This window comes from Zingiber officinale, chromosome 7A, assembly GCF_018446385.1.
Source record: "Zingiber officinale cultivar Zhangliang chromosome 7A, Zo_v1.1, whole genome shotgun sequence".
Lineage (NCBI taxonomy): Eukaryota > Viridiplantae > Streptophyta > Magnoliopsida > Zingiberales > Zingiberaceae > Zingiber > Zingiber officinale.
This window is the reverse complement of record NC_055998.1, coordinates 88,197,481-88,269,569: the sequence shown is the minus strand read 5'-3', so window position 1 is coordinate 88,269,569 and position 72,089 is coordinate 88,197,481. Positions and strand designations below refer to the sequence as shown.

General features: G+C 38.1%; 3 protein-coding genes and 2 pseudogenes across 3 annotated transcripts; 4 read left to right on the top strand and 1 right to left on the bottom strand.

Moving 5' to 3' along the window:
* The first annotated feature begins 19,648 nt into the window (after nucleotides 1-19,648).
* On the top strand, nucleotides 19,649-20,984 carry LOC122001727 (annotated as a pseudogene).
* Nucleotides 20,985-44,327: 23,343 nt separating this feature from the next.
* On the top strand, nucleotides 44,328-45,212 carry LOC122001728 (EPIDERMAL PATTERNING FACTOR-like protein 2). The gene is made up of 2 exons (XM_042556619.1): nucleotides 44,328-44,732; nucleotides 44,802-45,212. The coding sequence occupies exons 1-2, from the start codon at nucleotides 44,622-44,624 to the stop codon at nucleotides 45,108-45,110; spliced, it is 420 nt and encodes a 139-aa protein (XP_042412553.1). The 5' UTR covers nucleotides 44,328-44,621; the 3' UTR covers nucleotides 45,111-45,212.
* A 170-nt stretch (nucleotides 45,213-45,382) lies between these two features.
* On the bottom strand, nucleotides 45,383-48,592 carry LOC122001729 (NHP2-like protein 1). Its single transcript, XM_042556620.1, has 5 exons — nucleotides 48,414-48,592; nucleotides 48,182-48,302; nucleotides 47,927-48,030; nucleotides 45,653-45,784; nucleotides 45,383-45,567 (listed from the first exon to the last, which is right to left on the bottom strand). Exons 1-5 carry the CDS (start codon nucleotides 48,414-48,416, stop codon nucleotides 45,541-45,543), a joined length of 387 nt encoding a protein of 128 aa, XP_042412554.1. The 5' UTR covers nucleotides 48,417-48,592; the 3' UTR covers nucleotides 45,383-45,540.
* Nucleotides 48,593-56,274: 7,682 nt separating this feature from the next.
* LOC122003122 lies at nucleotides 56,275-56,452 on the top strand (annotated as a pseudogene).
* A 2,470-nt stretch (nucleotides 56,453-58,922) lies between these two features.
* On the top strand, nucleotides 58,923-59,852 carry LOC121999510 (glutathione S-transferase T3-like). The gene has a single exon (XM_042554181.1). It carries the CDS (start codon nucleotides 58,923-58,925, stop codon nucleotides 59,850-59,852), a length of 930 nt encoding a protein of 309 aa, XP_042410115.1.
* Nucleotides 59,853-72,089: the final 12,237 nt, after the last annotated feature.

Sequence of the window (72,089 nt, the reverse complement as noted above, 5' to 3'; positions counted from 1 at the left end):
TATTCGTTGGCCCGGTGCAACATATGATCGTAGTCTCGGGGCGGCTTCCCGGAAGAAGTCGCCATCCACCAAGCCTTGTGTGAAGGCATTCATCATGGTTTCCGAGGTGGCCGTTGGAATATCCATAGCCACCCTGTTGAACCGCTGGATATAGGCTCTGAGCGGCTCTCTTGGCTCTTGCTTGATGGCGAACAGGCTGACACTTGTCTTCTGATAATGCCGACTACTTACAAAGTGATGGAGGAAGGTCGTGCGGAAGCCCTTGAAACTTGTGATGGATCCGTCCGGCAGCCTCTGAAACCACCGTTGAGCCGATCCCGAGAGGATGGTAAGGAAAATCTGATACTTCACTCCATCTGTGTATTGATGAAGGGTAGCGGTGTTGTCGAACTTGCCCAAATGATCGTCCGGGTCGGTGGTTCCGTTGTATTCACCGATCGCCGGGGGCACATAGTGCTTTGGCATAGGGTCTCGCATAATGGCCTCCGAGAATTGCTGGTTGATCCGCTCGGGAGAAGCGTCCGCTCGGGGGGCCTTGCCTTTTCTCTTGTCTCGTATTGGCACTTCGTCTGATGAAGATCCTCGCTCCCGATTAACTACTGCAGCTTCAGGAGGCGTGCAGAATAGGGCCCGAGGAAATGGAACCGTGGCCTGAGGTGCTTCCGCTCGGCCCCCTGATGCTGATGTCGCTTGCTGCTCAATCCGCTCGGCTTATGCCTTCTATTTTTGTTCCACAAGCTTAGCTGCCCTTGACTCGATCAAAGCGTCGAGCTCCTCCGTGGAGAGCGTCACTGTATGCGGTCGTCCAGCTTCGTCCATTGCTTCCGATCGGATTCAGGAGCGTTCCCACAGACGGTGCCAAATTGATTCTGTCCGAATCGCTGAATCAACGGACGTTGGGTACGTAGCGCTCTCCGACTACTGACGTAGATCTCCGACCACTTGTACCGACTTCCGGCGAACCTGCAAAGAAGTCAAGCCGGGAAGGGGTTCCCGGCGACGACCCTCCGACGCTCAAGTCAGGTAGACGAAAAATAAGAAGGTGGCTTCCAGGATTAGAGATTTCATACATCCGGTGAAGTCTAAGGGCTCTTATATAGAGCTATGGGAGCTTGGTGCACACAAACCGAGGTGTACACGTGTCCTATACCATACCGCAGCATGGGCTTGTCAGAAGAGCATGTCTGACGCCACACTGCTACAGTCTAATCGTCTCCTTGATGGGACAGCAGAACCCTTTGTCGTACGATACTGAGTATGGCCTAGTTCTCGAACATGCCTGTGTTGTCAGCAACAGGGGTTACTAAGATGACGTCCCCACTGTCCCATACCTTTTGACTTCCTCTTCCCGGACCGACCATCAAGCCGCTTAGCCAGAATATTAGCCTTTGATCTGGCGTAGGTGGTCGTCCGTCTGGGAAGGTTCAAGGTCGTCGCCTGCTCGGCTCTCCTAGTCTGACACCTTGGCCGAGCGGGCAGACTGCTCGGCCTTTATACTCTTGCCTTGCACCGCGGCCGAGCGGACTATCCGCTCGGCCATATGATCTTCTTTCCTTCATTGGACATCCGGGCTCACGGCCAGATGGTTGTTCTCTCGGATTAAGGTCATTGCCTAGTGATCGGCCTGTCCCACCCACTCGTCGAGCCCATGGGGTTGACCCCCCTTTGACTGTTGACCTCCACGTGTCGTTGACCTTTCCCTCATGAGGGCCCCCTGGCCTTACTACCGGATCACTAACCTTCTTAACCTTAGACACCTTGTCTTTGGTTAATTTCTCCTTACTTTTAAATGACTTTCCCTTTCCATTTCTTGACTTCTCCTTGCTATAGTCATATGCAACCCTAGCATACGACTTTCCCTTAGCATTGGAGTTACTAGATCGGTATCCCAAACCCGATCTATCATTGTTGGGTTTTTAACTACCCAACACTATCCTTAATCCCTTAGATCCAACATTGAATCTTTCTAGGGTTTTCTCCAATTTATAAAGCTTTGCCTTCAAAGCTTGATTTTTCCTTTCTTGGTTCCTAAACCTAGAGTCAACATGTCCACCATGGACATTCCTAGACCTACCCTTTCTAGGCATGTGTCTCCCCTTCTTGGGATTAATGCCTTGAGTCTCCTTAGGTCTACCATTTCTAAATTTTTCATGCATAGATTTCCTAGGGTTTTGATCGACAATTACCCTATTCCTATCATGATATTTAAATCCAAAATTTTGCATGACATACTATGATTAACAAAATCATTTATCCTAGCATGCATGGAGGAATTTAAATTTGACTTCAAATTTAAACTAGGATTTACCTTGCCCTTTACCTTTGGAGCTCCCCCTTGACATGAGTCTCCATTCTTCCTCCACTTCTTCTCCTCCTTCTTCAAATGCGCCAACTTTTTTATTTCTTTCTTCTTTGGGCATTTGGTGTGGTAATGACCCCGCTCACCACACGTGAAGTACACTATGTGTCATTTCTTCTTCTTCTTCTTATTGGCACCATCATTCCTACAACCCACATTAGTGTTCAAATTAACTTGAACGGGTTTAGGAGTTACCTTCTTACCCATTGGGCATCTACTCTTGTAATGTCCCTTTTCATTGCACCCAAAGCACACAATGTGGTCCTTTGACTTTTCTTCGATGGAGGTGCTCACTAGGTTGACTTCTTCCAAGATTTCTTCTTCATTTGTCTTGGGCTCTTCTTCAACCCTCGAGGATGTAGATGCTACCTCATCTTCCTCATCCACACTTGTGGATGACTTTTCTTCATCCTTCTCCTCCTCGGAAGTTGAACAGGAATCAACTTCCGGTTGCTCCACCTCCTCTCCTTAAGCAATTGAATCCATTTCCTTGGGCTCTTCTTCTTCTTGTGTAGGCATAGGTTCTTCCCATTGAACCTTCTTTATCTTGCTCCACAAATTATGGGTGTTCTCATATTTACCTACACAGCTCATCACGTCATTGGGCAAAATATCAATCAAAATAGATATTACCTTATCATTTGCCTTTAATCGTAAGGTTTGCTCCTCCATCCAATGACGCGGTCGGAGTCTCTTCCCTTTCTTGTCCTTTGGGACTTTGAATGGCTCTTTGACCACCATCATGGTGTCCCAATCCGTGTCGAAGAAGACCTCCATTTTCATCATCCAATAGGTAATGTCCCATAAGCCTCCGCCTTCAAACTTCAGCGGTTCTATCAAGCCGACCATCTTCTTGTAGTTGCTCTTCTCGGCGGTTAGTCCGGTGAAGTGCGACCTTGGCTCTAATACCAGTTGTAGGTTGATCGGTGGCCGACTTGAAGGGGGGTTGGATAGACGGCACCCCCAAATCAATTGCTTCCTACACTATGTTAGCTTGCATAGCGGAATAATACAAAACAAACAAGCTAAACTAAATACAAAACAAGAAAAGAAATGTAAACCAACACACATCCGTTTAACGTAGTTCGGAGATAATGCTCCTACTCCACGACTGTCCGTAAGGTGGGCGATCCCAATCCGTTGGTGGATTAGTCCCCGGCAAACTCCGACTAGATCAAACCTCCTTGTGGGTGGAGAAATCACACCACAAACTCACCAAGACCTCTTGGACACAAGGGAAACTCTTAAGCACTTGTAGACTACTAATTAGACTTTAACCAAGTCCAATTTCGTCAGCTTTAACCAAGCTCTCAAGCTTTGGTTATATAGCCCGCGGGTTGAAAACTCCGCCTACCAGTCGACTGTCAAAACATGCAGTCGACTGCCCTCTGTGAAAATTCAACCGTTACATCCCAACGGCTCGATACCAGTCAACTGCTAAAACTAGCAGTCGACTGCTCCACATTGACTGAACGAACAGAAGCATTCTGTTCGCTCCCAGTCGACTGCACGGTCGACTACACCAGTTGATTGCTAAAACATGCAGACAATTACTATAGTAACGCTACAGTACAGCTGCAGTAATGCTACAGTACTGCTATAGTAACACTACATTAGCGCTACAGTAAAACTCTAAAACTAGGATTTTACTCCGAATACAATCTCTCATGCACTCATACCCTCACCCTTATGACTCACTTGACGCTTCTTTGCAGCCTTGACCTCTTGCCTTAAAGCCTACTTCGTTTGGCTCTCGTCCCTCGGATGCATTCAAGCCCGCAGCTCGTCCTCAATGTCATCCTTCGTATATGCCTCGAAGTCGCTGCCCTCGGCCCTTGTCCTCGCTGCCTTGTCCACGGTTCCTCGGATGCTCCATCCCTTCACCGGACCCAAAGCCATCAACCTGAGTCACATGTGTATCCTGCATACCTGCACACTCACATACACATATTAAATAACAAGGGTGAACCTAACTTAAACCCTTTGCCCAAACACCAAAACACATGGTCCCACGAATCATTGGGATTGCTTCAACACGAGGGTCCAATCACACACAATCACAATAGGCCATAATAGTTGGAGCCCGCAACCACAGAGTTAATCTATTTGCACATCCTACTATTATCCTGCCTAAAATATGTAAGACATGTGCATAATTAAACTAAAACCAAACACATAGAGGTTAAAACCTCGCTCTGATACCAATTGTTGGTTGCTACTCGGAATACCATCCTAGTTCCCCTGTACAAAAATTTATACAAGCATAGAACTATCCTAGCTACCCATGTGTTCTACTAAAGTTAAATTTGGATTGCAAACGATGATTAACATTATTAATCCAAATTTTTCCTTTATAAGTTAAACTCGAATTGGGAACGAAACGTAACATTCTTACTTCAAGTTCAACCGATGTGATCTTTCTAAGTTAAACCATATTACAGAAGTTGATCAAATATCTATTTCAATGATCGGCTTCCAGGTCAAACGTGGCGAGACACTAGGCCTTCTTGGGTATGGGATCATCCACCACTACCTAGACAAAGCCTTTCAAAGAAATTGGACATTTAAACTTCTCACAGTAAACAAGGTTTAACAATAGAGACCTCAACATTATCAAAACATGAAATCGAAACGAAAATCGATAACAAAAATGATAATTAAAATCGATAACCTCTTGTGTTTGGTTTTTCAAGATCTATACAAAAGATGAACTAGTTATGATGTGAAAACTAATAACCAGTTATACCTCTTGTAACTTATAGACCTCTTGATCTTCTATTATATTCCTCTTCTTATCTCAAGCGTCATGTGGACGACGATCTATCAAGACGAGAATCCACCCAAGCCTTCTTCTTCCTTTCAAGTTTCGGCCACCAACTTTCTCCAAGAGATGATGAAGTTTGGCCACCAACTTTCCTCCAAGGGATGCTAGACAAGAGAACCTCCTTCTCTTCTTCTTCTCCTTCAAGCAACCGGCAATCAATGGATCTCCACACCAAGATGTCGCCGGCCACCAAGAGGGAAAACAAAGGAGAAGAGAGAAAGTGTCACGCCCCGTGGGAGTCCCTGTCCGAAGAAATTTCGGCAGCACCTCCCCTGTACGGGTGACAATCTGAAGCAATTCTACATATAAAATATACATCAGCCACAAGCGGCTGGAGTATACACACAACCACGCAGTTTATATCATCAGCCCACTCGGCTGGAACAAAATAAACAACCACGCAGTTATATATATATTTAACAGCCTACACGGCTGTACTAAAACCAAAAACACAGCGGAAAAAGACAACACATACAACCCAAAACGAAAACTGCTAGCCGGCTAGGCTTACACAATAAACAAAACAACATTTCCAGAAACAAAACCAGAACACAGAACCAAAAACTCTCATATCATATACCATGATAAAACAGCAAAAAAAACAGCGACATGTCTTCTGATGTGACGCGGGGACCAGCAAACAGGATGCTCCAAGCGACACCATAAATAACCTGGTACCTGAAAAAGATAGTGTCCACGGGGGTGAGTTCAACAACTCAGCGAATACCAATAGACATGCCTACTAAGATATATCTAACAACAATAAACATAGAATACAGCTTCCGAATAATATATAGGAAATATACAAAACTAAAAAGTAACCAACGAAGCTGTACTCACCAGGAACTCCTATCCTGAACTAAAGGGTCATCAAACCGATACGCAGTATGTCTCCTATATGCATGTCAAAAAAATGCATCCACCAAAATGCAGCATATAAGTGCAGCAAACACAAGCAAATAAATGCAATCAATGCATGTGACGACCGTGCACTCTAACATCACTGCTCCTGAACAGTGACCGAGTGGACGGAATGCTATCGGAGTACTCCTGTCCTCTGACCCCAAATCATAAATGGGGGAGCTCAATGCTCTCATCTCCCGGTACACGATGACGGGGAGGAAATCTCTGCCGGCTACCACTGAGTCACGACCAACGGAGCCAAACGAGTCCACCATCATCGGCTACCCTGCTACGCTAAATGCCAGCGGAGCCAAGCAGGCGGGCGGCGGCTACCACGCCGTGTCACGACCAGCGGGCAAGCAGCGAACCGCCACACACACGATAAACCACTAATCCATGAGTGGTGGTGTGTGCAGTACATGTAACTGGCGATGGGCTCAACTATAGTGGAGCCGACAATCACACAGCATGCAATCATGATGCATGACACTAAGCATAACAAAACTGATCAACATAACCATATCCATATATACAAAATGAGTACTGTAAAATCGATGGTCACATACCAAGATCTAGAGTACACAGGTCAGATAGAATATCAAAAACCTATGTTCTGAACATAATAAGTATGGAATATCCTGATCAGCATAGAAAAATCCATATATACATAATATGGGTACCACAGTATCAGTAGGTCAAATCCACGGATCTAGGGTATACAGGTCCTCTATGGTATAACAACCTAGATCCTAAACCTATCCCCCTTCCATAGCATATGTACCAATAATATGCACAGATCAAAGCCACAAGGTCTAGGTACACGAATCATATATGATATACTAATAGAAATACACAATCCAGGCATGGCATAAAAACCTAAATATCAGATAATTTGGATACACATGCCAGAAACAAAAATCCAGAGCCTAATCCTAACCTCGGTAAAGCATGGTATGTCACTCTAGAAACTAAGATACTCATGGTAATAAAGTTCTCATGGCAACAAGATACTCATGGTAACAAATCACGAGATATAAGTACGGATACTTCACAGGTGACAAATCTAACATGCTATGGATATCAAACAGTGACATACCAAAGGCAAACATGTTCATTGCTTGTACTTATAAAATACTATGCATATCCAATGACAATATCACAAAAGATAAGTCAAGAGGTACCCACCTTCATACGCAGGTCGTATCAACCGTCCTCAACAAGTCCAAGAGATCGCATCCAACTCAAATCCTACAAATACAGGGTATTCAACAAAACTAAGGATCTATGATCAACATATCAACTATTAATCCCTCTAATCTGATCCAACCCTTTCCTTCACATCAATTTAATCCAAGAACACATAAACTAATGATCCACTTATCCAATCAAGTTCACTACCATCAACTACTAAGCATCATGAATCAACCTCAAAACTTACCCGAATTCAAGTGGGTTGCTGATAGCTCACCATCAAAGGATGACTTAAGATCGGAAGGTTGGCCGAAGCCAAGGATCGTCCACGAACAGCACAGCTAGAGCTACAATGGCTAACAACACCTACAAAGATTCCAAAACAAGTCACTCCTTGAAATCCTTATTCCACATCAATTGACATCAAAGCTGAATAACAACAATAACCTGTTCTCACCTCCTCTTCTTCTTCAACAGCTAGGAAGCCATGGATCGGGCAGAGTCAACAATAAACTGCCAACACAATGGTAGCTGGAACCAACCGAATACCCTTGCTCGGTCGACGATCCACTGGAGTAAAGGTAAGCCGGCGCTAGGGCACTCCTCAGAGGGTAACCAGTGACAGTGCTAGGGCATGAAGATCGGCCGTGATGGTCGGCTCTGGCAGCACAGAGGGAAAGGAGAGCGTCGGCGGTGATGTTGCTCAGCTAAGGCACGAGATACTAGCCGGAGACCAGTGCTCGGGAGAGGAAGAGAAGGAGAGGCCGGCGGTAGACTCCTGTAGCCGGCGGTGTCTCGCGAAGAAGGGGAAAGATGGCCGGCGTCGAAGAGAAGAGTCGGCACGTTCCTGACCTTCCCCAATTTAGGGCTCGACCTCGGCGGTGCTGAGACGTCTGCGGCGATGAGACAACGATAGGGGAAAAAGGCGATCGGCATTGCTCTCTTCCACCGGCGTCGGCTGTGGCAACGGAGGCGATCGGCGTCGTCGCTCGGCAAGGAGGAAAAGAAGAAGGAGAATCGGCTCTGCACGTGCACGGGGAGGAAAGAAAAGGAACAGCACAGTAACGGGGAGAAAAAAAAATAAATAAGGAAAAAGGAAAAATAGTAAAGGAAATAAAACTTTTCCTCGTTAAAACGGGGTAGTCTAAACAGACCTTTCCGGCCCTGTTTTTATCCCCGTTAACTCGTCCGCATGAGCTCTAAAAAATTTCGAAAAAATTCCCAGAAATTTCAAAAAATTCACTTATCTTTATTCGCCATTTTTTCCAGTATTTTACAGAAAGAGTAAGGGTCGACCGCCACCAAGGAAGAGAGGAGAGGAATGGAAGATGTATTCTTGTGAGGTGAGACACCTCTACCCTCTCTTTTATATTCCTTGATCTTGGCAAATAAGGAATGTTTTAAACATAATTAAAACTTCCTTATATTCTTTACCAATGTCCAAGAAGGAAAATTTAATTAAAACTTCCTTATAAACCTTTAATGGTCGGCCCCTACCTTATTCTCCAAGTAAGGAAAGATTTTAAACAAAAATTAAAATCTCTCTTTTAAAAATCCCTTTTGTGGATAGTTCTAAAAGGAATGTTTTATAAATTAAAATCTCTCTCTTTTAAATCCTTTTATGGATATCTATAAAAGGTAAGATTTAAAATAAAACATGGTTTCAAGAAAGGAAAATTTTATCAAAAAAATTAAAATCTTTCTTTCACATTATAGATAACTACAAATAAGAAAAGATTTCAAATCTCTCTTTTATTCCTTTGTAGAAAGCTATAAAAGGAAAGATTTTAAAAAGTTAAAACTCTCTTTTAAAACCAACATAAAAGGAAAGTTTTCAACAAAATAAAAACTTCCTTTTATTTCCTTTTATGACTGATCTAAAAAAATAAAGTTTTATATTAAAGTCATCCTTTTAAATCCTTTTAAAGGATCTCTATAAAAGGAAAGATTTTACAAAATAAAACTTCCTTTTGAATTCAATGTGGCCGGCCACCCTTGCTTGGGCTCTAAGCTAGGGCTGGCCATAACTTGAACTCATCTAACCTTAGTGTGGTCGGCCCTAGCTTGGGCTCCAAGCTTGGCTTGGCCAACCACCTTAAGGTGGGTAAGAAGTTGGGTTTGGGTGGATATAAAACTTTATAAATAAGAGGCTACAATAGGGACCAAGAGGAGGAATTGATTTTAGTCTCCCGATGAGCTTGAGCTTCCCGTGTTCACCCCGAACACTCAACTCAAATTCATCAATAATATCTCATTCCACTAAAGAATTATTATTACACTACCACACCAATCCCATATTACTATATGAGCTCCTTCTTATCATGAGTGTATTAGTCTCCCTGTGTTTAAGATATTGAATGTCCACTAATTAAATGAGTTACTGATAACTCACTTAATTAATATATATATCTAAGAGTAGTATCACTCAACCTTATCGTCATGTCGGACTAAGTCCACCTGCAGGATTTACATGACAATCCTTATGAGCTCCTCAAGGAGACATCATCAACATAGATTACTAGGACACAATTTCATTCTATAATCAACAACACACCATATAAATAATATCATTTTCCAACTTATCGGACCTATTGATTTAATGAGCTAAATCGCACCTTTTGATAAATCAAAGAAATAAATACTAAGTATATGTGTTTGTTATTATATCATGATTAAGAGTACACACTTCTATAATAACAGAGGTATTGTTCTTTTATATAGCCAGTATAAAAAGATACTACCTCAATTGGTCCTGCTCAATACACTCATAGTGTACTAGTGTAATTTATTAGTCAAGATAAACTAATACCCAATTACACTACATACAACCACTCCAATGGTTTGTCTCATTCCATCTTGGTTGTGAGCAACTGTTTATAATTTATAAGGATCTGATAACATGATCTTCTGTGTGTCTCCTCACACCATGTTACATACAATATAAATTAAATGGACAACTACACTTAGTATAAATATAGGCATTTGACCAATGTGATTCAAAAAGATAGACTTTTAGTATATACTTTGATAATTTAACGGTATTTATTTTAATGTACACCATATTTTCAGGAGAATACAATTGCATTTATGCATGTCCTTAGATTTTGTTAGAATAAATAATTATGTAAGGTTAATATTTTACACCTTATTTTATTCACTTTTTACAACTTTTTTATCGAACAACGTAGAAAAGTTTTTTAAATATCCAAATCACATATCCTAGTTTCAAAATTATCAAATCATATACTCAATTTCATGTTTACTACTGTTACTCTTCCCAATCGATTGTTACAATTATAGCAGTCGAATAGATTAATTTTATAGCTTTAAAAAAATATCCAATTGGTGTTCAAAAATGACTACTCTCAATATAATAGGTAAAATTAATATTTGAGAGTATTTATATAATCAGGAGAACTAGACGAACACATAAAAACTGGTTTTATGTCATTCCGAGTTCTCCAGTTCCATCAGTTCGTTTCGGTCAAAATCGATTGATAGACCTAGAGAACTCGGGATGACATTAAATTAGTTTATATATATTCATTTAGTTCTTCTAATTATATAAATACCCTCTAATATTAATTTAACCCGTTATACTGAGAGCAGTATTTTTTAAAATATTAATGTGTCTAGCCAAAATTATTATTCATTTAGCCAAAATTGGTTGATAAACCTAGAGGGCTCGAAATGACGTGAAATTATATCCTATGAGTCATTTAGTTCTTATAATTATATTCATGCCCTCAAATATCAATTTGACCTAATATATTGAGAGTGGTGATTTTTTTAACATGAAGGACATATTTATATTCAAAAAAATTTTACTTTTAATATCTTGGGTCAAATTGATGTTTGGGCATTTATATAATCAGGAGAACTAGATGAACATATAAGATATAGTTTTACATCATTCCGAGCTCTCTAAGTTTATCAACTGATTTTGGTTGAAACTCTTAAGAATCATTCAGTCAAAATCGGTTGATGAACTTAGATAGTTCGAAATAACGTGAAACAAAATTCGATGAGTTTGACTAGTTCTTATGATTATATTCATTTTCTAAAACTTCAATTTGATCAACTATATGTAAAGTAGTAATTTTTTGAACATGAATTAATTTCTTTTGGACATATTCATGTTAAGAAAAATCACTGTTCTCAATATAATTGATCAATTAATATTTGAGGGCATTTATATAATCAGGATAACTAGACGAATACATACAAACTGGTGTTATGTTATTCTGAGTTCTCTAGGTCCATCAGCCGATTTTGGCTGATGGACCTAAAGAGCTTGGAATGACATAAAATCAATTTCTATCGGTCGGTTGCCACCGCCACCATGGTCGATCGGTCGGTTGTCGCCGCCATCGCCAACCGGTCGGTTGTTGCCGCCACCAGCGGCCGTGATAACCAACTTTCATCGGCAAAGATCACAAAATATTTTTATTTTATAATAATATGAATTATATTTTTTATACAAAATAATAGACATCAAATAAAAAATAAAAAAAATATAATCATTCTTATAATAAAAAATTACATGATGTATATTACATTAAAAATTTGATTACATTACAAATTTGATTATATTATGTCTAACTAAACGAAGCCTTAGATCTAGCTATTTGTCTTTATAGATCCAGCATTAAATATATTTTTAAAATATTTTTTTTTAAATTAATAATAATACAATTTTAGTGTCTAAATAATTTTGTAAATATCTATAGCAACTGATGAACCAACCGGAGTGGCCACCGGCTCCGGAAGGAACTAGCCTTGGATCTCAACCTGCCGCCTCTGCCCGCAACGCTGGCCGGCTGGAGCAACGCGAAGACAAAGAAGTGCTGGGCCCTCCCTTCCCCGCCGCGAAGAAACCGCGGCTGCCGAGGCGAAGCAAATATAGATTAAACAATTGTAAACATGCAAGTTATCGACACGCACCGAACTCAATTATAAACATGCAAGATAACTAAAAAAGTCATCAACACGATGAGCCAACCAGTATAGATGGAACAAAAATCCAATCTGGTAAAATATTTTATAATTTAATTTGTTAGAAAATTTTAATTTAGAATTGTTTTCTAATTTATTTAAGAATTTTTAAATTTGGATATAATTCTATATCATATCAAATGTGGACTTGATTCATATTTGAATCACGTTAGGAATTTAGAGTTAATTTTTTCTTATTACTTTTTAAGTTTTTCGGATAAATCAAAATAAATAATAGAGGGCACTGTTATAAGATTTAAAATGAATTCAATTAAATTTGTCTAAATTCATCAATAGTTTTAATCACATTATGATCCTGCAAGCTTTATGCAACGTGTTCAAACTGGTTTCATTTGAAAATCTAGTGAAAAGAGGCCAAAAATATTATTAGAGGTATGACTATATCCTAGCTAAATAAAACACGACTGTGTCTTTGAGGCATGATCATACCTTGACTTCTTTCTTTCCAATCTCGCTCCAATATTGAATATGCTTTTTTTTTCTCCGAAAATGTCTTATCAATAAAAATAAAAAAAAAAGTAATTCTTCGAATTAAAAGAATGAAAGCAACGAAATCACATAGAAATAAGATATGCAAATACAAATTATATTCATGAAATACAACAAGATATATGTTAAACGATATTTAAAAACATGTCTAATTTATACACATCAATTATGCTTTCGATCGTGCACTTGCGGATTGCACACAACAAGATTTTGATACTATTGTCGGATATTGTGTCAAAATTAATATTGATTAAATCGTGATTTGAGTCATTTAGATTTCTTACTTTTTCTAAAAATTCCGTATTTTCTTTCCTTTCTTCCTTTCACTAATGCCTACTAATTCTCTACCAGAAACAATGAGTGCGAACAATGAAAATAGATTTTTAGGTGATTATGCCACACCCATTGCTAGAAAACTTAGGATATCTTAACTGAAGTTAGAGTTTTAAATGAACTTTTTAATATTTTCAATATGTCATATCAATATTATAAAATATTATTAAAACATTTATAATGGTTAGAACATTAGGTGAGCTTTTTGTAATCTAATTTATAACATGTTATATCAATTTCAACATAAAAGCAGATTTAAGTTTTTTCTGCTCTAGACTATAAATTTTAAATCTCATCTTTATCATGGTTCTAATTTATTTATTTATTTTTAATTTTACAAAGCTCTCTGAAATCGTAAGATGTCCTTAGATCCATGACGGCTAGACCTCCGATTAATGTTGAGAATTTTGAGCTCTATCGGTATTGATCGCTACGATTTAAAAGAAACAATTCAGAGGCCACCTTCACAATGACGTAGCCAGGTTGAATAATTATCTTGGGCTAAAAACATTGAGCCCAGTAAAGCTCAGCCCAGTGTAACCAGATTGAAGCCTAAAATTGTTAGGCTGCTTGCCTAATTGTATTACCCTGGACTAAAAATGCTGAGCCTAGCAAAGTTCAGCTCATCATAATCAAGTTGAGGACTAAAATTATTGGATTATTTGCTGAGCTGCACTGGACTGGAGCCCAGCAAAGCCCAGCCCTGTCTACGCCAGTGCCTTCACATGAAAGGGTTTATACCTGATATATATATATATATATATATATATATATATATATTATGTATGACAAGTAAGAAAGTGTTCATTTCAATGTAACACCATATTTTCAGGAGAATATAATTACATGCATACATGATGATGACAGAAAAAATAAATACGCCCAGCGCCTCATACATGGCCTTATATTTTGTGAGAAATAAATAACACCTTATTTTATTTACTTTTTATATATACATATATCGCAAATCTAGTCATGTATAAAGATAAAGATGCATCATTAAATATATTTTAAATTTTTTAGTTATATTTAAATTATTAATAATAAAATTTTAGTATCTAAATAATTTTCTAAACATCTATAGCAACGGATGAATTTGAACCCAACTCGTTTGGTGTGTACATTCTGAGCGGCCACCATCTCTAGAAGTACGACGTAGCCGATACTTAGGGGTGTAAATAAATCAAGTCGTTTATAAACTATTCGAAGTTCAATTCGATAAAAGTTTATTTTAACTCCTTTAATGAGATTAGTTAAGATAAACAAATCAAGCTTAAATTTCATAATATTCGGCTCGTTAACTCGTGAATATGTTCGTTAGTAAACTCATGAATCAACTTTTAAATGAAAAAATAATAATTTTGATATTAAATTTATAGATTTTGCACTTTACTTATGAAAAATATAGATAAATATATTAAATTTATTTATTAAAATAAAATTATAAATTTTAATAAAAATATTATAATTTTTCTAAATATATAATTTAATTTTTAATGAATATTTAAATTTATAAATTATATTTATTAAGTTCATTTAGACTCAATAAAAGTTTAAATAAATTCATAAGCCATGAATATATTTGTAAATAAAACTCAAGTTCAGTTCGATTATAAATGTGTTAAATTTAAATATTCAATAGTTTGACTTAACTCGACTCGACTACACCTTTACCAATGTTGAGCTACACTAGGCTTTAGCCTAATCAAGTAACTATTAGATTAATATGCAGTACAGTTCAATAATTTTTAGAGTTTAGAGTTAATAAATTGAGTCCAATGTAATCCTCTAAATATTGATGACTATCAATCCATCAATCACTACTACCGCTGTCGGCATTGTTTTTTTGCCATAAGTGACTGACTTTTTAAGTTCTTCAATAATAATATAATGAGTCAAATCATCTCTTAAAATGTAATCCAAGATAATTAAAAATCCGGACTAAGCCATTATCTAAAAAGAAACTTAGCCTTGGATCCCAAGTTCTCAACCTGTCAACAACGCAAAGATAAAGGGGGAAGATGAAGAGGTGCCGAGCGCACTGCCGTGAACAAGGGAGGTATAGGCGATGGCGTGGGGGAAGGGGAGCTTTGGGTTGACTTTGTTGATCAATTATCTGGAACGTTTGAAGAAGGCCGATTGCGTGCGGATAGTCGCCTTCTTGTCTGATTGGAGTGTGATTTGCGTGTTTACCATAAAAGATTAGTCTTTGCTTTGAGCATTTATAATGGTTGAAAATATTTTTCTTAAATATTTGTAGTATTTATTTCTATATCATTTTTTAAATATCCTAAATTTTACAATAAAATATTTCACCATCGAAATATTTATGAGTTCCACCTATCAAATATCTCATTTTTAAATATCTCCCATTTCATAATTAAATATTTCACCAATCAAATATTTATGGGTCTCATGACCATTTTATTAACTTACATTTGATTTTACATTTAAATAAAATTAGTATATATTTTTAATATACTTCGTCCATCATATATTCATAAATATTTTTTTAGTCAATATAATTATTTTAATATTAATATTTTATTTAAATGAAAACAATACAACATCAAACGTACACATTTAAAAAAAACTACAACATACAAGTTCAAATATTTCACAAAATCGAGTTCATATATAATAAATTAGTTATTTACTCATCATGATGACATATTTCCGAAATGCGTTCAACTAAATCATGACGAAACTGATGATGCACTTAAATATTACATAACCCGGAACTTCTTCAAATATATTTAGCAAATTCACTGGTTGAGCCATGATTTACTGTGATAGTATCTTGTTCTTCACGATCCTAAATCGATATTGCATGACCTTCATCCTCCACAATCATGTTGTATAAAATAATACACGTATACATGATTTCTTTGCATTTATCCATAAACCGATTGATTATGTCTGAAAGCTCGACGAGATGAAGCGGTGTGCAGGGTGGGTGGTGACTCTGAGGAAGACAAATAGTGACAGATCTGAGAAAACCAAAATAGATCCGGAAAAAACTCCGATGAAGAGTGCACCTCGACGAAGAAAACCATGGATCAATGCTCCCCTGGATGATCTCTCCTCTTGTACAATATGAGATCAACCAACAAAGCGTTAGTGACCTAAGACCGGGGTAGGAATCCCTAGCTAGGCCCTCCGACGCTCAAGTTAATTATCTCGTTGGAAGAAGGAAGAGGAAAAAGGAACAGTGAACTGAAGTGGAACTAGGGTTTGAGTGATGATGTTCATCCTACCTGTCCAGTGGAGAGGATTCCCCTTTTTATACCACTTCATATAACCTTCGCGGTCATGAGGTGGACCCCGATTTGTTAGAGTTTGTTAGGAGATGACGTTAGCACAACCTGCAATAATAGTTTAAGGAATCTTCTTTGTATCTCATATGTACCTTCCGTGTCATTTATTATACCTGCAGAAGTTTCTAAAAACTATTTCCTGTCAAACTAGCCAAGCTATCATATAATCACATATTATTATTATATTATTCATATATATTTGGTTAATCACTTAAGCTCATCCTATATGTATTAAGAATACTTTCTATTGCACTAATCTTGACTGGCTAGATTCAAGAGATCTAGTAAGTTTAAATGTCTTTATACTCGGTCGACTCTTCATACTCGATCGGACTTTTATTGTTAAGCATTTATGAGTACTTGCGCTCAGTCAACCTTTTCACAACCATGTGAGTATGGAACATCATAAGGCTATATACCTTTGTGGTCGGCCGATCCCTTAAGCTCGATCAGGATTTATCTACTGAGTGTATATGAACACTTATACTTGGTCGACCTCTATTCGGCTGGTAATATGTTAGAAACCATATAAGGCTAAATGACTTTATGCTTGGTTGGTCCTTCACGCTCGGTTGAGTTTTGCCTGCCGAGCATATACAAATATTTTCATTCGACCTGCCATTGCTCGGTCGATAATAGGCTTAAGGCCGCATAAGACTAAATGCTTTTATATTCGGCGGGTCACTTACTCTCGTCCGGTCTTAACCTATCGGGCGTATACGAACATTCTTGTTTGGTTGAACTTCTCTTGGTTGACCATATGTTACACAAGGCTAAGTGTTGTTGCACTCGAGCGACCCTTTATATTTGACCAGGCTTTGCCTATCTAATAGGAATGAACAGTCACACTCGGTCGACCTTTCTATGGTCGAGCGAGTGTTATAAGCTCTACAAGGCTATATCCCTTATGCCCGACCAGTCTTTTTAGACTCGCCCGAGATTCGTCTATAAACATTCACACTCAGTCGGCCTTTCTATGGCCGAACGAGTATTATAAGCTCTACAAGGCTATATCCCTTATGCCCGACCGACCTTTTTAGGCTCGGTCGAAAATTTCCTGTCAAGCATATATAAGAGCTTGCGCTCGATTGACCTTTTGTGTTCGACTGAACTTTGTCCATCGAGTGTATATAAATCTACGTACTTGACCGACTTTTGCCAGTTAAGTCTGTTTATATTATCGTAAAGAATCTACTCATTATGACCCATATCACACTCGATTGGCCTTTCTATGGTCGAACGAGTATTATAAGCTCTACAAGGCTATATCCCTTATGCTTGACCAGTCTTTTTAGGCTCGACCGGAATTTTCCTGTCAAAACGAGAACCGCCACATCAGCGCCCCCTAGAGCCGGTCCCACGGATATGGAGGGAGGTAAATGCAGGTACACAGCTGAAAGCGCATGGTCGAGATGCTAACCCCAGACAATGCTACTCCGAGGATCGAACCCTGGACCTCTCGACCACGAAACCATGCGCCCCCAGCTGTGCTACACCCTGGGGACTCGGAATTTTCCTATCAAGCATATATAAGAGCTTGCGCTCGGTCGACCTTTTGTGTTCGACCGAACTTTGTCCATTAAGTGTATATAAATCTACGTGCTTGACCGACTTTTGCCAGTTAAGCCTGTTTATATTAACGTAAAGGATCCACTCATTATGACCCATATCACCGATGTCACCCTGGACCTCTTATAATTGTCCAACGGGCCTGGAGTACCCCAAATGCCCGCTCGACATCTTTTCTTGCAGTCTATTATCTTTCCTTAAATTTCATTCTTTTCAGATCCTGAGGGCAGGAAAAACTCTTGACGAAAGTGGTCCATTCCGGATATATACCATTTGTTAGGTAATACCCTTTTGTATATTGTGTACCGTTCACAATAAAGTTAACTTCCGGTGCATTTCCTTTCAAGACATCATTAAAAATAGGTAATTCATTAAGCACATTGATGTCATTGCGAGATCCAGCAACTCCAAAAAATGCATGCCATATCTATAAATCGACAGATGCGATTGCCTCAAGCACAATTGTTGGATAGCAATGATCACCTCGTGTGTACTGTGTCCTTCACGTAATCGGACAATTTTTCCAAGTCCAATGCATGCAATCAAGACTTCTTAACATCCTAGGGAAATCATGCTTTTGTTCATGCATTTCAAGCAAATGAGTGATGTCAATTGCATTATGTTTTCTTAAGTACTCACCTCCGTATATTTGTATCACGCATTGGCAAAACTTGGACAAGCATTCGAGGGCAGTTGTTTCACCCATTCGCAGGTACTCGTCAAATTGATCGGCGGAACCTCCATAAGCCAATTGACGGATAGCCACCGTGCATTTTTGAAGCGACGATAGACCTTTTCTCCTTGCTACATCTTCCCTCCATTTAAAAAATCCACTAGGATGATTTCAGTGATTATGCGCAAAAATAACTTTTTTCTCATTTAGAATTATCTTCGGAACATATCATCGGTATACACCAGCTCAATACAGAAATAATCATTGACAAGTTGAGTGTGTCTAGCTTCACATTCTCTATTAATTGTTCTTCTTCTTTGTGTACTCCCATGGTAATCTTACACGAATTCAACCACTCTAAATTAATTGCGCACTACCATTATGAATAACGCTTCATCAGGATCTAATATTATAGAGCTCGTTGTGTTTTTAGGAATATTACGACGAACTTGAAAATTTTCTTTATTAGAATTTTTATCGATATTTTAATAGTTGAATAAATTTCTAAAATAATGATTAAAGTTGTTATATATTTCTCTCTAAATTTTTGATATACAATAAATATGAAATTGATAGAAATAAATAAAATAAATGAGGTATATATAAAGGAAAAAATGAACATTGTCCCACGTTTGACACAAATGAACGTTCATTAGTATCCCGTCTTTTTTTTTTCTAACGTCTATTTTTCATTTATTTTTCTAAGGTTCGTTTTTTGATGCTTTTTTCTTCTAATGTTTGTTTTTTCGAACGTTCGATTTTATTTTTTTTAACATTCATTTTTTTATTTTTCCGGTTTAATTATTTTTTTTTAAAAATTGGTAGCACACTATTTTAGTGGACTCAAGATTTTTATTCACTCAATAAATATACCCCTTCAATGGGGATATCAATTAAAAACTGCTTTCACTGTGTTTACATGTTGAATTATACTCATTTAAATAATTTAAATAGAGTATAATTCAGCCAATTCCCATTCCATTTCGTCACTGCCTTCCTCAGTTGAACGTCGGCATGAGTTGGTGGTGGGCGGGCGCCATTGGCGCGGTGAGGAAGAAGCTGGACGACGACTCCGCCTCCTTCCCCCTGGGGTTCAAGTTCGAGAGCGTCGCCCTCGTCATCGGCGCCACCGGAATCGTCGGTTCTTCCCTCGTTGACATTCTCCCGCTCTCCTACACACCCGGCGGCCCTTGGAAGGTCTACGCTGTCTCCCGCCGCCCGACCAACCCTACTCTCCTCCCAGCCTCCGACGCCGACGACGCCGCCCTGCCCGCCCACTACGTCCAGTGCGATGTCCTCGACTCCGAAGACGCCTCCGCTAAGCTCTCCCCGCTCACCGATGTGACTCACATCTTCTACGTGACCTGGGCAAATCGCACCGTCGAGGCCGAGAACCGCACCGTCAACGCGACGATGCTCCGTAACGTCCTTGCCGCCGTTGTCCCCTCCGCCCCCAACCTCCGTCACGTCTGCCTGCAGACGGGGCGCAAGCACTACGCCGTCCCCTTCGAATCCCTAGGGAAAGTACCCGCTCATGAACCGCCCTTCAGCGAGGACCTCCCTCGTCTCCCCGTCCCCAACTTCTACTACGACCAGGAAGACGTCCTGTTCGACGAATTGTCCAAGAGGAAGGGCGGCTTGACCTGGTCGATCCATCGCCCCACCACCATCTTCGGCTTCTCCCCCACCAGCCTCATGAACCTAATCGGCACTCTGCGTCTACGCGGCGATATGCCGGAAGGAAGGGACGCCGCTGCGGTGGCCGGGAAGCCAGATCACATGGGACGGGTTCAGCGACGCGTCGGACGCGGATCTGATCGCGGAGCAGCAGATCTGGGCGGCCGTCGACCCCTACGCGAGGAACGAGTCGTTCAACTGCAGCAACGGGGACGTGTTCAAGTGGAAGCATCTGTGGGCGGCGCTGGCGGAGCAGTTCGGGGTGGAGGCGGTGGGGTACCAGGAGGACGCGGAGCGGTTCTCGCTGGAGGAGGCGATGAAGGGCAAGGAGGCGCTGTGGGCGGACATCGTGGCAGAACACGATCTGGTGCCGACGAAGCTGGACGAGGTGGCTACCTGGTGGTTCGCCGACGTGGTGCTGGGCGCCCCGATGGAGCACCTCGACAGCATGAACAAGAGCAAGGAGCACGGCTTCTTTGGGTTCCGCAACACCGTCACTTCCTTCAATTCTTGGATCGAGAAGATGAGGGCCTTCAAGATCGTCCCCTGATTTCCTTTCCTTTTCCGATCTCGATCATCTTCCTTGCGTTGGTGTTCATATTTTAAAAAATAAATCTCGTTCAAATTCGAAATCATCGTGGTTCTTGGTCGATCGTTGCCAATTTGGGCCAAGCGAGGGATTGATTTCCTTGCTTGTGTATAAAAGGCCCGATCTATAAACTTGCTCCAATCATTTTCCTTAAAATAAAAAACATAAATGCACTATTAAAATATTTTTAAAAAATATTTTTAAATTTATTTTTAGAATAATAAGAATAAAGATTTAGTGATTAAATAATTTTCCAAATCTATATAGCACTGGATGGAATTTGACTCAACCCGCTCTGTGTGTACGTTTGGAGACGCGCCGTCGCCGCTTGCAGGTGGCAAAGGAACGCTCGGAAGGCCGGAGAGGTATTCTGAGAAATTGCAAGCAATCGATCTAGGGTTTCTTTTCAAGGAGCTTTCCGACCTCCCTTGGTTGTAGGAAGCAAAGGTAGAGTGCCTGTACTCTTTGATACTTTCCGATTGTCGCCATCGGCCTCTTTCCGCTCTTGTTTATATCTCCAGAATTGTTTTCCCCCCATTTGCTTGTGTATTAGTGTCATATTTAGATTAGGACTATGTTGGAATCTCCGACTTGTTTTTGTTTGTTTGGTAGTGGGCGTCGGAGGTGATCACGATGGATCCGCGCACTAAGTTGGTTTAGGGGGAACTTGAGGAGATGTTTCGCCTCTTTGGATTATCTCTGTTAATTTCTGGGTTTTACGCATTTTGGAGGTTTTTGTTTGTTTGCTCTTTCTTTTTTTTTTACTCGAATGTTAGTTCTTCTTTTTTATCATGTTATAGTTTGACTGTTCATTGAGTAGGTGTTGACTGATACATCTGTCTATCTTTCGAGGAACTAGGTTTTTATGCTGTGGGCTTTGTTGCTAAAGATCTTTCCTTTTCCTGTGTGGAAATTGTAGAATCCTCTAATTCTATAGGTTATTAGTTACCTTGCAAGTTATTGCCACCGTGAATTTGATCTGTGTGAGATAAAAGCGATTTTTTTTTTTATGTTTATTTCTTTCCTCATGCAGGTCACAAATTGTGGGAGGATCATACCTGTACTCTGTTGCTTAATTTATTACTGAATTGTTAACGTTTAGTATTGTACAAAAAGATAATATCTTCCTTGCAAGTTTGTATAATCGTCTCTTGCAAGAGAGTTTGAGTTTACAACAATGAGAAGAAATGAACGACTTGCAAATTTTGCTCTTTTAGGTACGCTGCCTTTGCTTTATTTAGTTTTATTTATTTGTTTATCTTTTTACATAACACACAATTCAGATAATTTCATTTCTATTTTGTGGATGTAATTTGTATGCTTTCATTGGTTAACAGGGTAACCCTTTTCTTTTCATTACACTGAGCCATTCTGATTCATATGGCCATGCCTTTTATATGCATCATTAAATCTATCGTTTCGTGTTCAAAACTGGTGCTGTTTTGGCAATGCTCTTTTTATTTCTTCAATTTTCTTTTTATAATTTGTTCTCAGGTAGTGCTTTGGTAAGTGGTTGAATGTGCTTGGCTTTGTTTTTCTTGAATACTACTAAATTTATTGTCTCATGTCCAAAGCTTATTTCATTTTGGCAATGCTCTTTTATATTTCTGCATTTTTCTTTTCACAATTTGGTCTTAGATGCTGCTTTGGTAGGTGGTTGAATGTGCTTGGTTTTGTTTTTCTTGGATACGCTGATCATCACAAGCCTTTTCCATGGCTTGTGCTGGTACAAGGTTTCAATATCAATCCATTATCACCATAAGTTTGCAAGAGCCCTCATAGACATAAACCAATCCAATATGTTGATTTATGAATCATCTGAGACTAATTGGAAAAAAGAAAAAGATATAGGAACGTGAGGCAAGTAGGTTATATCATTTTTGAGATTGGGCCATTGGGGATTTGAGCAATTACACATAGATGGGAGATATCTTCTTCTCCATCCCTATTTCCCTTCAGTCAAACGGTCATGAATTGCAACTATTTGATGTCCAATCGAACAAATAGGTCATTTTTAATAGCCCATTGCCTTTGAGGGACTCTCTCATTGAAGGATGATCCTCTCTTGCTTATATGCTAATACAACATTAAAATATTTTTTTTTTGTGTGTGTGTTTTGCTCGGTTTAAGCCTTTTACATTGAAGCTTGCTACATTCTCATAGTATTTGTGACATGTTACAATTAAGATGTGCTGCAATAGTTTTTTTTTTGATACAATATTTTGTATTTGTAGGCCTCAAATTTTATATTTACATCATAGTTTTTGTGTGTTTTTTTTTGCTTGCAGGTATGACCTTAGCTCCACTTGTTGTGAAAGTAAATTCCAATGTGAATGTAATTTTGACAGCATGCCTGACTGTTTATGTTGGTTGTTATCGCTCAGTCAAGCCAACACCACCCTCGGTGAGTATTTTTTACTCTTCTTTTGAGGCAAGAGTGTGTTGTTGCTTGTCATGCTTGTTGGTTTAGATTAATATTCATTACAAAGTTACAACATGAAATATGTGCAGGAGACAATGTCTAGCGAACATGCCATGCGGTTTCCTTTGGTTGGGAGTGCAATGCTGTTATCACTGTTTCTTCTTTTCAAGTTTTTCTCTAAAGATCTGGTCAATGCTGTATTGACATGTTACTTCTTTATTCTGGGAATTGTGGCTTTCTCGTAAGTATTTTGTTTTCTTGGGAATGGGATGTGTTATTGCTGATATCTACTAGAATTATTGATGTAATGCCTCATTTTAACCTATCTTTGACACACAGGGCAACACTATTACCATCAATCAAGCATTTTCTCCCAAAACACTGGAATGACAACCTGATAGTTTGGCGTGCTCCTTATTTTCGTTGTATGTTATTATATTTTAAAACATCTTTTATTTATTTATTTAGTATCAAGTTGAATTAGTGGGTGCATAATTTTTTGGGTTTGTTGTGATTTGCGTCATAAATCTTGAAAATTTTGTCTTTTCTTTACTTGAAATTTTGTATCACTATTGCAGCCTGTATATCCACAATCTATGGTAACACCACTAGCTAACGAGATAAACTCTACCATAAACTAATTGTGTTCTTGAAATTCAAATAGTCAAATGTCTATGGAGGCGTTTAAGATACTTCAAATAAATCATTATGATAGAGCTTTTCCAGAAAATATGCTTCGTCAAAATATAAATTTTGCGTTTACATTATAGTATTATGTGAGATAGGCATCTAGTATCTGTTGGCTGGTAGTTTGGTTACCGTAAGTAGGGATAGTTTCATGATGGAACAGTATTTTTGAGTCAATAAGGGTAAGCTCGGTGGACTGTGCAAAGTGGGTACAGAGTAGTTTAGTTTAGATGGAAAGGATTGAGCCAATCTAGTGAACTTGATTCAAACATACTTTTACTTCATAGTTCCAATGGAAAAACTTAGAAATAAAAATTCCATATTAATAACTTATGCTTGGCTATTGGCTTGTCTATGTCCTGTCCTTGTTGAATGCCGGTTATAATGTTAGTTCTTTTGTGCTGGTTAATTACATTTAATTCATGGTCAATCTTTCTCATGTCATTAAATTCAGGAGCTTTTGCTACTTAGCTATCACTTAACAAGCTGTGTGGCAACTGGCAAGCTCCAACTTTCAAAGGACAATGTAGAATTTCTTTTTAAGACAGTTTCAAAAAACAGTTCAGGTGGCACTTAAGCTGCTACATATGTATTATCCGGAAGGGGGCTAAGTGGCTATCTAAACCACATGCTCCTGCAAAGATTTGCATCCTACCTAGAAGACATGAATTGCTTAGGTTGATCAAATATATTTCAAGATTATAAAGATTGCATAGGTTAAAAAAATAGTGTTAAATTTGCTGTAAAAATAGACATTTAGTGTTAATTGTAGATTGCATAGGTTAATTAATACTCTTCATTGCATGGTTTAAAAGTTTGAGCCGAGGTTTCGGTCTCAGACCGGAACGACCAGAAATAAATTTTAAAGGAAAGGAAACGACTTGAGTTTAGACCTCGACGGGTTATTGTACTCAAGTAATTTTATTTGATGGCTTTTCTTACAAGGGAATCACACTCACTTACAAACTGGAATCACACACTTTCAAACACTTACAAGCACTCAAACCTCTTAGTAGGACTCCGAGTAATTCTCGTCTGCCCTTCTAAGTTTTTAAGCGACTCTATTTATAGATAACAAATGAGAATATAAGATAAGATTGGGTACATCTTTGGGCCCCATCGCATCTTATTTATATCCTCCATTATTACCCACTGAGTCATATTATTGGCCTTTGTCGGCCATCACTCAAAAAGAAAAACAAAAGGAACGACTCCCCGGGGCTCAATTCCTTGCTTCCTTCGTAAGTAATACTTTTGAGAACAGTGTCATGATTGTCTTGCCAAGGATGCCTTTAGTCGTGTCACTAGCATCTTGCGTTTCTTCCACTGAGTCACTGACCTGATTCAATAATTGAAGCTGTTCTTGTGGCAAAGTTACTTTGTTTGCAACGTGGTGTACTATTCTTGATAATGCGTCTGCCAGCTCATTGTTAATGCCTTCAATATGCTCAAACTTTATCTCTACCCCAGTGCCGGTGATATAGTCGGTGAAGGCTATCCATCTGACGCGTGAAGGCTTGTTGTTTGCTGATTTATTGAAAAATTTGATGATTGCATGGCAATCAGTTCTTAGGGTTACCTCCTTTTTATCCAAATAATGAATTTTCATTGTAGATAATGCTTCCATGCATGCATGTATTTCTGCATCAATTGTGGATTTAATAACAGCAAACTTGCCACTGGCATATGCACATACCTTCTTAGACCTTTTAGGATCGTATTTTGTAAGCTTCCATTTACAAACGCCTCCCCATCCTTCCATGCTACCGTCAGTCTCTATAATAATATAGGCATTTTCAGGAGGTAATTCAAGATCAGGAAGAGTTTGTACCAGTGCTTTAATTTCTTTAACTATCTTCCAATCAGATGCCTTGAAATGCCGGTCTCCGTGTGGGGAAGTTTTTGAATATAAAGGGCCTGGTATTTTACTCAGGTTCGGGATATGTGATCTGGCATAATTTAAAATCCCAAGAAAAGATCGTAACCCTTTGAGGGTTATTAGAGATTTTTCATCAAAATCAATGATCTTCTTAATTATATGCTGTTGCAGTCTGATGCGGCAATTGCCAATAACTACTCCCAGAAATTCAATTTCTGGTTGGGCTATCTTCATCTTTGTTGGGGAAAAAACTAAGCCCTCTCTTTGGCATATATCCAACATTTTATTTAGATGATGACAATGCTGTTCTTCAGTCTCTGAGAAAATTAATATGTCGTCAATATAAACGACTAAAAAGTCTTCACATCCTTTGAAACATAAGTCCATCTTTCGTTGGAATACCGCCGGTGCATTCCTCAGACCGAATGACATTACTAGCCATTCATATAATCCATGAGGGACCAGAAATGTTGTCCATGGGATTGATTCCTCTGCCATCATGACCTGATGAAAACCAGACTTCAGGTCAAATTTTGAGAAAATACAGCTGTTACCAACTTTCTTCAAGATAAGGTTTATCCCGGGCAAGGAATATCGATCCTTGTATGTATTGTCATTCAGAGATTTATAATTAAAGACCATTCGCTCCTTTCCTCTTTTTTCTTGTCTAGTTACTTGATCCACCGTTGTCCCGGATTGTACAATGAAGGCCATAGTTCTGTGCCTACTAGTACTGGGTCTAATAACCTTCAATTTTAGTAGAGAATCAACATGGAATTTGAAAGAAGCTTCCATTGCAGGAGTCACATGTTTCAACGGTTTATCTTGTATTGAAATATCAGGATTACTAATATCCAAAGTACAGAATACCTTATTTTTTGACCAGTATTTCAAAGGATCGTCTCCAATATACCCTGCTTCTTTGAGTCTTTGGAAAATAGGAGCATATTGTGTTTTGAAATTAATACCAACCAGAGCGTTCTGTGGGATTAATTCATCATATACATTAAGGTACTCATCTTCATTCATTTCAAGCTCCGATATTGATTTAGCTGAAATAAAGACCTCTGGAGAAGTATTGATTGTGGTGATCTCCTTATAGAAAGTGACTTCTAATCCTTCAATTCTTAGCCCTCCTGCCATAGACTTTATAAAGTTACATCCGATTAACATTTGAATTCCATCCTTCAAATTCATTTCCAGCTGGTATGTGAAAGGAATTCGAAACTTATGAACACCGATTGTCATATACCCATTTTTCAGTTTTCTTGAAGATTCCTGTTGAGAATTAATGTCAGAAAATAGAACTTTATAACTGATTTCTTCAAACGCATCCTTTGGCATAGCATTTTTGAATATACAACAAGTAGCGGCTCCTATATCCAATATTGCTTGTACTTTTGTATTGCTTATGCCTGGTATTTGTAGGATGACTTCCATATTATACAATCGGTTGATCAGAGATCTTTTAGAGGCTGAAAAAATTAATTCATGACTTGGGCCTAGGCCTGGGTTATTTCTGGTGGTTGACCCAAAGGAACCATTTCCTCTATCCGTGTCTTCTAATTCATCCACTTCTATAACGGGTGGCGTCATAATTTTTTCCAGAACCAATTGCGCGATTGCACTACCATGTTCAAGAGAAAGGGTGAGAGTTGAAAAATTGTGAATAAGTAGGCATACCTCTCCCCGGAAGTCAGAATCAATGACGCCGACATTGATAGAGAAATTAAGTCGATAAGCAGCACCTGATCGCGGTGCAATGCGAGCATAATATCCTTCTGAGAATGCTAGGCTGATACCTGTCTTTGCCAGACTTTGCTGGTGTGGTAGAATATGTATTTCTTCGTCCAGGAAAATATCATATCTTGCTGCTCCTTTGATACGCCAGACTGGTAGTTTGGCTGTGGAAGTTAATCTCTTTACTTTAATGAACTGTAGTTCTTCTTGCGGCGTTGTTGCTGCTGGTGTTCTGTTAATAACACTTCGTAAGTAAGAGGTATAATCCAGCAATTCTTGGATACCTTTTCCTCCTTATGATAGGGGGGAATGACTTCATTCTTCTTGAGAGTTAACGTCTTGTTCAAGTAAAAAGGTCCACACGCCGGGCAAACTGTCATTTTACAAATTAAACAATGAATTCGCATTGTATCAGTGGTTACCAGTTTGCATAAGGTACAGCAAAGATATTTGCTGTCTGTAATCACTTGATTTTCTTCCCAGTGGTGCTGACAGTTCTTCATTTTTTCTCCTACGAAAACTTGGCTTCGCCATCCACAGTTTTCTGCCCCGAGCATGTATATAGTATCTTGTATCCATGGTGTATCATCTAGTATTAAGTTGACATAACTTGGCCTAGCCTCTCCTTCTGAGAAAGAGCAAATTGCGTCTGAATCTGTTTCATTAAGATCTACAGAAATAACATCATAGTCAGATGGTAAATCTAATTGATCTAGAATAGATGCTCTGGCTATATTGCCCGTCTGTTTTTTGCAATCTCGGGCAAAATGTCCAGGTTCCCCGCAAATAAAGCATTTACACTTCTTCTGCTGATCGACTTTCTTCTTTTTGAACACCCGCACATGGGAATCATGCGGCTTTCCTTTATATGTTTTTGCCTTTCTTAACCCATATTTCTTTTGTTTGTTGTAATACCCAGGGATAGGTATTTTGTTGCAGAAAGCTAGATCCTTAACGCTTTTCTGGATAGCTGCCTTTTTACAGATCTCTGCCAAGTATTGGTAAGTGAAATGTATACGAGGAATTACACCAACTTGGTTTGCCGGATATTTGGCCTTAAATGCTGCTTCAATTTCATTGCCTATGATAGGTGGCATTTTTCTGAACAATTTGTCAGATAATTCAGTGCTAATAAATATTCTTCCTGATTTAGCAGCCAACATTTTATAATCATTTAAATAATTGAAAATATCTTTTATGCTATGACATGTCAGTCGTTCAATATCAATGTATGCCTGATCTTGCTCAACAGTAGAGCCTTGATAGGGGTCTTCTAATAAGAAAGACCTCCTGATGGCAGAAAGAATGTTCTGAGTTTCATCGGCCATCTGAATGAGGGCCTCATATTCGACGGCTTATGCCATACGCCACTGAATCCACATTTTTTTCTCATTTTCTCCTAATAAGTTTTCAATGAATTGTACCTTTTGATTGTTGTCTAACCAAGTCTTCTGATTCACTAGATTATTTGTTATTGACACCCATCGGGAAATCACTTCTGAATACTGCCCAATATCTTCTGGTAGAATCAATATTGCGCCATCATTTGTTTGCGCCGTGGGAAATGTCCAGGGCTGGTGATTGAACCCTCGAGGTTTGAACCTCCCATTTATGACAGGTGCTTCCACTGGTTCCGTTCTTGTATTTACCTGCGCAGGAGGATAGTTTACTTGACCCATTAAAGGTTCTTGTGGAGGATTATACCTTGAAATTGCACTGCTACTTGCTAAGACATTCTGATTTGTTGCTTGTTCTACCATGCTTCTTAATATAGGGTATTCTAGTGACTCCATTTGTGGATTCAGTGGCGTATGGCATACGCCGCCGAATACGAGGCCCTTATTCAAATGGCCGGTGAAACTCAGAACATTCTTTCTGCCATCAGGAGGTCTTTCTTATTAGAAGACCCCTATCAAGGCTCTACTGTTGAGCAAGATCAGACATACATTGATATTGAACGACTGACATGTCATAGCATGAAAGACATTTTCAATTATTTAAATGATTATAAAATGCTGGCTGCTAAATCAGGAAGAATGTTTATTAGCACTGAATTATCTAACAAATTGTTCAGAAAAATGCCACCTATCATAGGCAATGAAATTGAAGCAGCATTGAAGGCTAAGTATCCGGCAAACCAGGTTGATGTAATTCCTCGTATACATTTCACTTACCAATACTTGGCAGAGATCTGTAAAAAGGCAGCTATCCAGAAAAGCGTTAAGGATTTAGCTTTCTGCAGCAAAATACCTATCCCTAGGTATTACAACAAACAAAAGAAATATGGGTTAAGAAAGACAAAAACATATAAAGGAAAGCCGCATGATTCCCATGTGCGGGTGTTCAAAAAGAAGAAAGCCGATCAGCAGAAGAAGTGTAAATGCTTTATTTGCGGGGAACCTGGACATTTTGCCCGAGATTGCAAAAAACAGACGGGCAATATAGCCAGAGCATCTATTCTAGATCAATTAGATTTACCATCTGACTATGATGTTATTTCTGTAGATCTTAATGAAGCAGATTCAGACGCAATTTGTTCTTTCTCAAAAGGAGAGGCTGGGCCAAGTTATGTCAACTTAATTCTGGATGATACACCATGGATACAAGATACTATATACATGCTCGGGGCAGAAAACTGTGGATGGCGAAGCCAAGTTTTCGTAGGAGAAAAAATGAAGAACTGTCAGCACCACTGGGAAGAAAATCAAGTGATTACAGACAGCAAATATCTTTGCTGTACCTTATGCAAACTGGTAACCACTGATACAATGCGAATTCATTGTTTAATTTGTAAAATGACAGTTTGCCCGACGTGTGGACCTTTTTACTTGAACAAGACGTTAACTCTCAAGAAGAATGAAGTCATTCCCCCCTATCATAAGGAGGAAAAGGTAATCCAAGAATTGCTGGATTATACCTCTTACTTACGAAGTGTTATTAACAGAACACCAGCAGCAACAACGCCGCAAAGAAGAACTACAGTTCATTAAAGTAAAGAGATTAACTTCCACAGCCAAACTACCAGTCCGGCGTACCAATGGAGCAGCAGGATATGATATTTTCCTGGACGAAGAAATACATATTTTACCACACCAGCAAAGTCGGGCAAAGACTGGTATCAGCCTAGCATTCTCAGAAGGATATTATGCTCGCATTGCACCGCGATCAGGTGCTGCTTATCGACTTAATTTCTCTATCAATGCCGGCGTCATTGATTCTGACTTCCGGGGAGAGGTATGCCTACTTATTCACAATTTTTCAACTCTCACCCTTTCTCTTGAACATGGTAGTGCAATCGCGCAATTGGTTCTGGAAAAAATTATGACGCCACCCGTTATAGAAGTGGATGAATTAGAAGACACGGATAGAGGAAATGGTTCCTTTGGGTCAACCACCAGAAATGACCCAGGCCCAGGCCCAAGTCATGAATTAATTTTTTCAGCCTCTAAAAGATCTCTGATCAACCGATTGTATAATATGGAAGTCATCTTACAAATACCAGACATAAGCAATACAAAAGTACAAGCAATATTGGATACAGGAGCCACTACTTGTTGTATATCCAAAAATGCTATGCCAAAGGATGCGTTTGAAGAAATCAGTTATAAAGTTCTATTTTCTGGCATTAATTCTCAACAAGAATCTTCAAGAAAACTGAAAAATGGGTATATGACAATCGGTGTTCATAAGTTTCGAATTCCTTTCACATGCCAGCTGGAAATGAATTTGAAGGATGGAATTCAAATGTTAATCGGATGTAACTTTATAAAGTCTATGGCAGGAGGGCTAAGAATTGAAGGATCAGAAGTCACTTTCTATAAGGAGATCACCACAATCAATACTTCTCCAGAGGTCTTTATTTCAGCTAAATCAATACTGGAGCTTGAAATGAATGAAGATGAGTACCTTAATGTATATGATGAATTAATCCCACAGAACGCTCTGGTTGGTATTAATTTCAAAACACAATATGCTCCTATTTTCTAAAGACTCAAAGAAGCAGGGTATATTGGAGACGATCCTTTGAAATACTGGTCAAAAAATAAGGTATTCTGTACTTTGGATATTATTAATCCTGATATTTTAATACAAATAAACCGTTGAAACATGTGACTCCTGCAATGGAAGCTTCTTTCAAATTCCATGTTGATTCTCTACTAAAATTGAAGGTTATTAGACCCAGTACTAGTAGGCACAGAACTATGGCCTTCATTGTACAATCCGGGACAACGGTGGATCCAGTAACTAGACAAGAAAAAAGAGGAAAGGAGCGAATGGTCTTTAATTATAAATCTCTGAATGACAATACATACAAGGATCGATATTCCTTGCCTGGGATAAACCTTATCTTGAAGAAAGTTGGTAACAGCTGTATTTTCTCAAAATTTGACCTGAAGTCTGGTTTTCATCAGGTCATGATGGCAGAGGAATCAATCCCATGGACAACATTTCTGGTCCCTCAGGGATTATATGAATGGCTAGTAATGTCATTCGGTCTGAAGAATGCACCGGCGGTATTCCAACGAAAGATGGACTTATGTTTCAAAGGATGTGAAGACTTTTTAGTCGTTTATATTGACGACATATTAATTTTCTCAGAGACTGAAGAACAGCATTGTCATCATCTAAATAAAATGCTGGATATATGCCAAAGAGAGGGCTTAGTTTTTTCCCCAACAAAGATGAAGATAGCCCAACCAGAAATTGAATTTCTGGGAGTAGTTATTGGCAATCGCCGCATCAGACTGCAGCAGCATATAATTAAGAAGATCATTGGTTTTGATGAAAAATCTCTAATAACCCTCAAAGGGTTACGATCTTTTCTTGGGATTTTAAATTATGCCAGATCACATATCCCGAACCTGAGTAAAATACTAGGTCCTTTATATTCAAAAACTTCCCCACACGGAGACCGACGTTTCAAGGCATCTGATTGGAAGATAGTTAAAGAAATTAAAGCACTGGTACAAACTTTTCCTGATCTTGAATTACCTCCTGAAAATGCCTATATTATTATAGAGACTGACGGTAGCATGGAAGGATGGGGAGGCGTTTGTAAATGGAAGCTTGCAAAATACGATCCTAAAAGGTCTGAGAAGGTATGTGCATATGCCAGTGGCAAGTTTGCTGTTATTAAATCCACAATTGATGCAGAAATACATGCATGCATGGAAGCATTATCTGCAATGAAAATTCATTATTTGGATAAAAAGGAGGTAACCCTAAGAACTGATTGCCATGCAATCATCAAATTTTTCAATAAATCAGCAAACAACAAGCCTTCACGCGTCAGATGGATAGCCTTCACCGACTATATCACCGGCACTGGGGTAGAGATAAAGTTTGAGCATATTGAAGGCATTAACAATGAGCTGGCAGCAGGAATAGCTTCAATTATTGAATAGTGACTCAGTGGAAGAAACGCAAGATGCTAGTGACACGACTAAAGGCATCCTTGGCAAGACAATCATGCCACTATTCTCAAAAGCATTACTTACGAAGGAAGCAAGGAATTGGGAGCCGTTCCTTTTGTTTTTCTTTTTGAGTGATGGCCGACAAAGGCCAATAATAAGACTCAGTGGGTAATAATTGAGGATATAGATAAGATGCGATGGGGCCCAAAGATGTACCTGATCTTATCTTATATTCTCATTTGTTATCTATAAATAGAGTCGCTCAAAAACTTAGAAGGGCAGACGAGAATTACTCGGAGTCCTACTAAGAGGTTTGAGTGCTTGTAAGTGTTTGAAAGTGTGTGATTCCAGTTTGTAAGTTGAGTGTGATTCCCTTGTAAGAAAAGCCATCAAATAAAATTACTTGAGTACAAGAACCCGTCGAGGTCTAAACTCAAGTCGTTTCCTTTCCTTTAAAATTTATTTCTGGTACTGATTATATAAACGGTTTGAAGTACAACTTTGTTCACATTAACTTGCAGAAGTTAGCCGCTGATCATATATCATAAACTTGATGAGATTCAAATTTATGTGATTGCTCCTCTCCAGTCATTTACTAGATTCTGATTACTACTGAATTGTTTAGTTTTTTATTCATTTGCACACACTTTTTGGCTTTTCCTACCCAACCGGCTTGTGGCAAACTTCTCTAAAGAATCCTATGCTGTATGCCCTTTTGCATTTATCTTCTTGGGAAATTTATTTTCTTAATGTTCATTGTTGTAGCTGCTTCTCTGGAATTCACTATATCTCAGGTTGTTGCATCAATACCGGGAACTCTTTTCTGTGTTTGGTATGCTCTAAAAAAGCATTGGTTGGCAAACAATATCTTGGGCATTGCATTCTGCATTCAGGTTAGTTCTCTTTCTAAACAACATGGTTATTTCTTTGACTTGTGTGTTACTTGTACGACGTAGTTGGTTGATATGCTTTGTTTCCTACCCATTTTGTTCGCTGTTTATATCTTCTGCAAAATTAGGTTATAGCTTCTAGCTGGGAAATTAAGTTCTTGTTATTTCCCTATTAGTTTTGTATGTTACTTTTTAGCTTGTCGCAGTAGTGTGACTGGGAAGACTTTCATAATTCCTTGTACCAACTCTGATTCAATTACAGTTGATTGTCTTTGTTAATGATCTGATATTTTTTGCACACTTAATTCAGTCTAGTTAAATTTAGATTTTGTACAAAGCCCTTGCATAAAAATATGGATCTAGAACAGCAAAAGAACTAAAATTTTATTTAAGCATTTAAATTCTATCTTGTGTATCAACAGTCTGACATGTTACTCACCAAACAGAGGTTATTAAGAACTCAGTAACACAATACTACAATAAGTCTTTTTATTTTGCCTACAAACAGTATAACATGTTAATTTTATCTAGCAGTTTCCTCTCTAGTATTTATTTGGTATTTAATTTTGTACCTAAATATTGGAGAGATGTATTTCAAAAATAGGGTATCAACGTGGAATAGTTCAACATTTTCCTTTACCATTTTCCCCAGAATGTATTTCAAGCTCTGCTTCTTTGTGCAGGGTATTGAGATGTTGTCATTGGGTTCATTTAAAACTGGTGCAATTCTTTTGGTAAGATCAGATCCTTCTTTCTTCCTCCAGTATTAAAATACAACATACTCTTTTCTGAATTATTTCTTGTTGTTTGGTTCTGGTTTTACTGAACTGACTTAACTGTGTCATAGCATAGTAATTCACAAACAAGCTATGAGTCCCTATTATTTGGGCTCTGTTACATGGACCTTGTCCTGCTAATGAACTCTGTTTAATGTCCTCATTATTTTTTATTTTTTAAAAAATCAGTTTTCATTAGGCTAATGCAGTTTTCTTTGGTCTCTCATGTCTACCCCTTGCATCTTTACTCTGGTCAATTCTATTTATCTGTGGTCTTTGAAAATGTGCTTAGAATATTTAATCATCTATTAGAGATACATCTAAGTATCCAATTGCTCTTTGATAGCATTAATTTTTATTTCTCTTTTTTAGTAACCTAACCACCCATCTATGTCCACATCCACATTTCTTCTAGTCTCCTATACTAAATTCTCCATTTTGGGCATATTCTTTCCTAATTGCTACAATTGACACTACATATGGCTGGTTTGTCCAAAATCCAACAACTCAAATATCAGTAGACAAAGTGCAAAACAGTAAATACTAAAGACATCTAGAATTATCTGCAACTAGGAAATTGATTTCATATGAATGATTTCAGAATCTAACCTAGCATGGATGGATAAACACAAAGCTTTTACGTCACACTTCATAATCCATTTACACTTTATAAGCCTGTAAGATTCCTGTAGTTTTCAGAAATTTAACAAATGTGCCCTAATCTTGTTGCAGTTCGCCTATTTTATGCTAACTAGCAAAGAAGGTTCATAACACTATCCTTCTAGTCTATCAGGACAGATGATAGCAAAATCAGAAACAAGTCGACACTTGAATTTCCATATTTTATAATAATAACAAATCAAAGAAATAAAGCATGCTAGGTTTCCAGATGAAATTATGTGAAATCTAGGAATTTAGATACACATGCACTTGTACAGTGTTAGTTCTTAGTGGAGATAACAAAGACGCACACATTTGAAGAGACATACGAGGTGATACATGGAAGAGTGATGAGGTAATAGAAGAAAAAAGTTCAGTTGTGGAAAGCTACTGCAGCTAATCTGCCTTTGGCATACAATCTCTATCAGCTAACATAGTGACATATGAAATCTGGACACCTCAGATCTTTAATTATGTCTGCCCTTCCACTGAAAATGATCACACTAGTGTATTGACTATGCCCTTGTTGCACTGACAACACCCACACCCTAGTGGCATGCACAAAGGAGATAAGCTGGAAAAGAGAAAACTGTTGTTGGTCATCAACAGGTGAAAGAGATAATGGGATGTTAATTTGGAACAGAAGCTGTTCCCTACTGAAGTCATTCTTGATAATTGATAATATTTGAATTGAACATATTTTTAGCTCGATCCAGGATTTTGCTGCTTTTTTCGGCATGCCTTTTTCTTGATAATTTAACTCTCTGGTCAACTTCAATAAATATTATGTCTTTGTCGTGCTAAGATTGTATTCTATCTTGTATGGGCTGCAAATTTAAAGGGGAGCTCTGCATAAGCTACAAAAAATTCACCAATGCCAGACTGATGCTTGGATGAAAAAGGATGAAAGTTGCGTTAGTCATCGACTGCCAAAGTGAAATGATGTCTAAACCATTATAAGTATGGATCCTTGTAGTTCCATGGTAGGATAAAATCTGTGTAGCTGACCCAAAATAGTAGCAATGACAAGGCTTGTCATACCATATAAGCTGCAGTTGAATTTAGAATAAAAATTGTGATAATAAATGTGCCTTGCATATAAGCATGTGCTGATGACAGAGTGATGGGGACCTGCATACAATATTGCAAAGGTGGTGGTGTCATTATATGGAGTTGCTCCTAGATAAAGGATTTGGGAAAATATGTCCACATGGATACTTTGAGCCAAATTCCTTAGAAGTCAACTGCATGATATAAACTTTTCACAAGTTTTATAGACTTGTTAAGAAAAATGTGGTCCTATGCATTTTTGTCAAAGCTATACACTTAGTCTGATATTTCCTGTCATTGGAAATTTTCAACACATCAGGTTATAATTGTAGATCATGTCTATGATATCATGTATCTCTTCATGCTTTTTTGAAACTTTCAGATTGTCCTCCCATATCAATATAAAATAAAGCAGAAGAAAATTAACATAAAATATTGTTCATCATCTTGGGGAAGAAGTTACTAATAGAGACTATCACATCACACTTGTATAAGCCACTTGAGCAACTTTATATTCACTATCATAACAGGATGAAAATAAGATCCACTCTTGAAAAAAATTCTACCTCCTACTCCTAGGGAGCTTTACCCAAGTTCATTCAGTATTCATTCTCAAAACCCCCAAATTGTGTAGATACTATGCTTGCACCCTAAGCATTGTGATGACGTTTCTTGTGGTGTTGACGTCGGGCGGGATAGCGATTATCCTGCGGCTATTGAATCCATTGATTCGCACACTAATACTGGAAGCAATCTTCTAAAACTTGTTGATTTGAAGAGGAATACTAGGAAATAGGAAAACAATAACACTCCAAAAATATTATTAAACCAAAATCTTCCCTAAACAACTAAACAAACCCTTATACAGACCAATAATTCTAAGATACGCAAGAAAGGAAAAATCCTAACAGGCTCAAATCCTAAAAATTTTAAATAGGCTAAAAATCCTAAAATGCAAAAGATAGAAATTACCAAAAGTATCTAAAATACCAAAAAATCTTGAAAATTATAAAAAAGAATAAGTTACTAAAAATAATAAAAAAGATCCAATAAATAGTTTTGCATCAGTCACCCCGAGTTAAAAAGAATTCGTACTTGAGTTCAGAGGTGGTAGCCCAAGAGGAAGATCATTTGATATCAACTTGTTAAAATCTACGGGCAACTGCACCGACAAGCACGACATCAGAACTGTTCTGTTTATAGCTTCCTTTGCAATGACTGCAGGATCTTTCTCATAGCCTTTCTCAAATATAGGTATCTGGGGTTTGCTTGCATGTGTGCAAAGCTGTTCAACCGCACCAAATTTAAATGTATCATAGGCTGCTAGCATGACATTAATGTTATGTTGCAAAAGCCAGTATGCAACTTTAGCTAGATTGGTAGATTTCCCAACTCCATTGACACCAACAAAAACCACAACATAAGGCCTGCCTTGCTCCTTAGCGACGTGGACATTTCGCAATATATCAATGGATCGTTTTGGTGTTAGAATGCGAAGCAGAGCTTCTTTCATAGCCTCCTGGACTGTGGTTGAAACTCTTGTAAAAGAGCCTAGTTTTTTTTCTTGAAGACTAGCTGCTACTGATTCACATAGCTTTTCAGCAATTTCCTTAGCCACATTTTTAGTCAACGGACGATCTTTGAGGGCTTTCAATGCTGGTTGCAAATCAGATTTTTCTAAAACAGCATTGCTAGAAATGCTCTGGATCATAGATGAAACCAGCACTTTTTCTTAGTGCCCGTTTTCTCATTCTCCACTTCCTCATTCTTGGTGCTTACAGTTTTTATCCATCATGCTCTCTCCCTGATCTGCTGTTGCAGCATTAATAGGTATATCCCCTCTCTCATTCGTAGGATCTGTGAAATCCGGCTTTGACTTGGAAGGTGAATCAATGAGGTTAATTAGATATTCATTTCCGCTCCTTTCGTCCTTGTAGTTTTTTAGGGATTCCTCTGTCATCTCATAGTAGAGGGAAATCCCAGTAGATTTGATTGTAATACACGTTGTACGTCAAGATTGTTGGGCAATTTCGATGGCTTCTTGCTCCCCTAGAGATCCGAAGCAGCGATGCTGAACAAGGAAGACTCTGATTTCTCCTTAATCTCCTTGACAGGGGATTTGAACTCATCGAAGTTGAAGAAGAAATGAAAGTCTTTACCAGCTGAAATATTTTGGGATCGGGCCAATGCATTGGTTGTAACATGCACCTCATTGTTATAAATTAGATCACCAACCATTTCAATCTTGTCGTCCACATTTTCCTTATAATAAAAAATTTCTTCTTGGATATCCTCCATGAAGGTGTCTAACGGTTTGATCGCACCGTCGTCTCTGCCGCCTCCTGTAATCGGACGATCTGGAGAATAGGATTGATCATACTTGATGTTGTCGAGGTCTGCATCCTCATGGTAGTCTCTTCCACAGCGTGAGGAAGGGGGGACGTAGAGGTGCTACGGAGCCAGCGTTCTCTTGAAGTTGTAAGTGACAGGCAGTTGATCTCGAATCCCTTGAAACCAAACTTGCTCTTCGACATCTCTCCTCAATTGGAAATTAAAGATTTTTCAAAAGGGGAATAAAGGAACTTATGACCTTTACGATCTTGTGCGGTTATAACTTTACAACTTGTCTCTGACCACAATATAAGGCTTCCGTAGTCGGGACCTGCCTATCACTACCATGACCACAATCACGATAATCAACCATAGGATCTAGGAGCTTTGATACCAATTGACGTTGGGCAGATTCATGCGGGCTGACGAGAAGACGGAATTGAGGGGAAGGTAAGAAGAGAAACCATCAAAAGAAACTTTTGGTGGTTTCCCTTCTTGCCTTCTCTTCAATTCCGTCTTCTTGTCAGCGTCAGGTGTTCTGTATTTCATAGATTGCTGCTTCATTCTATGTTACTGTCATTATGATATCCGTATGTATATATGCCATGATTTTATGGTTCTCCTATCAAGGATTTTTTTTTAAAGCGTCTTTGAACCTTATAAGCCCTTAACTGTATATGTTTTCTTTAAAAAAATATTATTAGCAGCTAATTTTGTGTTTTTTGACTCTCCATATCTTAAATTAAGGTTGGACTGTTTTTCTATGATATATTTTGGGTCTTCTTCACGCCAGTGATGGTTAGTGTTGCTAAATCTTTTGATGCTCCAATAAAGGTTAGTTATTTGGTGTATTTAGCTGTTGCTTATAATACTTTTTGTTGCTTTTGTTAATGCATTCTTTTGTCTTACCAACAGCTTATATTTCCAACTTCTGATGCTGAACGACCATTTTCAATGCTTGGTCTTGGGGATATTGTTATTCCTGGTAACTTATCCAACTTTAAGACCCCTAACATTAGGGTATGCAATGAGAAATATGTTAATAATTTTGGTGGTGTTATGAAGTAAGTCTGTGAAGCTATTGGAAGGTATTTTGACCTTAGTTCCACAAGGGAAAACTTTGTTTTACTATCACTCACAAATGGGCTAAGTTGACAATTTCTCATGGGCTGCAAACAAACTAAATGCTTTTGAACTTGTATAGTACTTGGATTGACAAAAGCTTACTATTTTTTTTTTTGATATTGATTCAAAAATTAAGCTAACAATAAAACAAAGTTTAAAGTTTTGTTCTGAGCTTGGATACGGATGCGTGGCCAAAACAAGATGGCCTGCGGGTGGACTTATTATTCCGATCCTTGTACTGAACCCTAATAGGAATAGTGGCAAGAAAAAAGAGAGGGGCCTGTGCCTAGTCCTAATGTGATTAAAAGTGTAGGAGGAACACATACTGGAGGAGGAAGAAGCCACTTGTCTCATCAGAACACCTTACTCACAACTAGCCCTTGTCTAGACATGAAACCAAATTATTATTATTTTTTTTAAAAAGAAGTTATATCATGTCTTAATCTCTTTAAACCTCTTCCAAAGTTTTATGGTGACTCATCAACTCTATACCTCTATAATTAGAATAAGATTGTATTTCACTTTTATTCTTGTATCTTTAATTCTTAGGGCATTTTCTTAATTCTCAAAATTTTAATGAACAAGCTTATGCAAATTTTGGAACTCATTTTTTTTTCAATAAATATTGTTGAATTGAAACTATTTGAACTTGGTTCAGCTTGACTTGTCCACAGGCCTAACTTTTGAGCAGCTAGGTTTCTAATTTTCTATATCAATTGGTCGTGTATCCTTGTTTGCATCAATTCGATAGTTTTCCTTTTTTTTTTTTTTGGCTACCATGAAGAATACTAAGGTCCTCGGCATTTTGTGTGTTCTACCTTGGTTGAGGTTATCTCCATTTTTCATGTATGATTTGCTTCAACTACTTAATGAAATTGTCCTGAAGATTGAGTTAAGCTTGATCTGGAATGTTAGCTTCACCGACTGGATTGCGTAATAATGTGAACTAATTGATTTTTTCCTATTGTCAAGTTAAGCTTGTTCTTGTCTAATGAGACCATAGAATGCTTTCCCTATATAGCCTTTCTCAATTTGCCCAAGACCTCATGGAGTTTTTTCAAGATCTCATGGAGTTTGTAAAAGAGTGAACTATCCATATATGTGCTTTTAGTGTGGCCCTTGTAGAAATTATGCTATTGCCAACAGAGTTTTTGAAGGATATCTTTCTTGGTTCAGCTTATTAGTATTGCTGTGGTAAAATAAATAGGTGGGGTCATTTTTGCTAATTCTTATCTGGCTTCCTCAAGGATATGATTTTGTTTTACATGTTTTTACTTATTTATTTATGTATTTTATTTTTTTATTCTGATGCAGTGATATTTTTCAAAATATCTCCAATCTGCAGTTTGCATCAGAAGGCTTTGCTGCAGTTTTCTTTATTATTTTCTCAAACTTTACATGCTTGTTCTGCCCAGGAATTTTTGTTGCTTTGGCATTGCGCTTTGATGTGTCAAGGGGAAAGCCAATATGCTACTTCAATAGTGCATTTTTAGGATATACAGTTGGTCTGGTCCTTACAATCATAGTCATGAATTGGTTCCAAGCTGCACAGGTGAACTGAAACTGTATGGTACTATTGTATGTTCTACACTTATATCTTCACATTGAAATCTCATGCTTTGGCCATATGCAGCCTGCTCTGCTTTATATAGTACCCGGCATTATTGGGTTTTTAGCAGCTCATTGTCTATGGAATGGGGAAGTAAAATCGGTTGGTTCCAAACTCATGCATTTGTAGCATATTACTTAATTTTCTATTCCATTGACAATTTAAATGGCACTAAACTATAACTCCTGCTAGATAAGTAAAGATGCAGATGCTGAAGTGCAATGACTTCCTTATCAGGGATTTCATTCAATGTTTAATGTGTGATTCAACTGAGTAGAATTGGAATATTTGATTTGACAGGATCTATGTATCTCCAAAAAATAAAATTTATTGAATCAAAATCTTCTTCAAGGATTTCTTGAAGATCGATGGAGATTATTTTGGATCAAAATTTATTGGAATTTTTTTTTTTTTTTGAAAATCTCCTTTTGAGTTTTGTCAAGGAGGATAAGACTTGAGGTTTAAATTATCACCAATTACTTCAATATCATAGAGTTCATGAACATAAGATTTAGGTTTTTATGAGCACTGAATTATATTAATGGCTCAGAGTTAGTAGTCTCCCAACTGAGTTGCAAGCTGTTCATTATTTTTACTCTAGCTTGCTTCACCACTGGATTATCTATTGTCCATTGTAGCTTTACTATAGATGTAATTAAGAAATATTACTTGGAACCTCACTGAATTAGCTTGCTAAAATAAGCTCTGTATACAATCAATGGATAATATTCATATAGCTGATTCTAAATAGTTGGGTAAAGGGTTGCTGTTGTTCATGATGAGTTTCATATAAGATAGTAGGAATCGGAACATTAATAACTTGAAGTGCCAGCTTTAGTTGATCGCTAGAGTTGAACTTTGTACTTCCTGGATTTTGAGGAGGGCTGCAAAAGCATTAAAAGGAATGAGAGAAGCACAAATAGGAAATTATCGGAAGAGAAAAAAAATTTGTTCCAAGCAATACTTAAGAACTCTTGATGGTATCGACATAGTACCTGATCATACTATTCTAGTATTCTACAACCACCATAAATAATGTATGGGTTGGCATGATGGTATGTCCATCGATGCTGATCTTGAATACAAAAGGAATGCAGTAGGAATGGGAATGACTTGTTGGATATTGTTCCGATTGGTCGATGCCACTGTTTCAATTAGTTACTGCATAGGCCTCTATGCTATTAGGAATTGAATTTCATGTGACCCCAATAATCTATCCAGGGCATTGGGTGATTAAGAGTTGGGATACACAAACTAGGCCATCTATCGGTGATAAACAATCTATCTGGTTAATGTAAATGCATGAAGAAGCAAATAAATGTCAGTATGCTGTGATTGTTGACATGAACTGTTGTTTTCATAGTTGGAGTTATGAGTCCGGTTTTATTAAATATGTGTTTGATCATTGGTTCAAAATCTGATATCGACTCTGAAATGTTTACAGCTGTTGGAGTTTGATGAATCAAAATTGTCCACTGAGCAGAGCAGTGTCACTTTGGAGCAAGAGGAAGACACACGAACTGATAGGGAAAAGGATGATTAGTTGCTCATTTTGTGGTTCTTAAACCAGTTCTAAGATTTTGCTGCAAATGGCGACACCTAATTTGAAAGGGCTTTGCTGCCACTTAACTTATACAATGGACTGGACTCACTCATATATGATTTGAAATTTTATAGATTGTGGAATGTTTTTCCTAGAGGAGATTTGAGTTTGGAGAAAGATGTGATTATGAACTGAATGGCAATTCGGTGACTAGTAGCTATCATTTTCATGCATCAGGGCGATTCAATTCTTGTAAAGCCAACAATTTACTCGATGAACATGTTGAAGATGAGTAGCAGGAACTTGTGCTCATCAAGGCAAGGAGTCCCCATCTCACCGATGATGGTGCCTCACCATTAACCAAGCCATGGCGGCCAACCACCAAACCTCCTACACAGTGAAACAAAGGTCCTGTTTGTCTTCCTGTTCACTGAATCTGTAACTTTCAATAGCAGAATCATTTTCAACGGTTTTTCCATCAAATCAGATGTTATCAAGGAGCCGTCAAATACACCAGCTATGGCTAAAGTGTGAAGTGGTAGTATAAGAATGTTGTAGTTGTTGTGAATTACAATCAAGTAAATCAGCTATAGTTAACATGTGAAATGGTCACATAAGAATGTTGTATTCTTCGTGGAATACAATCGAAGCAGAAAAGCTTCCTAGACCCATAGAATCGATCCAGAAAACAGAGCTGCTTAATGTGCAACAACAATTAGCTCATGAGACTATCATTGTGTAGCCACTCATCAATATTCAACTTAGAGAAGATATCTTCAACTAATTGATTTGTAAATGAAGTGAATTAAAAAAATTCTTTATTTTTATACCAAAATCTTGTTTACTGGCGATAGGAGGAAGATGCAGTTCGCATCTCACCCTGTCATCCTTCTTAGAACGGAAAAAAAAGGATCATTTGTGAAGAAAAGTGAATCAAAATAGATCAAGATTTTATCAATCTTTTGTTCTTTAATCCGCGTCCCATGCATGAAATGCTCAGATGGCCGTATAGATAACGTACAGAAAACATCTCTCAGCTCAGTATGGTCATATCCTATTCTCCCCCGTCCATCCCTTTATCAAGAAACAACGTGCCCTCAACAACTCTCTCACTCCATTTCCATCTCTTGTCAAGCGAAAGAAGCTTTGCCGTGTGCTAGTGGCACTGCTCAGCAGCAGCCACCACCACCACCCTACTGCCACCCCAACTACAAGTAAGCCGATCCCCCCTCAACCCAGCTGTTATCTCAGGCCTCACTTTGATATTTCGAGACCCTTTTTTCCTCCAACTGTTGCCCTCTCACTTCTCTGTCTGTCTGTCTTGCTCTGTGCAGTCTGCGTGACTGATTGCCTAGCAAAGCAGGATTTTATGGTTATCAATGCATTCATTTAGCTGCGCCTATAGTACACCTTTGCAGGCTGCCCATCTGCACCTGATGCCACTGCCAATCATCTCTCCAATCTCCTCCTAATCCTTTTGCCACCTTGCTTTGCTTTATTCCAATCTCCCCTGTATATATAAACAATCTTATGCACGGTCCAGAGATAGACAATAATGTCTCTCTTTTGCCACAGCATCCTCTCCCTGTTCCTCCTCTTCGCCTCCGTCCATTCTGTGCGAAGGACACAAGGTAGAGCCTTGCTTGAGCCTCGGGAGGTTGCCAAGGTACGACTTTTTCCGCTGTCGCTTGCTTCCTGCTGTGCGGACTGTGTGATGGACGATGTGTTTGATCAGGGACAGGGAGAAGAGGGCGGCGGCAGCGTCGCGGCAGCAAGCTGTGCAGACTGTGTGATGGACGGTGTGTTTGATCAGGGACAAGGAGAAGAGGGCGGCGGCAGCGTCGCAGCGGCAATGATTGGGTCAAGGCCGCCACGGTGCGAAGGGAGGTGCCTCAGCTGCGGCCAGTGCGAGGCGATTCAGGTGCCAGCGATCCCACAGGATTTAACTCCGGTGGCAGTGAGCTCCAGGGGCGATGAAGGCAGCTCCATTTACAAGCCTCTGAGCTGGAAGTGCAAGTGCGGAGGCATGATCTTAAATCCATGAGCGCTACCTTAAATTGTTTCAATCTCGTGTATAGATACTGAAGTAGTGAAACAGTGGGAGTTCATCTTTTGGTTGAAAATTTTGCTCTATTTCGATGCAACTGTTGAACCAAAGTGGACAAAATGGAAACTTGCACAAGCTTTGCATCTCCATGAAAGGTCATGTCCGAGTGATTTGATACAATGCATTCACAGCACTCTGTCCAAAACATAGATCTACTAAAGGTGCAATAAGGGAAAAAAAAAAAAGAGAGAGTTAAAATGCAGGAAACATGAACAAAAAAAAAAAATACTGAATTCATTCTCCAACCTTGTTCGAGTTACAATATCTTTAAGAGCACAAGAAAGTTCGATGTCTTACAGCAAACAGATAAAAGATGGATATCACTCAAGACATCAGGAAGCTCATCATGCCGAAATCTTATTACTATCTAGATGAGAAGCTTTTCGATTGCATCCTGGAGTTATAACATCAGATGGGTAAAAATCAGGGGAATTTGATACAGATAACTGTGAAAATTGAAATATAGATTAAAAGTTCACCTTGAGCTGCTGGATTTGGGATTTCAACTGGCTGCCTTCGTTGCTAGTCACTGAACAAGCAATCACAGGTCTGGTGACTCCGCAAGCACGGCCAAGAGCTTGTTTGGAAGGAAGAAAGACATATGGCACATTCTACAATCACAAAACTGAATGATTAATCAAAGACAACAGATTAAAACTAAATATAACCACAAAAGCAAAGGTAAATTAAAGTTGAATAAATCAATGCAGCATATTTGGACATAATTGAGATGAAATACTACTGGTTTAATTCTGGAAAACTCAACTAATGCACCATTTTATTGGTAGAGAATAACTTCCAAGTTATGACTCATTTCTCTAGTAACTTCTGATATGACTAATATTGTCAGCCAGCATTATACCAATCACCAAATGGCAACTCAAATTGAACTATCCAATATCAGTTCTAAGCATTAACATTTTTGCTATCTGTGGCTTCTTAATGAGTCATGGACATGTAAACCAATCTGAAAAAGGCAAAGGATGAGGACGCAAGTACAGTAGTTCCCTGGATAAGAGTTTTATTTTCTTTTTTTTATGGCAAAAGATGAGGATGCAAGTAGATATAAAGGCATCAAAAGGATACCCACATGTTGATGCATACTATTTCTCAATAGCCAAATCCTGAAGCAAAAATTTTTTTACTCTGCATATGTTTTTGCTTAAACAAACACCTGTTCATGATTTCAAATATCTTTTGCAATTGTTATGATAAAATTACAATGCCTGTTTCAACTAGAACATTTTTGGACATATTACTACCATCTTATACCACCAAACTTCTATATAGATTTGCAATTAAGCTCTAATTGATGTGTAGCAAAGTTCATTTTACAAACTTTTAATCTTCTACCCAATGGTCAGGAGAAATTTTCAAGATAGAAACAGGTGGATTCATCTTATAAGGTTAACTTTGAATATCATTGAGGGTATTTAACCTTTATAAAGTTCTCTAAAAATGTTTTAGTTTTTGTTGTCTGAATAATACATGGTTTAAAGAAGACTTCTCAAGCAATGTAGGAAAATTGCAGAGAAGGAACACCAACTGAGAAAAGAGCATCCTACAAACTGTAGAATTAAGCTGCATATAATACCACAAGGCATTGCATGAGGAATAAATTCACTCATTGAATATATATTGTTTGATCAAAAACCAAATTCTCAAACATTTACATTAGAATTTTCTTTTGATCTAATAAATAACGTGTCTAAAAAATGGCATGTAAAATATAATTCCAAAATATTGACAATAACAAGCTGGCAAGCCAATCAAAACATATGTTTGCCACTTGATATAGTGAAACACTTGAACAAATCAGGATCATATTGAACTTTCCTCAATAAAATTCCACAAACTCATAGGTCAATCTTCTCACAATGTCAAAACGCAATAAATCTCCACATGCTCTCGCAAAGTCAAAACACAATAAATCATAACTCGTAGCAATGGTATCCATGTGTTTCTCTACAACACACTAACTCAAGAATGTTAAAGTAAACTCAATGGTGGCACCTATTTGCCACATGTCTGGAACATTGAATGAAGAAGCCACCAGTAGCAATAATCATGATACAAGGCAAATGCAATACTTTTTAGGACAAAACTCTATATCTCCCCACTAGATATGCTATTAACAAACATAACTACTCTGAGAAGCAGATACATAAATGCAGACACTTACATTATAATATGCTATCCCAACAAAAGGGCTATAACATCACAAATCTACACAGTACCAATCAGACACTTAAGTTATCTGTACCAATCTATATGTAGAACGTGGATGAATAAACCAATGAACTCAATAAATGCTCCTTACTTCAAAGGAAAGAACTCAGAAAAACTGTTCCACGAACACTCCTATTATATGGAAAGTAGACAAAACTGAATGACCAGAAAATGTAAGCTTTCAAAACATAGGATATATCTTTACAAATCGAGCATAATCACAATGCACTCTAGAACAAATGCCCTGAATGCCAACTTATTCATCTAAATATTTACAGTCTCACTAAAATAGTGAAGAGGATCACAATAAGAAAACAACATTGTTAGAGTATCTCCCTGCCAATTCTCAAATGAGTCAAAAATATTTGCAATTACTAATTAAAGAATCAAACATACTAGACATACCAAAGCAAGACAACCACTTAAACAATGTTACAGACGGTCTAAATTCAATACCACCAATTCAAAAAACGGGACGGGAATAAACTAGGAATAGCATATTGTGTCAAACTCAGAAGGCACACCTTGTCCTCCGCGAGCAAAGGCAGATGGAGGAGGATCTCGAGCGGCTCTGTGTCTGCGGCCATCACGACGAATTCAGATATTCCCCTATTCAACGTCTTGGTGGCTGGAACAATATACCCAAGAGTAAAAAAATTTAACTCATCCCGTGCACCAGGAAACACGTGTAGGACACGCAAGCCAACAAGACGGCTAGTAGAATAAACAAACAAGAAACAGGAAGGATCTTGAGAGAAAACCAACAAAAAAGAAAAGACCTTCATTTGCGCCTTTCTTGAGTTGCTTGTAATTGGCGGCCTGTTGGATGAGATCGAGGATGGTGATGGTTAGCTGCGCGTCGGCCAAGGGGTACGCTTTGGGATTCACGGCAACAGAGTCCTGATCACATTCAAGAAAAGCAAGCACAAACCAAACCAATCATGCAACAGAAAGTATTTCTTCCAAGGGAACAATTCCAAAAAGAACGAGGGAGGAAAAGCTAATAATCACCATGTTTCAAAGCAAGAACTGCTCCTGATCCTAGAGACGATGCACGTGAAACCAAAGCAAGGGAGGCGTAGAAGCAGCGCACTTCCTCTAGGCTTAAACCCTAATTCGGCACCCGGTTGCTTGCTCGGGGTTTACAAGGTTGTTCTCAGAGAAATGACCGATGCCCTAATTGCTGGGCAATTAATTGGGCTTATTCTTGGGGTTTGGCCCTCTATGTAAGTAAATAGTGTAATAAAATACGATTATGTTCATCTCAAAGGTTCTTGTAGTCCATCTTTAGACTATATGAAAAGAGATAAATTATAGGGTCAATTTATAATCGATCATCAAATGACTAAATAATTGGGGATTTTTTTTTCCCAAGGGTATGCGTCCGTTGAGAATTGACCTATGTAGATTTGATATGCTGCACACTCCGATACACATCCATCCATGAGCAATCCATTAGCATCTAGTGTTATTTTTTAAAATTCTTTTAGGGCTTATGATTTAAGGTTTAGGGTATAGTATTTAGGTTAAGGAAGTGAAAAAAATTAACACCAGATATTCATAGGGTGCTCACGGATGAATGTGCAACATATTAAAACTCTATATGGATTTGATATGTTGCCCATTCATCTATGAGCACCCTGTGAACACCTAGTGTTAATTTTTTTTTTAAGGATTAGGGTTTAGGGTACAATATTTAAATGGAAGGAAGTGAAAATAAATAATAATAATAATAACACTATGTGCAATTGTTCACGGATGAGGGTGTAGCATATCAAATATATATATATATATATATATATATATATATAATGTCGATCCTTTACTAACTAATTGTTGGTATCCCGTAATAATTTTGATGTGATCAACCAAGTTAAGTTAGATCCTGTTTATTTGATCCTTGTGTCTAACTGTGTGGGAGCTTAGGAACACAAGAAGTCGAGCGGAAGACGCAGCTAGCGAGAAGGATGATACGGGAAGAGAGTCGACAGGCTCGGTGCATCCGAGGGGCGAGGTGCTGTGGAAGAGTACACCGGTAGACGAGAAGGATGCGTGTGGTGGTTTGAGGGACGAGAAGCCGGGGAGGAAGACTGCTCTAGGAGAAGGTCGGAAAATGGGTTCGGGTGAGCCCTATTCCATTTGGCCGAAATCACCCAAGCGAGGGGAGCAGCGGAAGAGCCAAAGGAGAAGACTTGGAGCTCGGTAGTAGCTGCTAAAGGCACCTTCAAGGATTGAAGGCTCACGCCTTTCTGGTGGAAGGTACCACCAAGCTATTGAAGGCGCCTTCAACCCTTCATAGAAAGCGCCTTCAATCACTTGAAGGCGCCTTCAACTGGGCAAAAACTGCTGTTGGCGAAGGATAAAGTTTTATCCTTTCTTGCCTTGCTGGAGGCGCTTTCCAGCCCCGGATAAGATTTTCCAAAAGCTATAAAAAGATCCATGGACCTAGGAATTAAACATCAACTCTTGTATTCATTTCCTAGCAATTGTGTGAGAATTCAACGAGTGTAAGAGGCTTCTCCGTCTTCATCGAAGGTGACTTTTAAGAGCTTTTCATTTGTCTTGGATTAACAACCACCTAGGTTGTAACCAAGTAAATCTTGTGTCTATTCTTTCATTTTATAGTTGTTTAATTTAATTTTTATAATTATACTATTACTATTAATCTGAGTTGAAAGATCGAGAAAGATATTTTGTTTTACAGGCAATTGACCTCCCATTGCCGGCCCATTGTGCCAACAATTGGTATCAGAGCCCAACCGCCTCAGAAGGACTAACCGCCGACTGAAGCACCGAAACGATGGCTGGGCCGACAATCTTTCCACCGAAGTTTGAGGGAGAATTTGCATCTGGGAAGAAATGCATAGAGATATTTTTCAAAATTGATTTTGAAATTCTGTTAATAATTAAATATGATTTTGTAGCTTCCAAAGACTCCCAAGGAAATGAAAAGGAAGAACACCAATAGACTAAGAAGGAGCAAGCAGACTTCGTAGCGAACTGATGAGTCGAGTTCCACCTACTCAGTGTACTTCCACCCCAGGAAGTAAATCAGATTGGAGATTACGAATCAGCAAAGGTGTTAGGATCTTCGGATGGCTAGAGAGGGGGGGGGGTGTGAATAGCCTCCTCTAAAACTCAATTAATCTCCTCACAAAAGTTTGTTAGCACAGCGGAAATAAGTAAAGGAAAACTGATGCAAGGAAAAGAAACAACCCACCACTAACATAACAAGGATGTACGAGGTTCGGGGATAACTTGCCCCTACTCGTCGGCGTGTCCGTAAGGTGGACGATCCCTTGATCTTTTGGTAGATCACACCCCGGACAAATTCCGGCTAAGTATTTCTCCTTCTCGGTGGAGTAACCTCTCCACAAAGTTTCAGAAAAGATTTGAAATGAAGCACAAGACTTACAGAGTTTAGTGGCTAAAAGGAATGAACAATAAACTTACAGCCACGATGAAAGCAAAACGCAGAGACAGAAGAAGTTCCTCAGCCAAGAGCTCAAACACACAGCCTCTTGCTTGATCGACAGAGAGTTTTTCGAAATCTTCTTCTTACAAAACCTCTCTTCTTCCTTCTTCTTATCCCTCTGCTTTCTCACTGTCTTCAGCCAGAGTCGAATCACTGTCACCTGTATCGAATCAGTGCGACCAACTCAGGCGTCGCCAATCACTCTTCCTCCTCATCTGGTTCTCTGAACTCACACTAATACCATCCATGGTCTTCACTGGTGTCTCTGAGCTCGAACCAATAAGCAAGAGTCAAGCTGTTGCCAACTGATCGCAGCCAGTGAACGTTGATGCTCCAATTGCACAATTTGCAGCGAAACACAGCAGAAAGAGCACTTGGTCTTATTCTTCTGATGGTGCTTAGTTTGAATTCAAGCATTGGCACGACACCTGCAATCTGTAACTCAAAAAGCTTACAGCAGATGGTTAGATCAGATGAATCAGAAATCGCAGAGAAATATCAGAAGATAAACGACATCGTTGTGGATCGGTCAACAGACCGATCCATAGCTCTCTGGACCGATCAGGACATATCCTGATCGGTCTGGGAGGCTTCTGATCGGTCTGTGGACCGATCAACCTATAGGTGGATCGGTCCACAGACCAATCCCCTATAGTCCTCTGAATCCTTCGCTTCCTTCTGATCGGTCTACAGACCGATCAGATAACTTACAGTGAACTACTATTTGGTTACTGATCGGTCACCAGACCGATCAGATAACCCACAGAAAGCTACTGTGTGGTTACTGATCGGTCACGAGACCGATCAGATAACTAAGGTATCACTGGATCGGTCGACAGACTGATCCAGACAGCCAAAGTATCACTGGATCGGTCAACAGATCGATCCAATGCCTCTGTTGGTTTTAGCGCTTCCCAGCCCTAAACCCTAACGTCTTCCTGGTCCAGAGAACGAGCTACCGAGCCCTCTTTGACCTAGTCTGGAGAACAAGCTACCGAGCCCTCTCCGACTTCCATGTCCGGGTCAGAGAACGAGCTACCGAGCCCTCTCTGACCTAGTCTGGAGAACGAGCTGCCGAGCCCTCTCCGACTTAGTCTGGAGAACGAGCTGCCGAGCCCTCTCCGACTTCGTCCGGTCCAGAGAACGAGCTACCAAGCCCTCTCTGACCTAGTCCGGAGAACGAGCTGCCGAGCCCTCTCCGACTTCGTCCGGTCCAGAGAACGAGCTACCGAGCCCTCTCTGACCTAGTCCGGAGAACGAGCTACCGAGCCCTCTCCGACTTTGTCCGGTCCAGAGAACGAGCTACCGAGCCCTCTCTGACCTAGTCCAGAGAACGAGCTACCGAACCCTCTCCGACTTCGTCCGGTCCAGAGAACGAGCTACCGAGCCCTCTCTGACCTAGTCTGGAGAACGAGCTACCGAGCCCTCTCCGACTTCGCGTGCCAAGTATCCGTATTTGGACTTTTCCTCTCCACATGATCAACCTTGATCATTAATCAGTCTGAGTTTAATTAATATCTGATACAAACTTAAATCAGTGTCAACATCAAAACAACAGCCAGGTTAGACTGTATTAACAATCTCCCCCTTTTTGTTGTTTGACAACACGATTTAAGTTTAGATCAGAAATGTTCATATTTCCCTAATTTTAGGGGAATCAAGATCCTCCCCCTAAAACCAAACTTTCATTTATCTCTAAACTTAGTTATCTTCTCCCCCTTTGTCAAACACCGAAAAGGTGCGAATTAGGAAAGAAAACGTTAAAAGACTCCCCCTTAACCCATACTGTCTTTTTCTTAATCCACCTAGAATGCTCTCTAAGTGTATTATAAGATAGTAATAAAGAAATAAGAGACATACAAGACATGACATATGAACAGCATATTAATAGCCAATAGGAAGTGAAACATAAGCAAGCAAATGAGCAGCATAAATATATAAAATCAGCAAGTATCCAGGTCAGACATAAGTATCTAACCAACAACATCCAAAACATAGATAATCAAAATGACAGCATAGAACAATGTGTATCAATCAACCTCCTCATCATGAGGAGCATCAGCATCATCAGCTGGAGGAGTGGGTCCCTGAGGTGGCATGCCGCTGCTCGAGGATTCATTTTATAGTTGTTTAATTTAATTTTTATAATTATACTATTGCTATTAATCTGAGTTGAAAGATCGAGGAAGATATTTTGTTTTACAAGCAATTAACCTCCCATTGCCGGCCCATTGTGCCAACAATTGGTATCAGAGCCCAACCGCCTCAGAAGGACTAACTGCCGACTGAAGCACCGAAACGATGGCTGGGCCGACAATCTTTCCACCGAAGTTTGAGGGAGAATTTGCATCTCGGAAGAAATGCATAGAGATATTTTTCAAAATTGATTTTGAAATTCTGTTAATAATTAAATATGATTTTGTAGCTTCCAAAGACTCCCAAGGAAATGAAAAGGAAGAACACCAATAGACTAAGAAGGAGCAAGTAGACTTCGTAGCGAACTGATGAGTCGAGTTCCACCTACTCAGTGTACTTCCACCCCAGGAAGTAAATCAGATTGGAGATTACGAATCAGCAAAGGAACTTTGGGAGAAGTTCCTGGAGCTGCACGAAGGAACTTCCAAAGCAAAGCTCGTAAGATGAGACCTGCTCTGGAACCAACTGACGAACCTCCGAATGGAAGAAAGCGAAATAGTTGCACATCTGCACTCGAGGATCAAAGAACTCATTATTGGACTCACGAATTTCAGAGAAAAGGTAACGAACCGAGATTCGTTAAGGTATTCTTTAAATATATTTCCTAGGACACCCGAGTGGATATCTATAGTTGACTCATTTTACATATCTAAAGACCTTGAAGTTAGTTCATTAGAAAATCTTTTTTCCACTTTTGAACTTCATAAATCAAGATGTGCAGTCTTGCGAAACAAAGGAGAAAAGATAGCCCATAACATAACACTAAAAGCCAACCAAAAGGATGAACTAGATCAAGACTTCGAGAATTTAATTGATGCAGATAAAGTAGCATCATTGGTAAGGAAATTCAATAGATTTATTAAATCTAATAGATTCAAGTCACAGACAAAATAGGACTTCATAAGCAAAAGAAAGGTACAATGCTACAACTGCCAAGGAGAAAAGTACATCAAGGACGATTGCCCCGAACTAAAGAAAAGAGTGAAAGATAAGGGCAAAAGACCGACAAGATCGAAGCACAAGAATCTGAAGGCAACATGGGATGAGTCATTGTCCTCTGAGTTTGAGATTGAGGCCTACGCCAGACTAGCTCTGATGGCAGATCACCAGAGGGACATTGAAAGTTATTCAGAGATGAGCATCGATGAAAGGGGAGGATCATCTAAAGAAAGCAGCGACGAAGGGGGAGCATTATAACATAAGGTAAGTGAGGTGCATGCCTTACCTCCTGAAAAATTATTTCAATTTATTAAAGTTCTTTCTAAGGATTTAGTAAATATAGAAAAAGAAAATGGTAAGTTAAAATTAAACTTAGCAAAGTCATGCCTCCTAAAATGTATGATTACTTAAAAATATAAAATGAAAAATTAAAGATTCAAATAGAAAAACTAGAAAATGACTATGCATGCTCAACTCAAAAAGGATTTCGAAATTTAAATTATAGACAGCTAAATTGGTATATTAGGAACCATAGGGGTCAAATTAGAAAAATTCTCAGAAATTATGTACCCACTAAATTTTTAGTAAATCTAGTAGGAAGAAACCTATACTGGGTATCCCAAGATCATGCTTAGATTAAATTTTTATAATCTATTTAGCATACTAAAAAAAAAAAATTAAATATTTCTTTTCTTTAAGAGGCTTTGTTTAGAAGTGATTATTATTCCAATATTCAAGAAGGGCTAGTGCCTCGCCACAGCATGGAAGCCAATTATTGAAATGAATGTTTAATTGTCTAAAGGTTAATTGTTGTAAAATTATTTTTAAACATTTTTTTTTTCAAATTCTTAATGAATGTTTAGCCAATTTTTCCCCCAAATTTGTGTAACACTTTATTGTATTTTTCTCATTTTTTTATGTGATCAAAGAGGGAGATAACTAAAAGTTTAGGGAGATCAAGAGGGAGTTAGGATTTTTTTTTTAATTTTGAATTTTACAACTAATCTATTTAAATTTATTGCAACCTTATACTTATACATTCATCATGTTATATATATATATATATATATATATATATATATATATAAAATCTTAACTTAAACTTGGGTTGATGCGCATCAAAAGAGGGAGATTGTTGGTACCCTGTGGTAATTTTGATGTGATCAACCAAGTTAAGTTAGGTCCTATTTATTTGATCCTTGTATTTAAGTGTGCAGGAGCTTAGGAACACAAGAAGTCGAGCGGAAGATGTAGCTAGCGAGAAGGATGACATGGGAAGAGAGTCGACGGGCTCGGTGCATCCGATGGATGAGGTGCTGCGGAAGAGTACATCGGTAGACGAGAAGGACGCGCTCGACAGTTTGAGGGGTGAGAAGCCGGGGAGGAAGACTGCTCGAGGAGAAGGCCAGAAAATGGGTTCGGGTGAGCCCTATTCCGTTTGGCCAAAATCACCCAAGCGAGCATAGCAGCGGAAGAGCCAAAGGAGAAGACTTGGAGCTCAGTAGTAGTTGCTGAAAGCGCCTTCAAGTGGATTGAAAGGCTCCCTCACACTTTTCTGGTGGAAGGCGCCTTCAAGCTATTGAAGGCGCCTTCAACCCTTCATGGAAGGTGCCTTCAATCACTTGAAGGCGCCTTCGACTGGGCAAAAACTGTCGTTGGTGAAGGATAAAGTTTTATCCTTTCTTGCCTTGTTGGAGGCGCCTTCCAGCCCCGGATAAGAGTTTTCAGGGGCTATAAAAAGACCCCTGGACTTAGGAATTAAGCATAAACTCTTGTATTCATTTCCTAGTAATTGTCCGACATTCAACGAATGTAAGAGGCTTTCCACCTTCATCGAAGGAGGCTTTTAAGAGCTTTTCATTTGTCTTGGATTAACAACCACCTAGGTTGTAACCAAGTAAATCTTGTGCCTCTTCTTTCATTTTATAGTTGTTTAATTTAATTTTTATAATTATATTATTGCTATTAATCTGAGTTGAAAGATCGAGAAAGACATTTCATTTTATAGGAAATTCACCTCCTATTGCCGACCCTGCTGCGCCAACACTAATTTTGGTGAAATTTAAAGTTAAATTACATTAATATCCTTTTTCTTTTCACACTGAAAATAATTTTAAGACTTATTAGTAATTTTCTTTAGTTGTTTTTTTATATAAAAAAATATACACTGTCATGATTCTTTTTAGTCCCACATCTTAGGATTGACAACACGGCGAGCGAAGAAACTTCTATAAATACCTTGGGCCGACGACGTTAGAAAGCATACCTTTCTTTGACTTTTGGCTAAGATCAAGTGTAGTATCTGTTCTTATCAGTTTAATATCCTATATAAATAATTAAATTAATTTTTTACAAGGGAGAGTTCGTTATAGTAGTTTGCTACTGGGAATTTCGAGTGTCACCCTGCATTATACTACTGCATGGGTCTGACGCACCCTTACCAAGTCTAATTTATGGGCGTGTGACACTAATTTACGCGTATTTATACATTATATGACACATGCAACGCATGCGGCGATGGCTAGTGTGTGTGTGTGTCTACACACACACACATACATACACGAACCCTACCAATAAATGTGATCGAACCTAAGACAACGATGGATAGAACCCTAGGAACTAGAAGACAAGAGTGTGAGTCTTGACCCGTAACCAAGAACTGGCACGAATAAAGTCTACGAAGGAAAAAGGAATTGCCACGCCCAAGGGTGATAAGTTTTAATGGGTTAAACGCCACGAGAGTAAACTCAATAAGTTCAGAAGTTCTTTTAAGAACTAAGTGTAAGACTGATGCATGTGAGAGAGGAAGGGAGGGTTGAATCATGTGATTTTAAAATCTTTTATTTATTTTAAAATTAAGTACGCAGGGAAAAACTAAATGATTAAGTAAAACAAAACAGACGCGGTCGATTTACTTGGTTCGGAGTCTTCGGTGACTCCTATCGATGGGTAATCTACTAAATTCTTTATTAGTAAACTCCAGGTAGAGTAATCAAATACAAAAGAAGAAGAAAAGTGTAACAACCCTACACTTTTTTTTGCAAGTATATAAAATAAATAATATTAAATTTGTTATCAATACAAAAGATGGAGATCCGGATGTGCTTGTGTGTTGGTGTCAGTTTACCGGCAAAGGTCGAGCGTAAAAGAGTCACAACAGTTGGAGAATGAAGCGACAGAATGAACAAATTAGTTCGTTTGGAAGTTTTGTACTCAAACTTGCTGAACACTACTTTTATGGAGTGTTGAGGGCGCCTCCAATGTCATCTAAGGCGCCTCCAACATCAAATTTAATCCCTAAAGTTTTGGACTCAATCACCTTTGCCACCTTCAGTTTCTATCCATGTAAGGGTGCCTCCAAGTGCTCTGAGACACCTCCAATGCCTCTAGGGTGCCTTCACTTAGATTTACGTGGGCACCTCCGCTGGATCTAGAGTGCCTCAGACACTGTTCATCCGATGCTGATTTTTACCTTTCAACCCTACAAGTTCATGTTAGCACAATAAAATAAATAATATGCAAATAGAGTTAGCACAATAAAATTAAGTTATTATTAATTAGATCTTATTTTCCCAAGACTAGGATCTAGTTATGGTCTCAGTTTAGAGCCATTTAGGATGTCTAAGCTGAACTACGCCTATAGTCCTACCGGGACTCATCCTCACTAGATCACTCTCCTCCAGTGACTCACCTTTACTTACCATTTGAAGTTACTTGATTTGTCTCTTAACTCACCCGGTATTCCTGCTAGTTGTTAGGTCAACAGACCCAACTGGACTTCAGCCAGTCATTAGGTCCCGCAGACCCAGTTGGACTTCCTGCCAAATATCGAGTCATACCTTGACATATCTGGATTTCGTGCCAGTTATCAAGTCATCAGATTTGACTGAGCTTCAGTCTGGTGGTATGTCCTCTAGAGCTGTCAATTCCTGCACACTTGGTAAAAAGGTTAGATAAATATAACATCTAACTTTAAACCATTTATCATTCATCAAAATTTGATTTTGATCATTAGTGCTAATTGTACCAACACTAAGAGAGCACACCATTCTCACCAAATCCAAGTTCTCTTTTCATATTCAAATTTACCCCCCTTATATAATGGGAACGAACAAGGAAAAATATAAAATGTATGCAAACAAGTAAAGTCCCAATGTAACATGCCTCATGCAAGGAATCTAAGAGCATCTCCAATGCAAGCTTTTTAAAAGGTCCGTAAAATTTAAAAAGCTCAACAAAAAAGTTTTAATGAGTGTAAAGATAAGCTTTGAGATTTTTTTTGTTTAAGAGCAGGTTTGAAAAATGAAACTTGCTTTTTTCTCTTGAGGATGAAGCTAATAATCATTGAGAAATAATAGTGTATGTTGACTTTTTTAAATAATTTAAAAAATAATTTTTTTTAAAAATTATTTTAGCCATTGCTGTTTCAATTTACAATGTTAATGTAAATGAACTTTAATAACTATCCGTTGCTATATTTACATTAGTATATTTTATTTTATTTTATTTTAAAATTTTTTACTATTTATAGGTGATGAACTTCTTATTTTTTTCATTCAAACTACAACTATCTATCTCTTTTTATTGTCATCCAAACTTCTCATTTGATCCTATCATTCTAATTTTTATCCGAAATGGATGAAAATTTTAGTGGATCTTTTAGCATTTTTTTGAATTCACAAAATCTTGAAGAAAATGCAATGCTTCAAAATAACCGCACTCGTCCTAATTCTCAATTTTCTCAACTTTCCTCATCTCCACAATACCCATCAAAATTTCAAAATCTTCCTTATGCTCCACAATATCCACAAAATTTTTCATATCCTACACAATATCCTCCAAATTTTCAAAATATTCAATATCTTCAACAATACCCTCCTTATATGCATCTTCCTCCACCGCCATTGGCCATGGTCTTGGATGAATCAAGAAGAGCGAGTATAGGTGCATCCGGAGTCGAGAAAGAACTCGCAACACCACCTTCTCCCCTTGAGTCTCAGTTTCCACCACATTCGAAACAAGTAGAGGTGGAAAAAATTGATTTTAATGTTGATGTAGAGATGGACAGCAAACGAACATTTTGGACAGTAGAAGAAGAGCAACATCTTACAAAATCATATATCAATATTAGCACTGACTCGGCAATCGGGAATTCTCAAAAGGATAAAGCTTTTTGGAAGTGTATCGGAGATTACTACAACGAGACTCGGCCATATGGAACTAAGAAGAGGGATTTCATGGCGCTAAAGTCACATTTCTATGGGTATTATTCGTTGGCAAATGAATTTGGTTCAATGCACAATAATTTTTGGGAGAATCGTCAAAGCGGTGAGAGTGACGAGGATATACTTGTAAAAACACATATGAAGTGGAAGGACATGCATAAGAACAAACCTTTTAAATATGAACATGTGTGGAGAATTTTGAAAGAGCAAGTGAAATGGGCTCCACAATCAGAGGGTCATCGTGTTGGAAAAAAAGCAAGGACATCTGAATTAGGGACACACACATCCTCGTCCAACCCAAATGCTAGTGCTGATGTGGACGACTATGAAGCGCGCAAGCGTCCAATTGGGAAAAAGATGACAAAGAAGAAGGGTAAAATTAATCATGTAGTGGTAGAAACAATGGAACAAAGCATTGGCAACATGAGCAACATGTGGAAGGAATTCAAAGGTATTCAACAAGACAAAGTTAGGAAGATAGATGAATTCCATAACAATGAGAAAGTTGTAGAATTTGAAGCATTTCGACGTGATTATGAAATCCTGATGAGGGATACTTCAAGAATGACAAAGCAACAAGAGGATATATATAAAAAGGCATGTGAAATATGTTAGTGTGTGCACTTATATACCAAGACACTCTTTATATATTTTGTGGATAATTATTTAATAAAGACAAGTATTTATTATTAATTATTTACTTTTTTGTACATATATAATTAATGATAAAGTCCCACAGATTAATGAGTATATTAATATGAAAACAGTCCTTGATCGGATAGATATCTAGAGGGGACATGGATATCTAGATCAACGCTGAGTATGACTAGGTCGAGATAGACAGAGGGATGAATATCCAAGTTGTACTTGGGGTGCCTTGAGTTTAGAGGTACACTGACACGACCCGCTCAAGAGGAGACCACATATTAAGCATCATTGGTTACTCCTCTTATGAATGAGTGTAACTGATCTTTTGACTTGAAACCTTCATTCATTCTATGCGTGGAGTTATGTGCTTTGACGTCGTTAAAAGCAGTCTTTAATCGGATTATGATTAATACGGTAGTTGGGTGTATGGCAACACGTAGAGAGAATAGTGTTGAGTCAATAGAGGATTCATCTCTTTCTTAGATTAGGAGTTAACATCCTGGCCGCTGGGTAGAAATATTAGTGACTCAAAATCCATGGTCATGGGAAGAATGATTTATCATTCAAGAGGATTCTATTATATCTTGGAAATCAAGTAAAACAATTAATTTGGTAATGATGCACAATGTACCAAATTAATTGGGATGTAGGCTTAGATGAAGAGATTGAATACACAGTAATCAGTTCATGGTGGTTTATAATTTATGACTGATATTAATTTTATCACGTTGGATGGCTAAAAATTATTACTAGATGGTTACCTTAGTCTGTGTATGGATTTACACTGTCTTCGTGTATAAAACCTAGAGGGTCGCACGCATAGCACGTAGACATGAACAATGGTATCGGAAGCTAGTCGAGATCAAGATCAAATATGGATTTATTTGATACAAAGAAGAGAGAATTCGAATAGCCATAATCATGATGATTAATGGAGAATTCGAAGAGTCATCATAATGATAATTAATGAAGAATTTGAAGAGTTATCATAATGAAGGTTATAAATGAAAAATTTATGGAGCCTATAACTCTTCATTTTCCTAATTAATGAAGATCATAAATGATGAATTTATTGAGAACTTAACTCTTCGTATTCCTTGGAGGCTATAAGTAGCCATCCTCGGAAAGATGCAAGAGGAGAATTCATTCTCTCCGAGTTTCCCTCGTCAACTTCTTCTTCGTTCGGAAGAGATCGTAGTGCTTCCAAGGCTTTGTCGATCCAAGAGGCTAGCACCTAACGGATCGTGTCAAGTTCATGATCTAGTGCACGTGGATACCGCTAGAGGAGTCACACGTGGGGCTCTTATCTGTCTTATTTGTCTGTGATATTATTCACACCTATCGAGGACTTAAGGTATGTTTTTATATTATTTTGTGTAAAACTATATGTACCACAAAAGATCCATGATTCAATATATATCTTCCGCTGCACTCCGAACCCAACAGTGGTATCAGAGTAGTTCGTGGTTGGATCATATAGTTTGAAGCTGATTCTTCAAAATTTATTTGAGGAATCAGTGTTTCAAGAGATTTCAAAGAAATCTTAATTTCTTTATTGAAAGTTATATGATGTAACATTTCATGATAGAAATGAATTTTATCTAAAACTTGTAAAGTAATACATGTTGTAATTTAGATATAAATTCCTTATAACATAAGTAGATTAACATGTTAATATCTCCGAGACCTATTTGTCTTAAAAGACTGAGAGGATTAATGGAGATAAATCTCATAATGAGATTGTGCAAATGCACAAGAAGTTAATTATGGTGAGACATTTTAATAATTATAAAATCCCTTAAATATATTAAAGTCAAGATCTGTTAAAGCCCTCCACTAATAACTATGATGATAGTTAGAGTTTTTACATAAGTCAGTACAGCTCAGTTGTGGGCTTGTGTCAAAACATCTATAATTTATCATAATTATTGGTGAGTCGACTTAACTCAAATTCGTTGACTTGTTTAGCTTAGCTAAGGTTAACTAATTTGAGGGGCAAGTGTTGAGAATATAAGGCTCAACAAGACCATACCGAAAGTCACATAGATTTATGATTGACAAGTTAAGGCCTACTTGATGAATGCAGCATGTAGGTACAGCTCAGCTGTGTGCATTCTATATGATTCAGGGTTTCGGTCATATTAGGAATTGTTACCAACCAATTCCCGATTCTAACAGTGAGGGCTGTTGGACTTAAATAAAATAATAGGAGTTATAAAAGACCTTTATTAAATATATTCCACAAATACTAAAACTCCGCTTTAAATTTTAGATGACAAACACAAGTACCTTATCAATGAGAAGCATTCTCGAGAAAGAGAATATCCTCCTCGGTTCCAACTACCTAGATTAGTATAGGAAATTAAAAAACATCTTAAGACACGAGAGAAAAATTTACGTGTTCGAAGATGAACCACTAAAAGAGCCTACACCCAATGCTTCAGAGGAAGATCAGTCATATTATTCTCAGTATATAGAAGATGCACTGGATGTGTAATGTATCATGCTATCTTCTATGTCTCCCGAGTTGCAGAGATAGCATGAGAACATGAGTGCTAGGGGGATTGATCAGCACTTGCGTGATCTCTTCCAAGAGAGTGTGAGAGTAGAGAGGTATGAAACCTCTCGGCACTATTTCGTACCATGCTGAAGGAAGGAAACCAAGTTGGGTCTCATGTACTCAAGATGATCGAGTACATAGAGAGGCTCGAGAGCTTAGGTTCCAAGTTAGACCAGGACTTGGCTATTGACCTAATCCTGTCGTCACTACCTCCATCATTTTCTCAGTTTGTGTTGAACTTCAACATGAACAACATAGATAAGAGTTTGACTGATCTGATGGTAATGCTGAAAATTGTTTAGAAGGATATGAAGGTAAATCCTTCACTACATGCAATGATGGTCAGAAAGACCAACAAGCGCCCAAGCATCGGGAGGTTTAATCCTAAGGGTAATGCAGTGAAGAATCCTAAATATCAAGCTTAGAAGAAGCTTAAGAAAGGGATGCAGGTACCCCAATCTGATGAGAAGGAGGCCATGTGCTTCCATTGTGGCAAGAAAGGTCACTGAAAGAAAAACTGCTATATTTTCATGAAAAAGAATGCCAGTGGAGCGGATGCTTTAGGTATCTTTATGATAGAGTGCAATCTTTCTATTTTTTCATCATGGGTAATAGATTCTGGAAGCAGTTCTCACATTTGTGTGAACATACAGGGTCTAAGTGACTGTAGACAGTTGTCCAAAGGCGAAATGGACCTACGAGTAGCTAATGCAGCGAGAGTTGCTGCATTAGCTGTAGGAACCTATTCAATAAATTTGCCTAGTGGACTTGTTTTGAATTTAAAAAACTGTTATTTTATTCCTAGTTTCTCAAAAAATATCATTTCGGTGTCAAGTTTAGACACCAAGGGATTTGTATTTCAATTCAAGGACAAGTTATGTTCCTTCTATTTGAATAATATATTCTATGGGAATGGTTCATTGAATAATGATCTTTATATTCTTAACTTAGATGAACCGATCTATTGTATTGAAAGTAAGAAACAAAAATTACATGATTCAAACTTAACATATCTCTGGCACTGTAGACTTGGTCATATAACCCAGAAACGCATCGCTAGATTGCTCAGTAATGGGTATTTGGACTCTTTTGAATTAGAGCCCATAGATACATGTGAAGCATGTTTACAAGGCAAAATGACCAAGAAGCCATTCACCAAGATAGGTGAACGGGTAAAGGAACCACTAGAACTCATACATAGTGATATTTGTGGGCCATTGCAAGTTCAGGCTAGAGGAGCGTATACCTACTTCCTGACTTTTATTGACGATTTAAGTAAATATGGTTATGTCTACTTAATGAGACATAAGTCTGAAACTCTAGACAAGTTTAAGGAGTTCAAGAATGAGGTAGAAAATCAACGTGGCAAGAAGATTAGGGCCCTTCGGAGTGATCGAGGTGGCGAGTATCTAAGCTAAGAGTTCATTGATTACCTAAAAGAGTGTGAGATAATTTCCCAACTTACACCTCCTAGAATGTCGGAGTGGAATGGTATTTCAGAAAGGAGAAATCGTACACTCATGGATATGGTTAGATCAATGATGAGTCATGCAAGTCTTCCAATGTCATTTTGGGGCTATGCCTTAGAAACAACATCACATATACTTAACCGAGTTTCAACCAAGATTGTAGATAAAACTCATGAATTATGGTTTGGAAAGAAACTAAATTTGTCTTATCTTAAGATATGGGGTTGTGATACTTATGTGAAGAATGAAAATTCTAATAAGCTTGCAGCAAGATCCATAAAATGTACGTTTATAGGTTATCCCAAAACTACAATGGGATATTATTTTTATCTCCCAAGTGAGCACAAAGTTATTGTTGCTCGATATGCTACTTTCTTGGAAAAAGAATTTATTTCTAAAGAAAGTAGTGGGAGTAAAGTAAGTCTTGAAAAAATTATAGACTCTACAAACAGGTTGGAAGATGAACAGTTGGATAATGAGACAGTGCCACAAGTACAAGTGTCTCCTTCATCTGAGATTGCTTAAGAAACACGAGATCAATGTAAGTCTACAAGAATACACTGAAAGCCAAACAGATATGGTTGGCTAGTAACCCAAGATGAGGAAGTGTTACTCATCGAAGATGATGAACCATCAACGTACAAGTAAGCAGTTGCTTCAAATGATTCTGAGAAATGGCTGGAAGCCATGAAATCTGAAATGGACTCCATGTACACCAACCAAGTTTGGGAGTTGGTTGATGTGCCAGTTGGGGTAAAACCCATAGGGTGCAAATGGATCTTCAAGAAAAAGATTGGCATGGATGGGAACATCAATACCTATAAAGCTAGGCTTGTGGCAAACAGTTTCAATCAACATCATGGAATTGATTATGATGAAACATTTTCGCTCGTTACAATGCTTAAGTCCATTAGAATTTTACTAGCTATAGCAGCTTACAAGGACTATGAGATTTGGCAAATGGATGTTAAAACCACTTTCCTAAATGGAAGGTTATAGGAGGAAGTATATATGGTACAACCTCCGAGTTTTATAAAATCTGAGAACGACAATAAGTTATGTAGGCTCAAGAAGTCCATTTATGGACTAAAGCAAGCATCTCGGAGTTGGAATTTGCGATTTGACAAAGCCATTAAAGATTTTTATTTTGTCAAAAATCCATAAGAACCTTGCGTTTACAAGAAGGTTAGTGGGAGCAAGATTACGTTCCTAGTGTTGTATGTTGATGATATACTTCTTATAGGAAATGACATCCCTAGCCTAGAATCTACCAAGACTTGGTTGGGAGAGTGTTTCTCAATGAAAGATCTTGGAGATACAACATATGTCTTAGGTATTAGAATATACCGAGATAGACAAAGCAGGTTACTAGGATTGAGTCAAGGTGTATACATTGATAAAATGCTGAATATATTCGATATGTAGGACTCCAAAAGAGGATATTTACCAGTGTCACATGGTGTGCATCTTTCCAAGATTCTGTGTCCAGGAACACAAGAGGAAAGAAGTAGAATGGACAAGATACCTTATGCTTCGGCTATAGGGTCCATAATGTATGCTATGATATGCACTTGACCAGATATCTCGTATGCATTAAGTATGATGAGTAGATATCAGTCAAATCCTGGAGAGGGTCATTGGACTGCGGTAAAGACTATCCTCAAGTATCTTAGAAGAACAAAGAACATGTTCTTAATTTTTGGAGGAGACGAGGAATTAGTCTTCATAGGATATACTGCCGCAAGTTTTCAAACAGATCAGAATGATCTGAAATTGCTGCAAGGATATGTGTTCTGTCTGAATGGTGCAGCTGTTTGCTGGAGGAGTTCCAAGCAGGAGACAGTTGCAGATTCAACAGTTGAGTCCGAGTACATAGCAACTTCAAAGGCAGCAAAGGAAGCTGTGTGGATCAAGAACTTCATAGCAGAGCTTGAAGTGGTTCCTAGCATTGTTGATCCAGTTGTACTATATTGTGACAATAATGCGGCCATAGCACAAGCAAAGGATCCAAGGTCTCACCAATGATCCAAGAATGAACTAAGGAAGTATCACCTCCTTAAAGAGATTATTCGGAGGGGTGATGTGTTGGTTAGTAAAGTAGATACCGGTGAGAATATTGCAGACCCACTCATAAAGGCCTTACCTCTACATGAGACCCATGTGAGGAGCCTAGGATTGAGAGTCCGTAGTGTTTGGCAATAGTGCAAGTGGAAGATTGTTAGTGTGTGTAATTATGTGCCAAGACATTCCTTATGTATTTTGTGAATAATTATTTAATAAAGACAGACATTTATCATTAATTATTTACTTTTTTGTATGTATATAATTAATGATAAAGTCTCATAGATTAATAGGTATATTAATATGAAAACAATCCTTGATCGGATAAATATCTAGAGAGGACATGGATATCTAGATCAACACTGAGTATGACTAGGTTGAGATAGACCGAGGGATGGATATCCAAGTTGTACTTGGGGGTGCCTTGAGTTTAGAGGTACACTGGACACAACCCGCTCAAGAGGAGACCACATATTAAGCATAATTGGTTATTCCTCTTTTGAACGAGTGTAACTGATCTTTTGACTTGAGACCTTCATTTATTCTATGCGTGGAGTTATGTGCTTGACGCCGTTAAAAGTAGTCTTTAATCGGATTGTGATTAATACGATAGTTGGGTGTATGGCAAAGCATAGAGAGAATAATGTTGAGTTAATAGAGGATTCATTGCTCTCTTGGATTAGGAGTTAACATCCTGGCCGCTTGATAGAGATATTAGTGACTCAAAATCCATGGCCATGGGAGGAATGATTTATCATTCAAGAGGAGTCTATTATATCTTGGAAATCAAGTAAAACAATTAATTTGGTAATGATGCACAATGTACCGAATTAATTGGGATATAGGCTTAGATAAAGAGATTGAATTATATAGTAATCGATTCATGGTGGTTTACAGTTTATGATTGATATTAATTTTATCGCGTTGGATGGATAAAAACTATTGCTAGATGGTTACCTTAATCTGTGTATGGATTTACACTGTCTTCGTGTATAAAACCTAGAGAGTCGCACGCATAGCACGTAGACATGAACAATGGTATCAGAAGCTAGTCGAGATCAAGATCAAATATGAATTTATTTGATACAAAGAAGAGAGAATTCGAATAGCCATAATCATGATGATTAATGGAGAATTCGAAGAGTCATCATAATGATAATTAATGAAGAATTTGAAGAGTTATCATAATGAAGGTTATAAATGAAAAATTTATGGAGCCTATAACTCTTCATCTTCCTAATTAATGAAGATCATAAATGATGAATTTATTGAGAACTTAATTCTTCGTATTCCTTGGAGGCTATAAGTAGTCATCCTCGGAAAGATGCAAGAGGAGAATTCATTCTCTCCGAGTTTCCCTCGTCAACTTCTTCTTCGTTCGGAAGAGATCGTAGTGCTTCCAAGACTTTGTCGATCCAAGAGGCTAGCACCTAACAGATCGTGTCAAGTTCGTGATCTAGTGCGCGTGGATACCGCTAGACGAGTCACACGTGGGACTCTTATCTGTCTGTGATATTATTCACACCTATCGAGGACTCGAGGTATGTTTTTGTGTAAAACTATATGTACCACGAAAGATTCATGATTCAATATATGTCTTCCGCTGCGCTTTGAACCCAACAAAATAATATCCAAAAGATGGGGAATACCTTATTAGATGGTTTTGCATTTTTTAGCTATTTTTTTATGATCGAAGTCTTAGATGTAGTTTAGTTTATCATATTGTTGTTTGTAATTTTTGTCTTGGATGGTTATCATTATAGCACTTCAAAATATCCTATTGGAAAGAGGAGATGGTAATGGACGATTTCTATCCTAAAGCATGTTATGTGTCATGCTCACTTCTCAAGTTCTTAAAAGTATGCTTATCTATGGCAATATAGCTTGAGGAGATTGAAAAATGAATTTGTCAATAGGAGACAAATATCCATTTACTAGTGTGGATTTTGTCTTTTTTTTGTACATGATATTTCTCATTGTGGATTTTTTTTCCTCTGAAATCACACCTCAACCTCTAATTCTGATGCTTAAACTTGCTTTATCAAACTTCAATTGACTTAAGCACCAAAAGTCAAGCCACCACTCTTGGGTTCACTTCTCACTCCAGCCACATGCTAAACTCCACTGCTTGAGCCAGACTGATCAATAAGGTTAATTGAATCAAATCATTATATGGATTAGACCAACCATCAAAGACAGGTGTAAGATTGGGACCATCAATCAACTGTATCACATCTTGAACCATTGTGTGTGCATTAAATAATTTTGGTAATGGTAAAGGTTGGGACTGATGAGGCAACGATTCATGAAAGAGATTAAATTTTATATTAGAAAGTAGTCGTTAGATCTAACTAGCCGTTAGAAGCTAATCTATATATATGAGTAATATAGGTAGAATTTTTCAAGCTATCAACAAAGTTCTAATCATCCATTATACAATCCTCCCAATGTCAAACAACGACAATCTAGCTAGAAGTAATAGGATCCGTCAATTCTTGCATGATGAACTGACGGATGATGTTGTTGGAGTGTATACTTAAAAGTTTAGCTTTTGTACACATTTATTTTGAAATAAAGAATCACATTGGTCAAATGTTTACATTTATTTGTTAAATGTAATTGCTCAATTAATTTATATAGTAGATAACATGGAGTGTGGAGTCACACTTAGAAGATCATGTTGTCGGTTCTCTATAAATTATAAACAGTTGCTCACGACTAAGATGGAAAGAAACAAACCATCAGAATAGACGTAGTGTAATTAAGTATTAGTTTATCTTGACTAATAAATTACACTGATACACTTTAAGTGTATTGAGTAGGATCATTTAGGTAAGTTCTTTTTGTACTGATTTAGTAAAATAACAAAACCTTAGTTATTATGGAAGTGTGTGCTCTTAATCCTAATATAATAACAAGCATGTATATTTAATATTTATTTCTTTGACTTATCAAAGGGTGAGGTTTAGCTCGATAAATCAATATGCCCGATAAGTTGAAAAATGATATTACTTATAGTATGTGTTGTTGATTATAGAAGGAATCTGTGTCCTAGTTATCTAGGTTGAGAATGTCCCCAAGAGGAGCTCATAAGGATTGCCATGTTAAACCCTGCAGGTGGACCTAGTCCAACATGACAATAAAGTTGAGTGGTACTACTCTTGGAGCTAGATATTAATTAAATGAGTTGTCAGTAACTCACTTAATTAGTGGACATTCGTAATCTTAAACACAGGGAGACTAACACACTCATGATAAGAATGAGCCCATAATGTAATTTGGGATTGGTGCGGTAGTGCGGTAATAACTTTCTAGTGGAATGAATTATTATCGATGAACTTGAGTTGTGTGTTCGGGGCGAGCACGGGATACTCAAGCTCATCGGAAGGCCAAAACCAATTTCTCCTCTAGGTCCCTGTTGTAGCCTCAATAAAGCCTCAAGTCCATCCAAAGAAAAGCCTATCTTGGTGTCCAAGAAGGGGCCGGTTCATTGCTTGGTGACCAAGCAATGGGCGACCACATATTCTCTAGAAATGGCCGGCCCTTGCCTTGGGCAAGGGGGCCGGCCGCAGTATTTAAATTAGGAAGGTTGTTTTTGAATTTTTAAATTTCCTCAGATATTTATAATTTGTAAAAAGAGAGATTTTAAAAGTTTATAAAATTTTCCTAATTTAAATTAGGCCACAAGGTTTTAAAAGAGAGTTGTAAAATTTATAAAACTTTCTTTTAAAAAGATATATTATTAGAGATGTTTTAAAACTTGGTTTTAAATTTTAAAACTTTCCTTTTAATATCCACATTAGAAAAAAAGAGAGAGTTTGTAAAATTTTATTAGAAGTTTTCTTCTTTTAAAATTTTATAATTTTTTTTTCTTTCTTTTCCTTTTAATAAGTGGCCGACCACCTTGCTTGGTGCCCAAGCAAGGGGCCGGTCAAATAATTAAATATCAACAAATAGTTGTTTAATTAATAAATCAATCTAGGATTGATTAATTAAAAGGAAAGAAAAGAAAAAGAAAAGGAAATAGGAATGAGTCTAATTTTTTATAAAACTCTTTCCATAATTTTCCGTTGGGAAACTAATATAAAAAGGGGGGAAGGGGAGGCCTTGAATAACATAACAATTGATATTGTGTTGTTGGAGATCATCAAGTGGCCGACCCCTCTCCCTCTCTTCCCTTTGCTCTCTTTTGCTCCTTTGTGGTGGTGGTAGCCGAATTCTAGAGAAGGAGGAGAAGCTTTCCGGGTGGTGTTCGTCTTGGAGGATCGTCGCCCACACGACGTCCAAGAGGAGGCGAGGGATACGGCAGAAGATCTCGAGGTTTTTAGCATACAAGGAAGAGGTATAACTAGCATTTAATTTCCGCATCATATTAGTTAATTTTTCTTTGTATAAATATCAAATACAAGAGGCATTCGATTCTTGTTTTTCGAATTTAATTTCGATGTTGTGTTATTTTCTTTTTTCCTTGTGATTTGATTGTTCCTTTTGGTTAACCTAGAGTTATATAAGGAAATTAAATATTAACTTTCCTTAAAAGGCTTTGTCTAGTCGGTGGTGGTTGCTCCTATATCCAAGAAGGCCAAGTACCTCGCCATGCAGTACTGGAAGCCAATTTTGGAAACTAATATTTAATTGAATTTATAACCTAGGTGATTTGGATCAAACGTGTAAAGTTCCGCAGGAGATCCAAATCTAAACCTAAAAGAACATATAAGTTAAACTTGGAATCAAACGTGTTAAGTTGCACAGGAGATACAAGTTTAACTTAAAAGAACACTTGGTAGCTAGGAAAGGTTCAGATCACGTACAAAATTTTTGTACAGTGGAGCCATTGGGTTTTCCGAGTAGCAACCAACAATTGGTATCAGAGCGAGGTTTTGCCTCTGTGTATTTGGTATTAGTTTAATTATGCACATGTCATACATAATTTAGGCAGGTTAATTGTAGGATATGCTAACTTTGTGGATGCAGGATCCAACTATTATGGCTTATAGTTATTATGTGTGTGATTGGTCCCTTGGACATGTCAAGGGCATTTATTATGTGTGTATGATTGTATTATAAAATACAGCAGGAGCTGTATTTAGTTTTATTAGGATTTTATTTTTTGATTTAGTTACATGTACATTCTGTTTATGGAATATAGGATCGATGGATGTAAATTTTTATTTTATGTTCGATCTAGTTCACATGTACATTCCTTCGAGGAATATAGGATCGAAAAATGTAAAATTCTATTTATGTCGCGGATCGAATCTTGCTAGGCATGGAACCTTTTTGAGGACCAGAGACGCAGCGGAACAAGGGGCAAGATGGATGCGACAACTAGACCCGGTGGCAGTGGCCAAAGATGGCAGCAGCTAGGGTTGGCGACACACGGAGGACAGCAATAGATAAAAGCCATAATAGTTGAAAATTAGTTTTTTTATTTATTGCTTTTTATGCTGTGACTGTGTGTGCTTGTTAATATGCATGTTTAGTAGGCTAGCATAGTCAAAATTCCTCACTTTAAATAACTAAGTGGGAGAGAGATTTATTTTTAAATAAATTCCACGGTCTCCATTACTGGTTTATAAGTGATGCAACAAGCTTGCGTGTTGGCTCTGAGTGCCTTCCTCCATATCGGATGAGCTTGTTTGTGGATCACTAGATTAAACTTCCATTCTTAGGATGACTATAGGAAGTTAATTAAGAGCGTGTGATCTTCCCCATCGGAAGGGGCACAATCTTATTAATGGACTTAGTGTCAAGTAATGGTACACACTTAGACACGTCTAATAGTATCCTCCCCATTGGAGTCACTGCTATTATTCGTGTGACCAAAGTAAACCAACTATTAATTTTATTTGTCAAAAAGTTAGGTTGACAAGATAATAAAATTAATGGGTAAAACCCTCCTTTTACAAATGTTGAATTTGTATACGTCCACACTATCGTGGCATACAAAATTCACGGTGTTTTGAGGTGTTGGTTAATTTAAAATAGTATTGTTTGAGGAATCAATATTATTCTAAATTTAGAGTTTTGACCAAAAGTTATTTGTGATTCTTAGGATGACTTTCAACCCACTGACCATCATACTAAAAGAGAACAGACTTACTGGTCCTAACT

Excerpts from the sequence above, each read along its gene's own strand:
- LOC122001728 (XM_042556619.1), top strand. The coding sequence starts at position 44,622 with ATGTCTCTCTTTTGCCACAGCATCCTCTCCCTGTTCCTCCTCTTCGCC. Across the intron at positions 44,733-44,801 it reads AGCCTCGGGAGGTTGCCAAG|GGACAGGGAGAAGAGGGCGG; the intron begins GTACGACTTTTT and ends GTGTTTGATCAG.
- LOC122001729 (XM_042556620.1), bottom strand. Across the intron at positions 48,031-48,181 it reads CAAGAAAGGCGCAAATGAAG|CCACCAAGACGTTGAATAGG; the intron begins GTCTTTTCTTTT and ends ATATTGTTCCAG. Across the intron at positions 45,785-47,926 it reads CTTTGCTCGCGGAGGACAAG|AATGTGCCATATGTCTTTCT; the intron begins GTGTGCCTTCTG and ends TTGTGATTGTAG.
- LOC121999510 (XM_042554181.1), top strand. The coding sequence starts at position 58,923 with ATGGTCTTGGATGAATCAAGAAGAGCGAGTATAGGTGCATCCGGAGTC.